This window comes from Mytilus edulis, chromosome 11 (genome assembly GCF_963676685.1).
Source record: "Mytilus edulis chromosome 11, xbMytEdul2.2, whole genome shotgun sequence".
Classification (NCBI taxonomy): Eukaryota; Metazoa; Mollusca; class Bivalvia; order Mytilida; family Mytilidae; genus Mytilus; species Mytilus edulis.
Window position 1 is genome coordinate 43,408,145 of NC_092354.1, and position 72,089 is coordinate 43,480,233.

General features: G+C 32.8%; 2 long non-coding RNA genes across 3 annotated transcripts; one reads left to right on the forward strand and one right to left on the reverse strand.

Moving 5' to 3' along the window:
* The first annotated feature begins 22,681 nt into the window (after window positions 1-22,681).
* Window positions 22,682-32,046, forward strand: LOC139495634 (uncharacterized). The gene is made up of 7 exons (XR_011657415.1): window positions 22,682-22,793; window positions 23,602-23,629; window positions 26,456-26,483; window positions 27,004-27,048; window positions 27,599-27,772; window positions 28,866-28,974; window positions 30,721-32,046. It is a non-coding gene; the product is annotated as an uncharacterized lncRNA (long non-coding RNA).
* On the reverse strand, window positions 28,968-33,836 carry LOC139495635 (uncharacterized). Of its 2 annotated transcripts, none has more exons than XR_011657417.1 (4): window positions 32,464-33,836; window positions 30,777-30,878; window positions 30,361-30,582; window positions 28,968-29,913 (listed from the first exon to the last, which is right to left on the reverse strand). It is a non-coding gene; the product is annotated as an uncharacterized lncRNA (long non-coding RNA). The 2 variants fall into 2 exon arrangements; XR_011657416.1 differs by lacking the exon at window positions 32,464-33,836 and adding an exon at window positions 31,387-31,484.
* Between the last annotated feature and the right edge of the window lie 38,253 nt (window positions 33,837-72,089).

The window sequence follows — 72,089 nt, forward strand, 5'->3', positions numbered from 1 at the left end:
CATCTAGTGAGCTTCCAAAGTGTTAGAATATTTTGACACATCTAGTGGGCTAACCATGTGTTAGAATATTTTGATACATCTAGTGAGATAACAATATGTTAGAATATTTTGATACATCTAGTGAGCTAACAATGGGTTAGAATATTTTGATGCATCTAGTGAGCTAACAATGTGTTAGAATATTTTGATACATCTAGTGAGCTAACAATGGGTTAGAATATTTTGATACATCTAGTGAGCTAACAATGGGTTAGAATATTTTGATACATCTAGTGAGCTAACAATGGGTTAGAATATTTTGATGCATCTAGTGAGCTAACAATGTGTTAGAATATTTTGATACATCTAGTGAGCTAACAATGGGTTAGAATATTTTGATACATCTAGTGAGCTAACAATGGGTTAGAATATTTTGATACATCTAGTGAGCTAACAATGGGTTAGAATATTTTGATACATCTAGTGAGCTAACAATATGTTAGAATATTTTGATACATCTAGTGAGCTAACAATATGTTAGAATATTTTGATACATCTAGTGAGCTAACAATGGGTTAGAATATTTTGATACATCTAGTGAGCTAACAATGGGTTAGAATATTTTGATACATCTAGTGAGCTAACAATATGTTAGAATATTTTGATACATCTAGTGAGCTAACAATGGGTTAGAATATTTTGATACATCTAGTGAGCTAACAATGTGTTAGAATATTTTGATACATCTAGTGAGCTAACAATGGGTTAGAATATTTTGATACATCTAGTGAGATAACAATGGGTTAGAATATTTTGATACATCTAGTGAGATAACAATGTGTTAGAATATTTTGATACATCTAGTGAGCTAACAATATGTTAGAATATTTTGATACATCTAGTGAGCTAACAATGTGTTAGAATATTTTGATACATCTAGTGAGCTACCAATGTGTTTGAATATTTTGATACATCTAGTGAGCTACCAATGTGTTTGAATATTTTGATACATCTAGTGAGCTAACAATGGGTTAGAATATTTTGATACATCTAGTGAGCTAACAATGGGTTAGAATATTTTGATACATCTAGTGAGCTAACAATGGGTTAGAATATTTTGATACATCTAGTGAGCTAACAATGTGTTAGAATATTTTGATACATCTAGTGAGCTAACAATGGGTTAGAATATTTTGATACATCTAGTGAGATAACAATATGTTAGAATATTTTGATACATCTAGTGAGCTAACAATGGGTTAGAATATTTTGATACATCTAGTGAGCTAACAATGTGTTAGAATATTTTGATACATCTAGTGAGCTAACAATGGGTTAGAATATTTTGATACATCTAGTGAGCTAACAATGGGTTAGAATATTTTGATACATCTAGTGAGCTAACAATGGGTTAGAATATTTTGATACATCTAGTGAGCTAACAATATGTTAGAATATTTTGATACATCTAGTGAGCTAACAATATGTTAGAATATTTTGATACATCTAGTGAGCTAACAATGGGTTAGAATATTTTGATACATCTAGTGAGCTAACAATGGGTTAGAATATTTTGATACATCTAGTGAGCTAACAATATGTTAGAATATTTTGATACATCTAGTGAGCTAACAATGGGTTAGAATATTTTGATACATCTAGTGAGCTAACAATGTTTTAGAATATTTTGATACATCTAGTGAGCTAACAATGGGTTAGAATATTTTGATACATCTAGTGAGATAACAATGGGTTAGAATATTTTGATACATCTAGTGAGATAACAATGTGTTAGAATATTTTGATACATCTAGTGAGCTAACAATATGTTAGAATATTTTGATACATCTAGTGAGCTAACAATGTGTTAGAATATTTTGATACATCTAGTGAGCTACCAATGTGTTTGAATATTTTGATACATCTAGTGAGCTACCAATGTGTTTGAATATTTTGATACATCTAGTGAGCTAACAATGGGTTAGAATATTTTGATACATCTAGTGAGCTAACAATGGGTTAGAATATTTTGATACATCTAGTGAGCTAACAATGGGTTAGAATATTTTGATACATCTAGTGAGCTAACAATGGGTTAGAATATTTTGATACATCTAGTGAGCTAACAATGTGTTAGAATATTTTGATACATCTAGTGAGCTAACAATGTGTTAGAATATTTTGATACATCTAGTGAGCTAACAATGGGTTAGAATATTTTGATACATCTAGTGAGCTAACAATATGTTAAAATATTTTGATACATCTAGTGAGCTAACAATGTGTTAGAATATTTTGATACATCTAGTGAGATAACAATATGTTAGAATATTTTGATACATCTAGTGAGCTAACAATGTGTTAGAATATTTTGATACATCTAGTGAGCTAACAATGGGTTAGAATATTTTGATACATCTAGTGAGCTAACAATGGGTTAGAATATTTTGATACATCTAGTGAGCTAACAATGGGTTAGAATATTTTGATACATCTAGTGAGCTAACAATGTGTTAGAATATTTTGATACATCTAGTGAGCTAACAATGTGTTAGAATATTTTGATACATCTAGTGAGCTAACAATGGGTTAGAATATTTTGATACATCTAGTGAGCTAACAATATGTTAGAATATTTTGATACATCTAGTGAGATAACAATGGGTTAGAATATTTTGATACATCTAGTGAGCTAACAATGGGTTAGAATATTTTGATACATCTAGTGAGCTAACAATGGGTTAGAATATTTTGATACATCTAGTGAGCTAACAATGTGTTAGAATATTTTGATACATCTAGTGAGATAACAATATGTTAGAATATTTTGATACATCTAGTGAGCTAACAATGGGTTAGAATATTTTGATACATCTAGTGAGCTAACAATATGTTAGAATATTTTGATACATCTAGTGAGCCAACCATGTGTTAGAATATTTTGATACATCTAGTGAGCTAACAATGTGTTAGAATATTTTGATACATCTAGTGAGCTAACAATGGGTTAGAATATTTTGATACATCTAGTGAGCTAACAATATGTTAGAATATTTTGATACATCTAGTGAGCCAACCATGTGTTAGAATATTTTGATACATCTAGTGAGCTAACAATGGGTTAGAATATTTTGATACATCTAGTGAGCTAACAATATGTTAGAATATTTTGATACATCTAGTGAGCCAACCATGTGTTAGAATATTTTGATACATCTAGTGAGCTAACAATGGGTTAGAATATTTTGATACATCTAGTGAGCTAACAATGGGTTAGAATATTTTGATACATCTAGTGAGCTAACAATGGGTTAGAATATTTTGATACATCTAGTGAGCTACCAATGTGTTTGAATATTTTGATACATCTAGTGAGCTAACAATGTGTTAGAATATTTTGATACATCTAGTGAGCTAACAATGTGTTAGAATATTTTGATACATCTAGTGAGCTAACAATATGTTAGAATATTTTGATACATCTAGTGAGCTAACAATGTGTTAGAATATTTTGATACATCTAGTGAGCTACCAATGTGTTTGAATATTTTGATACATCTAGTGAGCTAACAATGTTTTAGAATATTTTGATACATCTAGTGAGCTAACAATGGATTAGAATATTTTGATACATCTAGTGAGCTAACAATGGGTTAGAATATTTTGATACATCTAGTGAGCTAACAATGGGTTAGAATATTTTGATACATCTAGTGAGCTAACAATGTGTTAGAATATTTTGATACATCTAGTGAGCTAACAATGTGTTAGAATATTTTGATACATCTAGTGAGCTAACAATGGGTTAGAATATTTTGATACATCTAGTGAGCTAACAATATGTTAGAATATTTTGATACATCTAGTGAGATAACAATGGGTTAGAATATTTTGATACATCTAGTGAGCTAACAATGGGTTAGAATATTTTGATACATCTAGTGAGCTAACAATGGGTTAGAATATTTTGATACATCTAGTGAGCTAACAATGTGTTAGAATATTTTGATACATCTAGTGAGATAACAATATGTTAGAATATTTTGATACATCTAGTGAGCTAACAATGGGTTAGAATATTTTGATACATCTAGTGAGCTAACAATATGTTAGAATATTTTGATACATCTAGTGAGCCAACCATGTGTTAGAATATTTTGATACATCTAGTGAGCTAACAATGTGTTAGAATATTTTGATACATCTAGTGAGCTAACAATGGGTTAGAATATTTTGATACATCTAGTGAGCTAACAATATGTTAGAATATTTTGATACATCTAGTGAGCCAACCATGTGTTAGAATATTTTGATACATCTAGTGAGCTAACAATGGGTTAGAATATTTTGATACATCTAGTGAGCTAACAATATGTTAGAATATTTTGATACATCTAGTGAGCCAACCATGTGTTAGAATATTTTGATACATCTAGTGAGCTAACAATGGGTTAGAATATTTTGATACATCTAGTGAGCTAACAATGGGTTAGAATATTTTGATACATCTAGTGAGCTAACAATGGGTTAGAATATTTTGATACATCTAGTGAGCTACCAATGTGTTTGAATATTTTGATACATCTAGTGAGCTAACAATGTGTTAGAATATTTTGATACATCTAGTGAGCTAACAATGTGTTAGAATATTTTGATACATCTAGTGAGCTAACAATGTGTTAGAATATTTTGATACATCTAGTGAGCTACCAATGTGTTTGAATATTTTGATACATCTAGTGAGCTAACAATGTGTTAGAATATTTTGATACATCTAGTGAGCTAACAATATGTTAGAATATTTTGATACATCTAGTGAGCCAACCATGTGTTAGAATATTTTGATACATCTAGTGAGCTAACAATGGGTTAGAATATTTTGATACATCTAGTGAGCTAACAATGGGTTAGAATATTTTGATACATCTAGTGAGCTAACAATGGGTTAGAATATTTTGATACATCTAGTGAGCTACCAATGTGTTTGAATATTTTGATACATCTAGTGAGCTAACAATGTGTTAGAATATTTTGATACATCTAGTGAGCTAACAATATGTTAGAATATTTTGATACATCTAGTGAGCTAACAATATGTTAGAATATTTTGATACATCTAGTGAGCTAACAATGTGTTAGAATATTTTGATACATCTAGTGAGCTAACAATGTGTTAGAATATTTTGATACATCTAGTGAGCTACCAATGTGTTTGAATATTTTGATACATCTAGTGAGCTAACAATGTGTTAGAATATTTTGAAACATCTAGTGAGCTAACAATATGTTAGAATATTTTGATACATCTAGTGAGCTAACAATGTGTTAGAATATTTTGATACATCTAGTGAGCTAACAATATGTTAGAATATTTTGATACATCTAGTGAGCTAACAATGTGTTAGAATATTTTGATACATCTAGTGAGCTAACAATGTGTTAGAATATTTTGATACATCTAGTGAGCTACCAATGTGTTTGAATATTTTGATACATCTAGTGAGCTAACAATGTGTTAGAATATTTTGAAACATCTAGTGAGCTAACAATATGTTAGAATATTTTGATACATCTAGTGAGCTAACAATGTGTTAGAATATTTTGATACATCTAGTGAGCTAACAATATGTTAGAATATTTTGATACATCTAGTGAGCCAACCATGTGTTAGAATATTTTGATACATCTAGTGAGCTAACAATGTGTTAGAATATTTTGATACATCTAGTGAGCTAACAATGGGTTAGAATATTTTGATACATCTAGTGAGCTAACAATGGGTTAGAATATTTTGATACATCTAGTGAGCTAACAATGTGTTAGAATATTTTGATACATCTAGTGAGCTAACAATTAGTTAATCTGACCCTTAATTCGTCCAATTATATTCTGAGATAACATATGAACACGTTGTTTTAAAAAAAACAAATACAACGGATTCAAAAAGGGATCAATTCTCATAGAATGAGAAAATTGTTTTTTCTACATTTCTCCGTTGATATTTTTAAAAATAATAAAAAAAAAAATAAGGTTTCAACTCGCCCAGGCAATATTTACCTTAGATGAATTGGATCATTCTTTCTTACCTGTTTGGTTATATTGCTCTTAATTTTTTAATGTGTTTAGAGATTTCTAGATTTCAAATGTGTATAGAATGACTTATAAATGTAAATAATGAAAAACGACATTTCTTCTCAAGACCAACAAGAACGGTAAAAATCTCATGTTTGCGATAATCTCATCAGGCTAAATTAAGTACGACGTCACAGGACTTTACAGACCCATGTTCCGAGAGATAGTGCTAAAAACAGTGATGGTTATATATTCTATGGCAGAAAATACTGAGTATTTCGAAATATTCAAAATTTTGGTAAACGGTTAATTCATAAATATTGAACACATCAATGCTAATTATTTCAAAACAAAAGTACTGACTTCTTTACCAGTGGATAGTTGTCTCATTGGCAATCATACCACATCTTCTTTTTTTATACTTTCTGCAGGGTTTGTTACTCGTGCTGTGTGGATTCAGTAGAATGTGTCCCCGTGCCTGTAGTGTATGCCCTTATATTTTTACAGTTAGGGGTTTTTTGCTTGTGAGAGCTGTCTACTTATTCAATTATCATAATTAATGATCTATTTCTTATACTTGTCATTTTGGTCTTTTGTGGATATTTGTCTCATTGGCAATCATACCACATCTTCTTTTTTTATATACTTTCTGCAGGGTTTGTTACTCGTGCTGTGTGGATTCAGTAGAATGTGTCCCCGTGCCTGTAGTGTATGCCCTTATATTTTTACAGTTAGGGGTTTTTTGCTTGTGAGAGAGCTGTCTACTTATTCAATTATCATAATTAATGATCTATTTCTTATACTTGTCATTTTGGTCTTTTATGGATAGTTGTCTCATTGGCAATCATACCACATCTTCTTTTTATACGTTATAAAGGATAAACAATTACAGAACAAGATTTGAGAGCTACAATTAGTTACCTGTGATTGATGAAAGCAGCAACAGATTAATGACTACTGTCATCGGATTAACAAAAAGAATCTTGAAATCCATTCTCAAATCCATCCTTTGCAAACCTTCTGACCTGTTATTGAAATCAGAAATATTTTATACCAGTTGATACACTCGCTTTTGGGAGAAGACTTTATAAGTTTGATTAACTTGTGTCTCCTCCCTTTTGCACATTTACGCAAATAAAATATGTTTAAACTAAACACTCGCTTTAATGTTGACTCTCACGATATGGTGACAGAAATAAACATCTTTAAATATCGATTTTTTCATTATATTGAACTTTAAAACACATTACGTACCCATAGATGAATAATTTGCTGATGAATAAGCAAGTCGTCAAACGCTAAATAAACGATAAACATTTGAAATTATCGGGATTGGTAAAGCAACAGGATCTACGTATACAATTGTACAATATTGTTTTAAACAGATTACACTCTTTTTATATATGTAAAATGGGCTTTGAAGTACGCTGGATTACTTGAACGAAAAATCGACCTTGAAAAAATTTGATGTCTACATTGTAAAATAACATCCGTGATATGATTTCTGTTATAATATATATTGTTGTTACACATTATTTTAACGATTTTAAATAAAGTTTAGCAAAATTTATTCGTTTTTAAAGAGTTAAAGTAAAACATTAACACCAATAGCATTTTACATTTAATACAGGACGTTTCAAATCAGTTTCTTCATGTTTTAACGAAAAATATAAAATATTGAACATGAACATGATATTTCTTACCTTTAGTAATCAATAATATCAAATTCATTTTACTCAGAAGCATTATTTCAGTGTTCAAGCCATTCGCAAGTCCTAACGCTCATATGGCGAAGCTATACGAAGCTCATATATAGCCTCTTATAGATACATATATATAAGCAATGGTGATGTGCTATATCACTTACATTCAAATACTGGGATACGTTCCTTGAAGCAGTAGACATTTTGCTGTTAAATGGTGGAGCATGGTTTCTTTTTTCAAGAATCAACGCTTATCCATTGTATCTATATCACGTAACCTTGTGTTTGTAACCAAACATACCAATTAATGAAGGTGGATGTGTTACATACTCAATATGCTTCAACTTTCTGAGAATATTCAATCACCTTTTATAGGTGGCTTCTTTGCTTGTAGACTATAGACTCCTGGACATTTTAACGGTACATGAACCGACATGACAACTGAAAAGACCAATATGAAAGTTTCAATGGGATCAATTGACACTTTAGGCATTACATGGCAGCGCTTGTTAGATTGATCTAGATTGCTGAAAAGGGCCTAATAAAGCAAATTCCCAAGAGGAAACAAAACCAAAAGAAATGAAAAGAGATAAAGAACATGTGATTGCCATTGTTAACCAACTGAATGATCCATGACTGATCCCTTTGATGAGGAATCCCATCATCCATGTCTTACCAATATCTCTTCTAGAATACATGCTACAAGAGATATATAATTTTTTGCTCACAGCTGTCGAGGAACGCTTGAACATGTCAAACTATTTTATCACTAGTGCCCTTCTTTCAAGGAGATTTTATGGTCCAATATCAAAGTCAAAACTAAAAACGTTAAAAAGACATGAACACAAAATTAAACATTAAATATGAAATTGGGGAAATTTTTCAGGTCACATAACTCCATAACTTGTAATTAGACGTGCACTGATTTTGGCAAAAGTAGAGAGGATGTTACCATAGAACATATGCTGTCACACCCTGTGGGTCTCATTAGTTTTTCCCTTTTTCAAGATGACGGCACCATGAGAAATTCATGCAAGTCTGATTTCGTAAAGCAATTAGAATCTGAAGTCTCCTGTGCTTTGTCCATATTTTCCTTTGTACCATACTCACAACCTATAATATAGATGGTGTTGCATTGGTTCAGTGTATTGCTGTTAAGGAATGTAAAACATTCGGTGACCATCACCCACAACTTACGTCAGAGATGGTTTGGCATTGGTTCAATGTATTGATATTAAAAAAGGTAAAACGTTCGGTGACCATCACTAACAGCTTATATCAGAGATGCTGTGGCATTGGTTCAATCTATTGATTATAAGAAAGGTAAAACATTCGGTGACCTTGCAGTTGACTAATATATATGTCTCAATGAATTTCTATAGCGCACACAGTAGCAGATATTTTTGACCGTTACGACATGAACAACTGTATAAAGTCTGTCGACAGGGAACACCGCAGAAAGACTACAGCTTCCAGATTATTGAGGGGAGAAGTAATACTGACTTTAAAACATCCCTATGACTCCACCTGATCGTTTGTGAATTCTTCACTTGTCGAAGTTGTTTATACCAACACTGTTGATGGCTGTCGTTGTTTGTTTAGCACTCAAGAGGAGGCAGATACTCAAAGCATTAAAAACTTTGACACGAAGTTAATAGAAATGAGAAAGAGCGGAAGAACAATCACATGGACCTCTAAAACAAATGTGATTGTTCTGTGTGTTCACTACTATGAATATATGACACATACAAGCGAGTTGTGGTTGCAGATGGGGAACATTAGCAAGGTAAAGGATGGGCGAACATTTTCACCAATTCACTAACTATGTGTCTGTCTTTCCCCAACAATTTGTCACATTAAACTATTGCCTGCTGTATATGAACTTACTGGTTACGACATAACTTCGAATCTGTTTGGAGTAGGCTAACAAATTATCTACGAGACTTAAAAGGACACGCACTACTATTTCCGTGGCTTGCAGAGCCGCCGTAACATTGACAAATATGAAGCCCTTGGTTGGTCGTGAAAGTTAATTTCAAAGCTTTATGACCAGCAAAACATCTTTAAACCCATTTCATCATGATAATTATCTTATGCACGTCCAGATTGCCACCAGTAAAGTTGTAAGTTTAGTTAGGTTACCTACATGACCCAAAACTGGACACTTTATCTGAATGGATCAAAGCTATTCGATCAAGCATTCAGAAGCGCATTCGGAAACTAATATGATTTATGAGCATAAGAGTTTCTATCCCATTCAACAATCTGTATGAAATAGATGCTTTATTCTCTTTGCACAATAATATAACATTGTTCCGTCCGATAAAGCATCCAATAATATTGTCCTCGTATGTAAATATCTCTGCAATGTCTCACAAAAAAGCTAGGAATAGACAGCACAAAATTTCTTCACCATCATTTACATAGGATAAAATTTTGCAGAATCACAAATATGTCCTTCCTTCAGTTAGTATTTATATCAAAACGAGAGAAAAAGAAAACATACCGTCAGTATACTGAAACCAAGACTTCACAAAAGTCCGTATAAAGACCGGTACATAGCTGGATCATCAAGATGTTTGACTAATCATCTCTCTAAAGTGTTGACTATATTTTTTTACGGTAAAAGATGGCCTTCAAAAATATAGTGATAAGCCTTATTCACCGAGATGTGTCAATCAGATGTGAATTTTCAAAACTTCTACAGATCTACTGCTAAATCTCAGATCACAAATTCTGCAATTGTGTAGCAACAATATTTTTCCACGCTTGACACTACTATTACCCATCAAAAGATTTACTTCATCACGTGATTTAACATATCTTGTTCTATAAAAAAAAAGGGAACCGTAGATATTAATTTATTGTTTTGGGTTTTAATAATTCTTATTTTTTGGAAGCCACACTGATTCTTTCAGAAATTACAGTGAAGATGATATTTGCAAAATGCTTTACTTTTTAATCGACCATATATTTATATGTTCGATGAGCTAAACTTGATATTCCAATAGTTACTAGTTGTGCATTCTTTTTGCCAACTTGTTTTGTACTTGTATTAAGCAAAATTAATTTCCCAACCTTCTTACAGACAAACAGAAAAATCACCTTGCAAATTTCTTCAATTTTTCTTTTAGATATATTGGTGATGTCCTATTATTGAATAAATCATTTTAGTCAGTACTTGCATCACATATATTTCATATATCACAAGGCAATTGACATTTGGAAAACTACTGATACAAGAATGACTGCTTCATACCTTGATCTTTTCCTCAATATGAATATTGATACAGATGGACGACTTCAAACTAAAATCGATGACAATCATGGTGATTTAAACTTCTCAATTATCAAATTCACATTTCTCAGCAGTAACCTGCTCTCCGTAGTATGGTGTATACATATCTCATTTGAAACGGTATGATCGTGCATGTTAACATTATTCTTATTTCATAAAGAGGAGTGTTCTTCTTTCGCAGAAACCGCTCAAACAGAGTTATAAGGACGAAAGATTAAAATGACACATCGTAAATTGTATGAACACACGAACGAATTTCTTTATCTTAACGATGTGTCTGTGTCTAAACTAACTAATGACACATTGCCACGTCTTAGACTGTTGGTTAACATCTAAGGTATGTCTTCTAACTACCGAACGTTACCTATACTGAATATAACTGTTATACCGAGAGTGAATTTACATTACTGTAGCGTTTTTTGTTATTTTGGCTATTCGAAACGACGTCAGGTTGCCGCCGTCAGAAATTCAATGCGTGTGGCATCTTTTTCACCAACTTTCAAACATTTTTTACTCGGACAGTTCGAATGCTATGGAGATCAATATAGATATTTTGAAAAGATTAGAAAAATAACATGTTTATATAAGAATTTCAGTGTCGACAATCAAGTGCAAAACTTAACATAGTTTACTTTAATTACGACTGTACGCAACGTTTTTGCAAAAAAATAACGTGTGACATTTTATTCACCAAATTTTAAAATTTTAGATCTTTTTTGTTTCTGTGTTTGACCGAAGTTGCGTTTGAAATTTATTAATTACAGAAAAACAACATTATACCAGCTATATCATTTTCTCACCTGATGACATCATTTATCCGTATTTTTTAACTGTTTCCGTTTGAGCAATTTCGAAAATGGAGATGGGACACAATGAAACCTTGCAGATTTGCCTGGCGTAACAGAATAAAACGCAATTAGCCGTCAAACAAATATATCATAATGGGTTGCCATTTCATGGCAATTCGCGGCAAAAAAAAAATAATGAAAAATTGCCCAAAAAAAGTCGAAAAGAAGTCTAATACTTCAGTTTTCGTCGTCAAATGTTACCCGGGACAGCCCATTATTATTCCAAAATCCATAATCAAATGCAGAATAACTCGACCAAATGCGTTTTATATTGTTTTAATGGAGATACTTGAACAAAGACATTTATATCCAGCACAATAGTATCTGAGGTTTAATAAATAATACGTTTTTTCTGCACCTGTAGCTCAGTTTTAACCACAAAACATACAAAAAACGTGAATGGTACGAACATCGCGCGTAACGTCAGAACATCTTCAATATTAAAAGTCTCTTGATCATAGTGGGTGCCATATCACCTATTATTTTTTTTGTAAAACGTGATTTGTATATAGAAATAAGAAGATGAGGTATGAGTGCCAAATGAGACATCTTTCCAACAAACACATAATTTAGTAAAGTAAGCAGTCACAGGTTCAATGCTGAAAAGGAAGCTATTAATGACCCAAAAATTACTTGTGTAAAACAATTCAAACAAAGAAAAAAAAACCGGCTCAATTAAATATATAAAAGGACAAGAAATCTATCCCATAAAAAAATATATTGTATAGGAGCCTGTATTTCAGTGGTTGTCGTTTGTTTTAATATAATTAAGGCCGTTAGTTTTCACGTTTGAATTGTTTTACATTGTCATATCGGGTCCTTTTAGCTGGCTATGCGGTATGGGCTTTGCTCATTGTTAAAGGTTGTACGATGATCTATAAATGTTAATTTCTGTGTCATTTTGGTCTCTTGTGGACAGCTGTCTCATTGGCAATCATACCACACCTTTTTTTTTATTATAGATCCAACGCTGCAATTTTCACAAAATATATCAAATTTTCCACCTTGTCGCACATACATATGGATAAAATCATTTCAGCTTATTTCCAAATACATGTAGAGCAAAAGTTTCGTTATAAGCTTGCTTGCTTTTTTTGTATATTGTTCAAAATATAAAATATACAAGTTAAACTATGCCTATATATATATTGTTTAAAGATGTCAATCCTATTTTCAAAGCTTGTATAAACAACTATACAAACAAAGCCGGCAAGCCAACCAAAGTTTTACTTTTCATGTATAAGAAATCAGCTGTAATGATTTTATTCAGTTTGGCAAATGTCCGAGCTCGTTACAAAACGAACAAACTAACTGAAACTACAGTTGCTGACTTCACTACTTTCAAAACAACGGGAACAGTTTGGAAGTCCCATATACTGTCTGAAATGTGACAACAAAAAATACTTATAGATTTTGTTAACACTGCCATGTATGTAAATATTTCCTGAACACAAAATTCAAGGATCCCACATTTGCCTTTAATTATCTATACGAACATTGCTGTACTCGTGAATATCAGTACCGGCTGTTATCGACGGCTTACTTTACACTAGTAAGTTTGTCTCATGGGTAATTGTGTTTTTTTTCGCTGTTGTTTTGTTGCTGTCTGGTGGGAAAATACATGAAATCTCTGTGCCATCAGCACACATGTTAATGGCTATATATCGGGTAATTCAAACCCATTTTTCTTCGCATAGAAACAACTCTTCGTTAATCTGAGCATGGAAGTAACACTTTATATCACGAACTATAAATGAGGATACACAAAATGAAAAACTAAGCGAAATTGTGAATCCCGCATTGCACAAAAAAATGTGTTGTATTTCAGTAAATAACACGTGTTCTTGATTGATTGTAAACACGTAGTAGTCCATCATGCATTGTGACTCATTATGTGGATTGGTCAAAAACCTAGGTAAAAATAAATTGGTCACATGTAAATAAACAATTACATGTGCGAGAACATAAGTATGCTAATTTATGCATTTCCATATAAGGTAGTGGTCCCGACCTGTTTAACTATTTGATTACATGTATCATAAAGCTTGTACCTATTAATGAATATCATAGGACGGTTAAATATCACTTATTGGTATATTTTGGAATCCCCATTTTTGAAAATATTTATTTTTTATTTCATAAATGAGTAAATTTAACCCCTAAATTGACCAATGACAATAACAAGAAACACTCTTTTTTTTATCTTTGATGATTTCAATTTGTCATTAATCACAATTATCGAGTGATCTAAATGGAATATTTACATTTATAGCTATTAACCAGATCTCGTCTGCGTCTACTGTTAACGCTGAATAAATCATGAAGTGGATTGATTGCTGTTATGCCCAGCGGCAATTATTCTATGCATGTTCACGATGGACGACATAATCTTAAGTAAAATAAGTAGGTCTTGCAATCGGTGTGTGACTGTGAGATTGGATGCATGGGAAACTTGGAATGCCACTGGAAAATGAAGGTTTATTGGACAAGGACAGTAATTCAACCTTGCAACATCTGGTCACATCCGGAGACCTAAACTATTGGCACAAGAGTTTTTAGTTTGTAGTTTGGACACAAGCATCACTGAAGAGACATGCTTTGTCGAAATGCGCATCTGGTGCAGAAAAATTGGTACCGCTAATGTTATTAAAGTTAGTATAGTTTCCAATGATATCGTTTAATGTTTTATTTGGGTTTTATATATTTTCGCTCGCATTAGTAACGGTGACAATTCTATGAAACTGTATTGTTTATTGATTTTGATTTATTTTTGGGTGATATTCTATACTACCGACCACCTTTGTGGTTTCGTTGGAGAATGGTTGCCCGAAGGCATTGTTTCGAACCGCTGTCGGATCAAAGAAAGACGTTTAAATTGATATTTTCGATTTCAACACATAGCACACGGCATCAAGTATTCAGAGCAAATGAATCAGAAATATGTCCGGGCAGGATGACCTTTTTTTACTGCGAGCTGTTACATTGTGTATCATTACAATAAAACTCATACTCAACGTAAAGGTCTAGTAAAAAAACAACGATTATATTCATATTACATTTAATCACGGAGGTATCTCTGTTGTGAAGTGTGTAACCGCTATATTCAACATCATCGTCAAACAAGGGCGAATACCGCAGAACTGGAAACTAGGCCTCCTTGTTCCTATCTTCAAAGGTGGAACCAAGTGCAAGACTTCACCGGATAACTACAGACCAGTTAGTTTACTGTCCTGTGTCTTGAAATTATTTGAAAGCGTTATTAAAGCTCGGTTAATAAATTTTGTGCTATTTGATAAAAACATTCCGAATCTCCAACAGCAAGGATTTCAAAAGTACCTTAGTTGCTTAACAGCATCATTTAACCTACATGAGACTATTTATCATAACCTTGAATTATTCAGTAAAATATTTGTTGCATTTTTAGATAGTAAAAAAGCTTTTGATACTGTATGGAGAATTGGGTTAATGTATAAATTGTATAATATAGGGGTAACAGGTAAAATGTGGTCAGTTATAAACGACTGTCATATTGGTACCATGAGTTCTGTAGTTGTTAACCAATGTCATTCTGATTTTTTTCCTGTATTACAAGGTGTAAGGCAGGGAGGGGTATTGTCTGGTTTATTATATTTGATATTTATAAACGAAATGTTGGTTGAACTTGAAAAATGTAACCAGAAAACAGGTGTATATCATATAGCCAGTTGCTCTCCTGCTCTCGCTGACGACATTTCATGTATTGGCACAACCCCGTCAGGTTTACAGCGAATGTTAGATACATGTGCTGACTATGCTAATAGATGGCGATTTTGCTTCAATGCGAAGAAATCTTGTGTAATGCAATTCTCCCTAAATCCTCGAGAAGTTCGGTTACAATACGATTGGCATATTGCAAACAGTGTTCTCCCGTTAGCAGAGGATTATTCTCATTTGGGTATTGAACTAAACTATAAATTTAGATCGGCAGAAAGGACCTCTAACGCATGTAGAAGAGGCAAAAACTCATTTTTCGCTCTTAATGGTGTATGTCTCAAGTCAGCAAATCCATGCGTTCTACTTAAACTGTATAAATCTATTGTGTTACCTACTGTACTGTATGGTTGTGAAATGTTGACTAATTTAAAGTCAAACGATATAGCAACGTTGAATTGTTTTCAGCACTTTATAGTCAAGCGTGTTTTAGACTTAAGAACTTCAACTAGATCGGATATGTGTCAAAGTATACTTGGATTGCATCCCATTACTTCAACTATAGAGATAAAGAAGTTATATTTCTTACAAAAACTTTGTAGCCTTAATGGTAAATTCCTGACGAAAAAACTATTTCTTGTGCGCCTGTACTCTTATTTTATTGACACCGAACGTAAACATTATGGGTTCATTCAAGAAATTATGGATATCTTATATAAATATTATCTTCATGAATATGTGATTATCTTTATGCGAGATGGAGTTTTCCCTACAAAACAATCTTGGAAAATCATAGTAAATAATATTGTAGATAAAGTACAAAGTGATGAATGGACTCGTCGAATACAGAGTGACAATAACTTTTCTCGTTTTAGAAATATTCAACTCTCGGTCAAAGTCCCTGATTTCTGGAAATGCGCTAGATCATCAAGAGAAATCATAAACGCATACTTCATAACACAATTACTAACTAACATCCCTAATAACACGGGAAGCACTTGCGAGCTATGCGACAGACCATTTCTAGATGTGTACGTACATGCGTGTTGTAGTTGTTGTGGTACTCAATCAATCAGAGACGCATGGTGGGATTTCATTATTGAAAGGTTTCCATTGCAATTATTTGTCGAACTGTATTCATACGATGATGAACATTTATACTGCATTCTTTTGGGCAAGCACATAACAACAGTAAATATCGACACTGACAGTTTTCTAAGTTTGTGCCACGTACACGTTGCACTCTGTGTTGCTGAGTATAGCAAAGTAACGAGAAGGATGATACAGTAGCGTGCTAAGTACATGAACTGTCGTTAGTGAGAGCAATTTTCTTAAAACGTTCTTTTGGTAATATGCTATAGTTATTGTAAATATTGTAATATTGTAATATTGTATTGTGTTGCCTGTTTTGTAAACTTTTGTAATTTAATTTGTTAACATATATGTTGTTCATTGAATCTCTTGATAGAGGAAATAAAGAAATGAATGAATGAATGAATGAGAACATAAGTATGCTAATTTATGCATTTCCATATAAGGTAGTGGTCCCGACCTGTTTAACTATTTGATTACATGTATCATAAAGCTTGTACCTATTAATGAATATCATAGGACGGTTAAATATCACTTATTGGTATATTTTGGAATCCCCATTTTTGAAAATATTTATTTTTTATTTCATAAATGAGTAAATTTAACCCCTAAATTGACCAATGACAATAACAAGAAACACTCTTTTTTTTATCTTTGATGATTTCAATTTGTCATTAATCACAATTATCGAGTGATCTAAATGGAATATTTACATTTATAGCTATTAACCAGATCTCGTCTGCGTCTACTGTTAACGCTGAATAAATCATGAAGTGGATTGATTGCTGTTATGCCCAGCGGCAATTATTCTATGCATGTTCACGATGGACGACATAATCTTAAGTAAAATAAGTAGGTCTTGCAATCGGTGTGTGACTGTGAGATTGGATGCATGGGAAACTTGGAATGCCACTGGAAAATGAAGGTTTATTGGACAAGGACAGTAATTCAACCTTGCAACATCTGGTCACATCCGGAGACCTAAACTATTGGCACAAGAGTTTTTAGTTTGTAGTTTGGACACAAGCATCACTGAAGAGACATGCTTTGTCGAAATGCGCATCTGGTGCAGAAAAATTGGTACCGCTAATGTTATTAAAGTTAGTATAGTTTCCAATGATATCGTTTAATGTTTTATTTGGGTTTTATATATTTTCGCTCGCATTAGTAACGGTGACAATTCTATGAAACTGTATTGTTTATTGATTTTGATTTATTTTTGGGTGATATTCTATACTACCGACCACCTTTGTGGTTTCGTTGGAGAATGGTTGCCCGAAGGCATTGTTTCGAACCGCTGTCGGATCAAAGAAAGACGTTTAAATTGATATTTTCGATTTCAACACATAGCACACGGCATCAAGTATTCAGAGCAAATGAATCAGAAATATGTCCGGGCAGGATGACCTTTTTTTACTGCGAGCTGTTACATTGTGTATCATTACAATAAAACTCATACTCAACGTGAAGGTCTAGTAAAAAAACAACGATTATATTCATATTACATTTAATCCTGAATACGCAGTTAATTTATTTCTGGATGTTTATGAGCAACCCATTTTTACCATAATGAATATCTCGTTACTCTATAGTAAAGTGTTTTATTTTACTGGTTTCATTCGTTTTTTATTTCCATTGATCGAAATTAAGAAAGCATTGTGATGTTTTTCTATCACACTATATTTGTTGGTGTCTGCTGGGATATCTTTGAGGATCTCCTCATTTTTAGTCATGGAGCGGTTTTGTGCTGGAAATTCTGTAATGGCATTCCTCGAATACATAGATACTGAATGTTTTGATTTGTCTGTGTCCTTGATTTGCTGTCTTTTTAATGCATACCCTTATCCACATTTATTCGAAGGATTAACCTTGGTTTATAGAAATATTGACATCTCTGGACTCCCACTGTCCGACATGTAAGCCCATAGCAATTAGTAAAAACAACAGTCAGTAAAACAATATCTTCAAATAATGAAACAATAATAAAGGTGAAATAAATTGAATATTTATAGAAATTTTGCCTATAAAAACACCACTTTGTCTACCTTTGCCTTTACAAAACACCAATTAAGAAAAATACTTGAAACAGTAAAATTTGTCACTCCTAGACGAGATTGCTATCTGTAGTCGATTTTTTTAGCCTCTAAAGGATTTTTTTCCATTCTTCTTCCCTTCTTTTAGTTTTGCTGGACAGAATATTATGTAATCCTGCAACTAGTGTGGACAACGTTATGTAATAAGATAAAACAAATAGAAAAAGACAAATGCTAACTTATACGTTTGTTTTAGATCTTGGTAAAACATCTGGAATAAAATTAAAAATGATCCAAAGTCCATACACGATTTAATTTTGATTCCAATCATGAACTCTTAACACCATATTGTAAACTAATCTCATTGTCAGTCGTCCTTTATCCTTCAACTTGTTTATTTAAGTTTTGGTACCATTGAATTGTATGTAATACACTGTGTCTAAACCACACCGGCAAAATTTGTTCGGACTCGATGGTATCTAACATCCGGCACAATGACGGAACATTAATAGACAGAAGAAAGCTAGGTTTCTCCTTATTTTATTATTTTTTTTATGATATCGAAGAATATAAATACACATACAACTATTTTCTATTGTGATATGCAATATTTTCTACAACCGTTCTATATTAATGGAGAAATAAGTAAAAATGCACGTCAAAATGACGAATTGAGTGAACCTTGCCTCGAAATTGTTTAATTTCTCGTTAAATTGTTCACATTGTATGGAAAGAAAGGTACGGGAAGATAGATATTGACACGGAGATTGCAAATTTAGTTATTATGAGCATCTCAATAATTGTAACTCTGTGTATGGAACGAAAGAAATGGGTCATGTCAAAATGGAACTCGCCGGTTTCGTCAATGTATACAACCCGGTTTCGTCATAGATGCATAACCCGGTTTGGTCAAATAAAGAAAATCATAATCGCATTACATTATAATTGATTATTTAACTTCAGCGTTCAAAAGGAGTTTTGTGGGTCGTTCGAAAACAAGTTCGTTCACCGGACAGCGGCTTATTATTTATATGAGTCTCAGATTCAAATAAATAATAAGCAAATTCCTACTCTTATAGAACACAAATATTTTAATTTTACTTTGCATTCCGAACTTTTTTAACAGCATATTGAGATTAAAGCTCTCTTAATATGCGTTTTCTATATGAGTTATGGGAAAATATGTTGAACATGTTTAAACTTGAAATTAAAGTTTACGGTCTTAAAAATAGAAACACACAATTGATATGTGATTTTCTCGCACAAAAGAATGGACACCTTTATAAGTAATCTAATCATTCCATGTATGTAATCTTTTCTACCATCGTTAAAAATAAATCTTCTTAAGGATAAACGTTGATAATAAGACAAATGTATATGCATGCATAATCGACATAGAAAATGAATGTAGGATTACAACTACCATGCATTAAAATAAAATTTATTTATCACTAATTGTAACTATACTGCTATGTATAAATTAGTATAATAGTCTCAGGTCATCGATAAAATTCAATAATAATTATTTTGTTAACATTATTAAAAAAAACGAATCTGTACTGTCGCCATTGTGTTATGATGATCGTACACTGACGTTGTGTTATGATGATCGTACACTGACGTTGGTCAATATATTTTGACAATATATACGGACAGACGGATTCAGTTTATTTCAAAGTGGGAGTATTTCGAACAACTTTTACATACCGCCGAGCGTAGCGAGTCGAACAATATTTTGATTATTTTTTGCTTTACAAAATCGTTAAATACAGGAATCAATATAGTTTTGGCAACCGCAGGTGGGGTCGGGGCGTGCAACCTATACGTCATCTAGATTCGCCACTTATCTTATAAAGTGTATACCGAATTAAAATATTGTAAGAAATGAGAAAACAGGGACACCCGGGAAATCGGATTATGTGAGTTGGATTATGTTTATTATAATAAATGCCGAGTATCAAGTTTTTTTTATCGATTTCTATACATTTTTCTCAAATATATATAAAAGTTATATAGGAAAATGACAAGGCAGACAAATATACAAATAAATCGACTTGGCCGATATCCTTATAAAACTTATTGACCTTTAATTACGATTTTTTTTTCATTTCTTTGCGTTTTTACACGCCCGTCCCAATTTGGACAGGACGTATTATTGTATACACCCGTCTGTCCGTCCGTCCTTCCATCCGTCCGTTCCTCCATCTATCAGTCTTTCGGTCCGTCCGTCCGTCCGTCCGTCTAGCTATCCGTCTATCTTTCTGTCCAGCGTAAACATGTCGCACCGTAACTAGAGAACAGCTTATCTAGTTTTCATGAAACTTAACAAAGATATTTCTTGAAATGGTCAAACGATTTGTAAATAGATATAGGAAGATGTGGTGCGAGTGCCAATGAGACAACTCTCCATCCAAATAACAATTTAAAAATTAAACCATTATAGGTTAAAGTACGGCCTTCAACACGGAGCCTTGGCTCACACCGAACAACAAGCTATAAAGGGCCCCAAAATTACTAGTGTAAAACCATTCAAACGGGAAAAACCAACGGTCTAATCTATATAAACAAAACGAGAAACGAGAAACACGTATATATTACATAAACAAACGACAACTACTGTACATCAGATTCCTGACTTAGGACAGGTGCAAACATTTGCAGCGGGATTAAACGTTTTAATGGGCCCAAACCTTCTCCCTTTTTCTGAAACCTTTTAGTGAAAATCAAATTAAATCTTTTTTGAGTTACAGAACTTTAAGTAAAACAGGAGTGTGTTTTTTTTTAACATGTCGCGCCATATCTCAAAATGATTTATCATTATTGCATCAAACTTTACACACTTCTTAGTAATATAAATCTTAACTTCTGCATACTTTAAGGTGATGTTTTAAATTTAGTTTTTAAGCGTTACTTAGGTTTTCTTTGTAAAAAAAAAAGGGGGTCACATACTGCGATGTATCTCAAAACCTATATAAAAAAAATATCATAATGTTAATGTTAAAAAAATAATTAGATATCAGTGTTTGCTATTGAGTATTTATATTCCATTTAAAATTAGTTTGAAGATCAGTGAAATAACGGATACGACTTTCATTAGGAAAATGTGTAGTACTATAATTACCTATGTAAATAAATGTAAACACGCCAAGTTTACTTTATAATACATATATATTTAAATTCTTTCGAAAGACAATGTTCAGATCCGTGTTAACGTTGCTTTTCATAAATTGTTGGTTTTAAAAAAATATAAAAAACAGGGTGATATATATAGACGAAACCGGGTGTTGTGTAGTAAATAACAATGACGAAACCGGTGTATTTTTATTTGACATGACCCATTTCTTTCGTTCCATACACATAAATACAAGTATTGATTTGCTCATAATGACTAGTTTTGCAATCTCTGTGTCAGTATCTATCTTCCCGTGCCTTTCTTTCCGTACAATGTGAACAATTTAAAGAGAAATTAAACAATTTCGAGGCAAGGTTCACTCAATTCGTCATTTTGACATGCATTTTGACTTATTTCTCCGTTAATATAGAACGGTTGTAGAAAATATTGCATCTCACAATAGAAAATAGTTGTATATGTATATATATTCTTCGATATCATTAAAAAAATAAGAAAATAAGGAGAAACCTATCTTTCTTCTGTCTATTGATGTTCCGTCATTGTGCCGGATGTTAGATACCATCGGCACACGGATAATAGTTACGCTGAACGGTGCCCACTGGTCACCCTATAAATAGTACTCTTCTGTGTAGTAATATTGTAGTTCTAAAAATAGAAAACCAAAAATAGACAATTCTTCTTTCTATTTAGCAATACACCATAGATCTAAAGCCTGTCACCGTCTGTATTATCTGTAAGTAAAATTAACGTACTGAGCAATTGAATACAATGACATGAATGAATAACACAAACTTCAGTTTAATGAAGTTATTCAAAGCAAAATATTTGTTTCATCCATTTTGCATGATTTGTCATTTGTGATGACACGTTTTTTAAATGTTCGAGTCACAGACTAGAAGGAAATCTTCTTTTTTCAGAAGTCCGCGGAAAATGTAGATAAGAGTGGTATGTATGCATTTAATGTATTGTATGAAAACATTTAATATGATGGCAACATACCCTATGTTTATATAAAGCTGCAACTATCAATCTTTTTGAACTTAAAATTTGCAATCGTTTCTGGTAAAATGGCTACTTAGGCTTGATTGAACGAATCATTTTTTGTTTCATGATTACCTGACACAAATATTTAATTAGATTACATGTGGTCATCTTAACCAGAAATAAGATTAGTTAACCTCTGTTGGCCTTAATATGCTAGAATGGGGTAACTTCTGGTCACCTTATTCATATATAGGATTTGGTGACCTCTGGTCACCTTCTGTAAATATTGGATTTGGTGACCTCTGGTCACCTTATGTAAATATTAGATTTGGTGATCTCTGGGATCTTATGTTAATATTGGATTTGGTTCCGTCTTGTCATCTTATGCAGATTTCAGATTTAGTTATCTCTGGTAATTAACATTTTCATACAAGTAGTTGATGTTTTTCATATTATTTGTAAAAAGTTTGAGACAATCAAAGAAAAAGAGAAAAGAAGAAGAACAGGTTTGATATACATTATAGGTCAACAAGAATATAGAATATTATTTTATTAAGTTTGATATATCGATAAAACTTTACACAATGAACATTATCTTTCACGATCATCTACAAACAAATCTAAGAAAAATCCGTGATCTTTCAAACATTGCCAAGGACATGGACAGTTGACAATTTAGTCAATTTCTTCTTTTCCTCATCAGACACTTTTGGATACATAAAATTGAATTTACTAATACAATTATCATATGTTTATCTTCTTTTTTCAGAAGTCGTCAGAAAATGTAGATGAGAGTGGTATGTATGCATTTAATTTATTGTAATAAACATTTAATATGATTGAAACACACAGAATGTTTATATAATGCTGCAACTATTCAACTATTATTCTTTTTGAACTTAATATTTGCAATCGTTTCTGGTAAAATGGCCACTCAGGCTTGATTGAACAAATCATTTTGTGTTTATTGATTACCTTACACAAATATTTATTTTGATCACATGTGGTCATCGTAACCAGAAATGGGATTTGATAACCTCTAGTGGCCTTAGCATGCTAGAATGGGGAAACATCTGGTCCCCTTATTCATATAATGGAATTGGTGACCTCTTGTCACCTTTTGATAATATTGGCTTTGGTGACCTCTGGTCACCTTGTGTTAATATTGTATTTGGTAACCTCTGGTCACCTTATTCATCTATTAGATTTGGTTACCTCTGGTCACCTTATTCATAGTTTAGATTTGGTTACCTCTGGTCACCTTATTCATATTTTAGATTTGGTTACCTCTGGTCACCTTATTCATATTTTAGATTTGGTGACCTCTGGTCACCTTATGTTAATATTGGATTTGGTTATCTCTGGTCACCTTATATTAATATTGGATTTGGTTATCTCTGGTCTCCTTATGTTTATATTGGATTTGGCTATCTCTGGTCACCTTATGTTTATATTGGATTTGGTTACCTCTGGTCACCTTATGTTAATTCTAGCTTTGGTTACCTCTGGTCACCTTATGTTAATATTAGATTTGGTGACCTTTGGTCACCTTATGTTTATAATGGATTATGTTACTTCTTGTCACCTTATTCATATATTAGATTTGTTGACCTCTGGTCACTTATGTTAATATTGGATTTGGTAATCTCTGGTCACCTTATGTTTATATTAGATTTGATTATCTCTGGTCCCCTTATGTTTATATTGGATTTGGTTAGAAACGTCGCACGCTACTGGTGTTACTTTGGTGAAATCACGGACAAGACACATTCATCTTGTTAATTTTTAAACATAAACTATGATATTATAAAGTGTTGTATATCATTTTAAAGCTTTTAAACTCTTCTTTCAGATTATTGCAATTTTGTATATGTAACAGACCATTTTCATTAATTAAAACTCAATAAAACCTTTATTTTGAAATATGATTTCCTTGTCCCGCGTTACACTTTTAGTTTTGTGAAATTCTGAATACCGTAAAAAACATATAATCTTTTTACCAAACGATATAAAAGATTGTCTAGCACAAGCAATTTATAAGTGGTTTATGACGTAATGTCGATTTTTCTCTTTTGAAAAGACGGAAATATAAGAAAAAGGGATCAAGATGATACAAATTATGTGTCCCATGCAAGAAAGGTTGTCGTAATTTTTTTAAATTATCCCAGAAAGGTAATTCCAGAGCAATCCCCATGTCGAAAGTAAATAATTCTTATACTAGTATTTTGTACAAAGATCACACTTTTGCATCATGCAATAATCAGGAATTTTTAAAGCAAATTCATTTTATTCGAGTTGATTAACAATGTCCGACATTTTGTCCCCTTCAAACCAAATTAAAGATAGGGTTACGTTTTCTGTGTTTTCATGATGTTTATTTAATACAGTGCCATTCGCTACATAATTTTTTTTATAATGGATAAAAGTACCCAATTTTATCTCTATTTTGATATTAAATTCCCATAAATTAAATCTAAGATACAAGATATCAGAGAAAACTAAAATGTCCGACACAATGTCCCCACATACAATTTTGACGTTATTTTATAAAATATGCTTCTAACGTTCCGTCTAATTGTCATGATTGCGGTTTTCACAGACGATTTGGAATACGGCTACTTTATTTTGTTGCTTAATAAGAAAACTTTAAAATTAATGTTTTATTTTGAAGCTCTACCGATTCACAAAGAAGGGGTGGGAAGAGAGCTTGATTTCCTCGCGGAACTGAAGTGTTTTCCGGACTTTAATAGTCGGATCCGCTATAATGCAAATTGATAGAAAACAAACCAGCTATAATAATTGTTCTCGCTAATTCCTTTGCATATATTTGTGCAGAAATGCCATGCTAGATATGCCGTAGTCCTTTTGCCTTGACATTCTGGAGTGCAAAAAATAATGCATTTGCAGTGCATAGTTTATCCATAAAAAAAAATCGATTGCCCTTATAATTGAAATGTATATAATCAAATGGTTTCATTTCAAGTTACTTTTTTATTTTTAATAAAACTAAAGCTTAACATCTTTTATCTAAGAAAAAAAATCCTTTCTTAGGGAAAAATTCAATCCTTTAAAATTTATTGTAAAAAGCCATCTGAACAACATGCATTCCAACGTTTTTATTTTGTCTTACGTCTTTGAGTGTGTAACGTTAGGTGACACCAGTATCGTGCGACGTTTCACACCTCTGGTCACCTATGTTAATTCTAGCTTTGGTTACCTCTGGTCACCTTATGTTAATATTAGATTTGGTGACCTCTGGTCACTTTAGGTTAATATTGGATTTGGTTATCTCTGGTCATCTTATGTTATAGAATATTATTACATGAAGTTTAATATGCCTATAAAACTTAACACAATAGACATTATCTTTCATGATCATCTACAAACAAATATAAGAAAAATCCTTGACCTTGCAAACATTGCCAAGATCATTGGCAGTTGATAATTAAGTAAAATAATACTGATACTCATTGATCATCTACAAACAAATATAAGAAAAATCCTTGACCTTGCAAACATTGCCAAGATCATTGGCAGTTGATAATTAAGTAAAATAATACTGATCCTCATAAGATAATTGAATTTACTAATACATTTATCATATATTTATATTCTTTTTTCAGAAGTCCTCAGAAAATGTAGATGAGAATGGTATGTATGCATTTAATTTATTGTGTCAAACCTTTAATATAATGAAAACATACACTATGCTTATATAATGCTGCAAATATAATTCTTTTTGAACTTAAATCTTGCAATTGTTTCTGGTAAAATGGCCACTTAGGCTTGATTGAACAAATCATTTTTTTTGTTTCTTGATTACCTTACACAAATATTTAATATTGATTACATCTAAACAAGAAATGGGATTTGTTAACCTGTGGTGGCCTTAACATGCTAGAATGGGGTAACTTCTGGTCACCTCATTCATATATTGGATTTTGTGACATCTGGTCACCTTGTGTTATTAAATTTGGTTACTTCTGGCCACCTTATGTTAATATTGGATTTGGTGACCTCTGGTCACCTTATGTTATTAGATTGGGTGACCTCTGGTCACCTTATGTTAATATTTGATTTGGTTACCTCTGGTCACCTAATGCTGATTTCAGATTTGGTTACCTCTGGTCATCAAAACATAAGTCATGTTATGTTTTTTTATCATTTGTAGGAATTGTAAGACAATCAAAGAAAATGAAAAAAAGAACAAGAACAGGTTTGATATGCATTACTGGTTCAGCAAGACTATATTTTATTGTATATTAGTCAATACACTTGATTCTCAAAGAAAACAGTTTTTGCTGGTTAAATTACATATATTGGTGATCTCGTGTTTTTTTTTAAAGCATTCATAGAGTAGTTACATGGTAGGTAAGGAATGGTGAATGGGTCGAAAGGAACATTCAAACTAAAATTTGGAGAACAAACTGACAAAGCTGGACCAAAAAATTAAAAAAGATTGAAATTCAAATTGCAATCATTATAATTCAATATAGAAAAAATAAAACTGAGCAACATAAACCCCACCAAAAACCAGGGTGGTCTCATGTTATCTAGAATGGTTAGCAAATCCAGCTCATTATGCGGTGCCCATGATATTGTTCATGTTTGAGTTTAGGATCCCTCGGTATATTACTGTATCATTAGAAATCATATGTCTACTGTGAATCATATATATGTCACTTTGTCAATCTGTTAGACATTTTTTTAAGTTGTAAGAAATTTCATAACGGTGCCTAATATGTCTTATTCCATATATTTTTTAGCTTAACTGCAAGAAAAGATCACAACTGTATCTCACTTCAGTTCCAGGTGATGTTGACTATCAAGTTAAATGCTTTAACCGAGGCTCCTGTCGATAACGAATCAACCAAAAAGACTGTTTTCCGAAAAATGAAAGGGACATCTGCCCCAAAAAAGGATGACAATGAAAAAACTAAGTAAGTGTTTGAGGGGAATTCAATTGTTCAGATTTTACGAACATTGGATCTATAATGGCTACAAAAGCAATCGTCTTCTTGACATCCTTATTACATACTAAGAGTATGGAATAAAATACACAATAGAAAATGCAAACAACTAGATTAACATGAAATATATAAAACATACATTTTCCAAATACCACGATCATTATGTATTCATCTTCTTAACAATCAATTATACAATGAGTATTCTCATCTATTTTTCAATAATTATTCTAGACTAAATTTGAAACAAAATTCAGTTCATAAATTCATAATCAAGTCTATAATGCAATCTATCTTTTTGCACTCGAGGTCTACAAATGTATTATATAGAAAATGAACAATTGTGTTAATTGCGAATGGAAATGATTCAAACACAAACATACTACCAGCTGTTCAAAAATAGATTTTGTTTGAATATAACTATATGGACACGGGTAATATGCCAAAGAGAAAACAACCCGACCAAAACGTAAAAACAACTCAAGGTTGTGCAAGTTTCATATTTCTCTGTGTACTAAATAATAAACTTATCAAAGCAAACTGACATGCAATCAATCATTTTAAAATTAATCGCATCGTTAGAATACGAACTATAAAATCATATACAATCTACTTCTTACAGGTCATAAACGTAAAACAATCCACACTACATTTTTATCGGAAAGCTAGGTAGAACAATTGATGTACAAATTACTATTTAATTTGGCCTTACAATTCGACTTGGTCCTATGTTTTATTGTAGATATGTATAACATTGCTATTCTCATTTATTTTAAACGGTTTAACATGCTCTGTTTTATTGTAGCTAGAAAACATTTGAAATTATTGAATAAAATATTTGTTATTAATGACATAAATTAAACATTATAGTACCAACATACTAAAACATTTTAAAAAGAATATTTAAGTCAATTAAATACATTTTTGTAAAGTATTTTCTTTGTTCAGATTAAATTAGTCTTATTAAAACTAGAAGTCAGAATTAAAATAGTGTCATTATATAAAATAATGTAGGTAAAGAAATGTCCTGTAATAATAAAACTGCTGTCTTAACTTATATTTGCAGAGAATTTATTGGCCATGTTATAGACGAACTAAATAAAACAAATGTTAACAAGGCAATGCATGGGAAAGTTTTGATGCCTTTTGGAAGACAATAGAGACAATGCTGCCAGGTAATGATTTATTAGACGCATCACACGTATTATCTTAACTTCAAACATATTTGATCATTTGCTTAAAACATATTACCTACTTGAGACAGCAAACAGACCTAGTCAAATGTATATATATATAGCCAATTTATCTGTTTGACAAAATCTTCATTAGGAATAGGTATTAGTTATATTAAATTATATACATTTGGTAACATCAGTATCTTTGCAAAACATATCAAGAGCAAACTGTATATGTCCTACTTTTAACGGCTTTATGCACCAATGTAACATATAAATATTTTGAATGAATATCAAGAAAAAGCAGTTTTTCTAAATCAGTATAATATTTCATTATTTTGGTCATTGAAATAGTTTACGAATGGATTCTTTCTTTCTGTGGGTCGATTTGAAACTGCCATCATCATTAACTTTACGCCCCTGTTTTTTACAACACACTTTCGGCTTACTAAAGAGTCATGATCAGTTTTTGAACTTTTGGATTTTCTGCTTGGAAACAGCGGATGTTGCTTTCGCTTTCTTGTTGTTTTGGAAAAGTTGGTTGTCTTATAAATATGTAATGCCGTTGTGATTGCTTGTAAAATAGTCTCTTTTTTTCACGTCAATTGTCAGGAAGTTATCATTGTTTACATATATATTCCCTCAATTTTTCTTTTAATAGCCTGTTCCGTTGTTTCTTTGTCTTCCTTTAATTGTTGTCTTGTTTCATCAATTGGGGTAGACTATATGTCAGGTGATGAAAATACCATTTTTTGCTACCATCACACAAATACAATGTATACCATGGCTATTGGCAAAACATGTACATTTAAATGAGGTCAAATAAACAACTGATACATTTCCCAATCTGGACAAAACCTCTAGATCTGCGCCCTACAGTGAGGTCGATGTTCCTTTTAGACGCAATAAATTCAGCTAAATGAACATGCTTACACATCCCTAAAAAATAGGAGAGAATGGAACATAAATAACTGCATTATACCTTTATGTTTTACTTTCAATTGTACAACCTTCAAACAAAACCACTAATGAACATTCAGTAAAGATTAACTTAAATTAAATCGCATTGTTTTAGAAAAATTGATGAGTCAAATGACTATTTGCACTTGTATTATAACCTGATGACGCCTTGTTGGAAGACAAAAACAATCAAAATCGAGGAGACTCTTAACCCAAAAGACATTCACAACAGTAAAAAAATAAAATAATAAACAACGCGAATTCCACTAAAAACCTGAAGTAGAATTAGATGCTCCAGAAGGCTAAGCATTTGTGTGACCATATACGGCACCCGCGACATTAATAATCTTGATTTCAACAATTCTTACTTGATGGTGTACTTTTAAACATTGTTGAACTGACTTAAGATAATAAAAAAAAACATACCTCTTGTTGTTGCAGCTGGACAATTGCACACTACATTGACAATGTCTACATTATAAATCGTCCCAAATGCTGTCTGTGATGGAACATTCTGTGGATGAAGTCCATTGCACCATTTGTTCAAGTTCTGCCTTGAGCATATTCTCTGCTGTCAATTTACTTTTGTCTTCCCTTTGTCCTCCCATATTTTTCAAGCGACTAATCTTTGCGAGTTCATCTAGATTGCTAAAATTACGATGTTTTTTTTATTTGAAAACATAATTCAAAGATCTATTAATAAATTATTTCTTAAAAAATTGAATTCACAGTATTTAATATTCAATGTAATTGCATATATAATTGAAATTATCTTTCTAATTTCAGACGATTCAAGTGAACGATAAGAAGAACAGGATTGTGACAAATTTAAACTTACTTACTCATAAAACATAGTTACATTTACATGGAGTAAGATTATTAAGTCCTCTACTCTGCTATTGGCATACCCACCAAGGAAATGGTATTTCATGCCCAGGAAAAACCTGAAAATGACAAAATGTTATTGAGTTTGAATTTAAGATTTATGTTTGAAGGAACAAATAGAAAGTACATAAAATTTTAATGTGTATACATTTGAATGTTATAAGTAGCATTATATTTTTTGTTTTAATGTTTTCATACACATCAGGTTTTGCTAGACTACATTTTTCATTTTTCTGCTTTTATGTAATTATCGACTTGCATTGACGATTATGATTTTTGTATTAAATTTGCATAACCCTATCATGAAAGAACGGCAATAATCTCTCCGTATAGTTAAACAATTGTAAAGTTTATATCATTTTAAGTCTTTGGTTACCCACGAAGAAGTAGGATATAGACAAAGTGTAACACTTTTTATACTTCAGGTCATAAAAACAGAGACAGTTCAGTTTATCCCCAAAATAAAATATAATTAGTTACTATTATCAAATAGATAATGATTAGATGATGCTTAAAATTTCGGATTTGTAATATATAAGGTGTATAGTAATAAAATGTATTAATAACCTTTCAACTAAGTTATTTGTATCTTGATCTTAATGAAAAAATATGTCTTCCATAGTTGGCCCATCGACATCCCAACTTGTCAGTACACCAGTTGTCTAAAAAGTAGTCTGTTATTTGTTTGGAAGGCGTCTTCTCTTGCAACATTTGAACTTTTTGAAAAGTATATTTGTTGATGAAAAATTATATTGACACAGTTCTTTTGAGTATAGGAACAGAATCTTAAGGATTAAACACGCATGTACTCATAAGCATTGTACATTTATAGGTAAGATCTTCAAATCGCATCAAGCAACTCTTTGTACTTTTAAATTATTTTACTGATATAATTCAATAGAGATTCATTGCTATATGTTTTAGTGGGTTCTTTTTATCTTTTATCAACCAAAATTTATGTTTTTTGTAAGTGTCACTAGTTCATGAGATAAATATTATTATGTAAAATTATTTATCTAATATTCTTTGCCAAAATTCAACTGAAATTTGTGTTGACGTTAATTGTATTAAATTTGATATGCAGGAAAAGATGTTTCTTTAGATGAATCTTTCTTAGCATTGTCTATTGGTCAATTGTTAAATAACTATCACTGCACGAATATGTGAATAATGTCATAGTTTAACCTGTAATTTTTAGAGACAAATATATTAAAAGATATAATTGAATGGCCTTTATTTATCTTTTATATCCATATCAGATTTGGTCTTGACTCCGAATGATGTAACTAACTGTAAACAAATAACATGACGAAAATGAAGTGTTAATAAGCAATGATATTGAATTTGAATTATTGTCAACTTTGATACCCACAAACCTTGGACATAAATCAAATCCATGATTTTCAGCCGTAGTCTTCAGAGATCTCACAACTATTTTGACAACCAGTATCATTTGACGAGATATATTACAAAAAATGAGTGCCCCGGCCTTGCTGTTTATCTCTTGCAAAAAGAGCATAGATTGAATAACCATAGGCAGTTAAACAAAACATATGTTGTAAGTTTATTGTCACACAGTTAAATTTTTGTTAAACGTATCAATATTTTAAATTGAAATTTCCATGATTATATATAAGTATATACCTTTATATGTAACATCTAAAACCACCACATTTTCTCCTAGTTTCATTATTCTTTTTCTTTGTGCTTCATTCTGGTAAATAATTACTAATGGTTATACCCCCCTACAATGTAAATGTTACATATTTATAAATGCCCATAAGTATGAGTATGAATAACATGTTTTATGTTAAAATCATGTTCATAAAATGGAAGAGAAGACGACAAACTAGCTACATTGTACTCATATTAAATAACCTATATTAAAACTGAAAAGACAAAAATGTAAACTCTATTGACAAAATATATGACGTGTGAACAAGTATAGCACTTAAAACAATCAAAGGAATAAAAAAACGAAAATACAAAACATCTATTATAAGAAGTCAGATATACGTTCAGTCTATAGAAAACTCGTCTGTACAGCTCTCATTGAATCATTTTACGGACAAAAACATATACGAAATTGAATAGACGAGTACTATAAAAAATATGTCATTTGAACATAAGGCAATCAAGTCATGTCTGAAGAACAAAACAGGGTATTAATCAGTAATTCTGAATTACTCTTTATCAGCATTATGCTTATATCAGTCATTAAGATTTACAAAAGTACATTATTATATAAGAACAATTTCTCTTTCAATTCTTGGTAGAAAATTATCTCTTCCTTCAGTATTTGTGTGCATAGCTCTGGTTCAGCTACAGCTTCATTCTGGTGAATTCTAAAACAAAGGAAGAAAAATGAAATTTAACCAACTTTTATAGAAATAGCATAGATCAATACAAGTACTGACATATACAGAACCAATGTCAACAGTACATCTGTATACTTTGACCAGAAAACACCAAAGTTCATTTACTGTGTAAAATGTTGCGGGAAGTGTTAACCAAATTTAACATCTGTATAGTGTGATACGAGATAACCGATTCCAATAAAAAATCATTGTGACCAGAGGTTACCAAAGCCAATATTTTTGAACGGAGACCGGAGGTTACTAAAATTAATATCTGTGTATGCTGACCAAAGGTAACCCCATTCCACTAAAGGGTGACTAGTAGTAACTTAAGTTAATATATGTATACGATGCCCGGAGGTAATTTCATTCAATAATACGAAAGGGTTACCCAATTCGATATCTGTGTAGGGTGACCAGAGGTAACCACATTCAATATCTTTTAAGTTGACAAAAGATATTCATTATTAATGAATTGTAACCATAAGTAACATAAGCCAATTTATTGTAGGGTGACCAAAGGTAACCATTTTCAATATGTTGTGTAGAATGACCAGAGGTTACCATAGCCAATATATATGTGGGTGACCAGAGGTTACCATGTTTGAAATATATGTAGGGTGACCAAAGGTAACCAACGTCAATATATGTTTAGGGTGACCAGAGGTAACCATATTCAATATCTTTAAAGGTGACCAAAAATAACCTTATTCAATATCTGTGTAAGGTGACCATAGGTAACCTTATTCAATATCTGTGTAGGGTGACCAGAGGTAACCATATTCACAATTTTGGTAGGGTGACCAGAGGTCACCATAGTCAATATATGTGTAGGGTGACCAGAGGTAACCATATTCAATATCTTTGTATGGTTACAAGAGCTAACCACATTCAACATCTTGGTAGTGTGACCAGAGATTACCAAATTAAACATATAAGTAGGGTTAATAAAAGTACCTAAATTCAATATTTATGCATGGTTTTCAAAAAAAAAATATTTTTTTTATCTATGTATAGTGATCCGAGGTAACCACATTCCAAAAAGCCAATTGCTATATATATTTGTTGACAATGGCAAAATAATTAGATATATGTGTACAGCGACCAGAAGTTACTATATTAATTATAAAAGTAGCGCAAAAAGTGTGAATCGAGATATCCGATGCTAACCAAATTCATTTTTTGTGAATTGTTATCATAGGTAACATAAGTCAATTTATTGAATGTTGACCAAAGGTTACCATTTTCAATATCTTTGTAGGATGACCAGAAGTAACCATAGCTTATATCTGTGTGGGTGACCAGAGGTAACCATTTTCAAAATATGTGTTAGATGACCCGAGGTAACCTCATTCAATATCTGCATAGGGTGACCAGAGGTAACCATATTCAAAATTTTGGTTGGGTGACCAGAGGTCACCATATTCAATATATTTGTAGGGTGACCAGAGGTAACCATGTTCAATATCTTTGTAGGGTGACCATAGTCAATATATGTATAGGATGACCAGAGGTAAGCACATTCGATATCTGTAATGGTTAACCAGAGGTTACCTTTTACAATATTTGTGTAGATTGATCAGAGGCTACAACGTTCAATATATGAGTAGGGTGAACGAAGTTTACAAAATTTAATATTTAAGTAGGCTAAATATAGGTAACCAAATTCAATATGTATGCACGGTGACTAGAGATAACCAAATTATATATTTGTGTATGATAAGAGGTATCCAAATTCAAAATATGTGAAGGGTGACCAGAGGTAACCACATTCAGTTGATGTGTTGGGTCACTTGAGGTATTTAAAGTTCATATATGTATAGAGTGACCAGAGGTCACCACAATTAATTATGTAAAAGGTGACAAGATGTAACAAAATTCAATATCTGAGAAGGCTTGCCGGGGTGACCAGAAGTAACCAAATTCAATATCTTTTAATGTTTAAGAGAATTTAATGCATGTGTTGGGTGACCACAGGTAACCAATTTCAATATATGTGTAGGGTGACCTCTGGTCACCACAGTTAATATCTGCAACGTGACAGGATGTAACAAAATTCTATATCTGTTTAAGGTGGCAAGGTTGACCAGAGGTTACAAAATTCAGTATCTAATTAATTGTAGGTAAATTCAATATATGTAAAGGGTGACCAGAGGTTACCAAATTCAATATATGTGTAGGGTGACCAGAGGTCACCACAATTAATTATGTAAAGGGTGGCAAGATGTAACGAAATTCAATATCTGTGTAGGGGGCCATTCAATATATGTCATGAGAGTGCAAAATAGGACATTAGGGTTTTTTTTCTAAAAAAAAATAAGCCATGTCACTCGCTTTAAGATATAAATAGAGTAAAGGGTGAATCTTCAATGCATTTTCAATTGTTTCTTTTTAGTGAATTTTTATGATTATTGATTATTTGGTATTTTCTTTACTTTTGTATCTCCCTCAACAGTATCCTTTGAAATATGGTTATTCTGGAACTTTGCATTAAGCTAATATCCGTATTATATAGCAGCAATATATAAACTGTGTATGCCCTTAGTAACGTACTTTCACTTTAAACCGGAAATCATGTACTATTTTTTGTCGCGTATAGACTCAATTTTAACCGTTTCTGTTCATGTGACCAGTGGGCACCGTTCAGCGTAACTATTATCCTTGTGCATACCATCGAGTCCGATCAAATTCTGCCGGTGTGGTTTAGACACAGTGTAATATTAAGCTGAAAGATAAGTAACCAACAACCTTTTATTTGTGGTAAAACCGAATCGATTGTTTTGTTGTTTATTTACAAAAATGTTCATCGCATTTTGCATATGTAAGATCACTTGTAAGATCGCCTATTACAGACATCTTTAATCATATCCATGTAGATGCAAATTCAAAGAATTCCTATCCACTGAAACTGTCGCCCTAAAAATAAAAGTAAACGAAACAAATCCTTTAATAAATGAAATTGTTCCAGTTATCTTTAATTTTAATTGAATAACAATGACAAAAATGCACGAAAAGGTTTGCAATGATATGAAGTTGTCTTGTTCTTACTTCTATATAAAAAAAATCTGTTAACTTGTGGTATTGGGTAATGATATGCCATTGACTTTGATTTCGTTTTAAAGTTATTGTATACTTTCTTGTTATTAAATTACCATTGAATTCAGTGTTTTATTAACGTCACACACAAACATATAATACAATCACATAAGTAATTTGTTTTAACTATAAACCAATCAATAAAGTTTTATGAGAGACGATAACAACGAGCCTTACATGCACATTCTTAAAGATCAAATATAATTCATGATAGTATTAACTTAAAACTTCCTTGCGTCTTTTCAAAATACAATTACAGGTTTCATTGATCATTGCTTCTGATTGGAAATAAATGTTATCTGTATTCCAAAATGTACATTCAATGTAATTTTACTGCGGAAAAAGAAGTGTTATCTTCGTACAATGTACCACTACTGTACAGATATTTAACGTTAATAGCATCGTGAACATCGAGTTTAATCACTGCTGTACCCGTTCCTGAATAACAATCGTTTCTAACAGGAGTTGAACGTCCTATGTAATAAGATATTAACTGCTGTTTGTTTTTGACAATTTCAAATCCTGAATCCACTGATTGACACACCATAACTGAAACTAAGATTAGATACATTCCTTTTTTTTCACAAATAAAGGTTCCACTATTCTTCATAGAGGACAAGTTAGATATGCCAACGGCAAATTTGATGACGGGAAATCGTAACTGGTAACCTTGTGATCTAGTTGAACTTCCTTGACCAGATGCTGTTAAACCCACTGCAAAAGATATCATTAGTATAGAACACTTTGTGTAATCAAATGCTCATAATAGTGACACAGCATATGGTAGCAGACTAATTTTTGAACTCAAGTTACCTATAGATTGTGTTGCAGAGCTTTTATACAACTTTTACTTTGACCAATCGGAACATAAAACAGTACATTTGACATTTCTCAGTTATAATATTTACTATATGAACGAGAAATAAATATCGATTCTACCACTGCGTTAAGTGTGAAACGATTTTTATCCACTCGAGCCAGTTAGATATTGAAATTTAAAACGCGAGGCTTGCCCGAGCGTTTTAAATATTTAAACTTAAAGTCATAAGAAACGAGTGACCGGTGAAAAATAAAGTTCTTCCAATTCTTGAACCAATGCATACAAACATCATAAACTTAGTTTTCTGTTCAAAATTTTTTCATTTTTTTCGCATAAATTTCGTATAATCGTCAATTTATTTTTCAATCGGTCAGTGTTGTTGTGAAAATATGGCAGGTACCTTAAGTTCGTCTTTTGAAGCCGAAGTTTCACGATTGTCTCCTGTTTGTCAACAATCAACAAAAAATCAACAAAAAGCATGGAAATTGAGCACGTGTTTAACATGTTAATTCAGATAATAGTTTATTTTAAGGACATCCATGCGTATTAAATTGCGATCACAGGATTTTTACGAGATTGGTCACACTGATGTCACTTTGCATACGGAAAATATGTCGGGGAAATTGCTTCCTGGAAAGGAAGCAATTAAAATAAAGTAAACTTCTTCGAAATATGAATAATTTCTTCAGAAAAAAAAATATGTACATAAGTTTTATAATAAAAACTATCCATTGAGTTATAAAAAAAAACATATGCAATATTTTTTTAATTTGAGGTTTCTTATGACTTTAACTGTCGAGAGTGGATAAATAACGTATTACACGAAATTTAGTGGTTGAAATAGTTTATGTAATGATTTTCATGCAGTATGCCGCCCAACTTATTCTTTCATCTAAAAAAAATGTGTTCTGTCTATGTGACGTCATCAGGCATGGTCGCCTTTTTTCATGACGTCACAATAGAAAATTCAGAAGAAAGCAAGGAATTTCACGTCATAATCGAATTTCAATCAATGAATAGCTGAGATCAAGCGAACCACATGTTGATTAAATAAAAATAATAAACGGGTTAGGAAAACGTCAAATCGGCTAAGAATTACAGAAACATATATATACATTACACTTTAAAGACTTGGCATGGTTTGAAATTGAAATAACTCATCACTTGTCTACTTGATATGTTGGACTCTTGACTTCAACCTACGACTTGTGTGTTTATATTTTGTGTATTTATAATAGTGAGCCAATCGACATCTTTAACTAGTAGCTTGTTATTAAATTATGTCCTACCGTTTCTTTTTCAAATTTTCAGACACATAGTTTGCGTTCAAATTTGATTTGTTTACATTTGTTGACGTACTCTTTTGATTCAGTGTGTATGCAAATTCTATCTTTTAACGTTTAATTTAGATATGCATCTTATTGAAACGGATTCCTTTCTGTAAAAATCGTCCTTTGTATAGTATCGTATTTATTTTGAGGACAAAATGATTTCAAAATTATTATTTTCATTAAATTTGCAGTTTGATTCATCAGAAGTTATTTGACGATTGAAATGACATTTCAAACCTAATTTTACTACTTTCATATCTAAAAACATAGTTTTTGGTGGAAAGACCTTCAATTGATCTCTGAACAATTGCTTTTTAATTATTTTTTTTTTCTTACGCCGAATTTTGTTCTCGCGTAACATTATTATTTCGCAATATGTCGTTAAGATATTTCTAATATAGTATCATATTGTTTTAATATGCACTTTTTATTTTCACCCTTACTTAGCCGAACAATTTTCTTTGTAAGAGTTATCTCCCTAAACACTGTTTTCCTTGTGACTACGTCTCCTCTGTAACCGTAAAAGAAAGCAACAAATTCATTTTATAAAATTGATTGTTATAACCTGCGCATGATTTGTCCTTTTTTGACCAAAGCAATATGAACGCACAATATGAGAGTTATGTCCGCTTATGCATTTGATATAAGTGATATGCATTTCTATCTTATAAACCATAGGTGATAGAGACCTAAAATCCTTGCTCCAGAAAACTGAAAATTAGGTCAAGGTCAAAGGTCAAGGTCATATTTAAAAAAATTGGTTTATTTTAACTTATTTCCAAAAACCGTATAAGATGACAAAATATTTTTACTAAATTGTTAGTTGAGACATGTTAGTTCCCCTAACGGGAAGGATTTTGCCTGATGTTCATATGATGAAATCATAATCTTTCAGTCAGTTTAATTGAAGTCTGGAGCTGGCATGTCAGTTAACTGCTAGTAGTCTGTTGTTATTTATGTATTATTGTTATTTTGTTTATTTTCTTTGGTTACCTCTTCTGACATCAGACTCGGACTTCTCTTGAACTGAATTTTACTGTGCGTATTGTTATGCGTTTACTTTTCTACATTTGTTAGAGGTATAGGGGGAGGGTTGAGATCTCACAAACATGTTTAACCCCGCCGCATTTTTGCGCCTGTCCCAAGTCAGGAGCCTCTGGCCTTTGTTAGTCTTGTATTATTTTAATTTTAGTTTCTTGTGTACAATTTGGAAATTAGTATGGCGTTCATTATCACTGAACTAGTATATATTTGTTTAGGGGCCAGCTGAAGGACGCCTCCGGGTGCGGGAATTTCTCGCTACATTGAAGACCTGTTGGTGACCTTCTGCTGTTGTTTTTTTATTTGGTCGGGTTGTTGTCTCCTTGACACATTCCCCATTTCCATTCTCAATTTTATTAATACGTAAATTTAGATTGCAAGGGTACGTTGAACGTAGAAAGGAGTTTTTTTCTTCCCTCTTGTTTTTTAAAATAAGCGTATGATGATATAACTCATTAACCAAATATAATAAAGATCTATTGTCTTTTGATTTAAGGTCCGTGGTTGATGACCTTGAAATTGATCTCAAGGTTAAAGCTTAATTTGACGTTCTAGATTTTGACCTTTGATTTTCCCTCAGGTGTATACATGATAAAGCCATGAGACTTTTTGCAATAAGTACCGAACCATTTAACATTGAAAAACCAGTCCGGAAGTAACCTTGTGTAAACCGGAAGTTGGAATCAGTGTCAAGTAAATATTCAAATATTATCGGAGGTAACATTTTTCAAACCGGAAGTAGCAAATTATGTCCCTTATTTAAAAAATATTGTATAGAAACCATAGGTTTTTGAAATCAGCGTACAATTAGCTATCATGGAAAGACCTTACTAATTATTTTTTGTTAATTTCACCTAACTTTGTTCTTGCGATTAATGTTTGTTTCGCAATATGTCGCTTAGATATTTCTCATATTTTATCGTCTAGTTTATGCTCATTTAAATTTCACTCTGCTAAGCCGCACTATTTTCTTTGTAAGAGTTATCTCCCTATTTATTGTTCATCTTACGTTTGCATATCCTTCGTAAAAGAAAAATGTATCCACAAAATTTCTTTTACAAATTGTTCGTTTCAACCTCAGGAATTTTTGGCTAATTTGAATCGAAGCCATTCTATGAAATATTATATGAGTTATCTACCTTTACGAAATAAATTTGTCGGTATGTGTTATTAACTAATAATCAATGAACGGTAACTAGAATGATTTTCATTGATGCCCCTAGGTTCTTACTTATAGAATGAGGTCAAGGTAAAAAGTAATGGTTAAGTTTTTAATTTTTAACTTTTCCTTGTTTTTGCATTTTCTCTTACACTTACTATGTATAAAATAACTAGTGCAATATGATTGCTTTATGCTAATGAATATATGTGTCATTTAGTAATATCTAATGGCATCTTATAGGAGTTAGTGACCCTGAAATGTCTAGTTGTTAAAAAAATTGATTATTACTTCAACTTCGTTCATTATAAAGCCATATGACCTTTATCAAAAACATTGGGTAACATCTGACCTTGAAAAATGACAACCAGAAGTGACGTTGTGAAAATCGGAAGTTGCCATTTTTGTTTATTTTTTTAAAAGTACTCGGAATTTATGTATTTTGTAATTTAAATACATTAACTTATAACTAAAGACTAGAAGTGACTTTTCATATGCCAGAAGTGGCAAAAGTATATCGAACCTATATATTTTTGGAATCAGTGTGAAAGAAGCTATCACATGAGAACGAAAATGACATTTATTGCAATGGAAGTAGCTTATCATCTTCCTTATTTCACTGAAAAGTAAATGGAAAGCTCTTATTTATCGTATCAATACGAAGAAACTTATGATGCGACGCCAATTTTTAATTTTGAGCATACAGGAACTAGCTTCTTCTAAATAACTTTGATAAATGGTGTTGAAAGAAATTCAACTGTTCTCTGAACAATAGACCACTTTCGAGTTCATCCGTCACCGGAAAAAACTCGTCAATTATACGCGCCTTTATCATCGTCATTCGTGCGTTTAGGGGCGTCGTCACTTCCTTCCAATGTTGAGCGAGTGGTTGGAAAACTATAATTCTATATTGTACGAATTATTCGGAAAATTGAATTCTCAAAATTGACCATCAACACTGCTGTCATTAGGGAATTGTCAGTAAGTACCTACAGAGCAACCATTATTTCTAGTTTATCCTGCACAAAGACGATCACTAAGACGCTTGATGAGCGTAAATAGTGCAGGGATACAGGCGAGTCCCTCTATCTGGTAAATGACGTCATAAAGGCGTCTATAATTGACGAGTTTTTGCCGGTGACGGATGAACTCGAAAGTGGTCTATTGATTTTTAATTATTAATCTTGCTTTTTTTCTTCCGCCAAACTTGTGTGCTTGATATAAAAATTGTCGATAAGATATATCTTATATGATATCGAACAGTTATCATTACGCTTTTAAAATTGACACTGTTTAACCAGTTTAGTGTAAGAGTTATCTTCCTTCACAACTGTGAAAGATTACGACCAAAAAAAAATATTTCACCAATTAATTCGTTATATCCTCAGGATTTGAAGAATAATTTTGACCGAAGCCATCCGTAGACTCCATATGAGAGTTATTTCCCCCTTATGCATTTCATATAAGGAAATATGCATTTGTAAGTGGTAAACCATTAGTGATAGAGACCTAGGGTATTTTGATTAGAGGTCCTTTTCGAAAAAAGGAGAGAAAAAAGGTAAAGGTCAGATTCAAAGGTCATATTTTAAATTTTGATTTTGGCTTATTTTCTTCTCTTTTCAAAATCCTATAAGATATAGACAACATATGTTTACTTAATTGTTAGTTGCGATACGTCGTGACACACACATATGGGTTGATAGGGTATGATTACATTAAATTGGAGTGTTCTCCTCTCATACCATGCTTATATTTAAAATAACGCATATGGTGATATAACTCATAAATCATATATAATCAAGACCTAGGGTCTTTTCATTTGAGGTCCTTGGTTTAAAACCTTGAAATGAGCTGAAGGTCATATGTAAATTTACATTCTTGATTTCGACCTTTGCATTTACTGCATATGTGTAGATGATAAGCCATAGGACATGGAATGTCCAACTTGGATTGACCTTGTGTAAACCGGAAGTAGCTATTTTCGTACTTAGTTAATGTAAAAAGTATATTGAACCATAAATTATTGGAATCGGTGTCAAGTAAACTATCAAATGCTACCGGAAGTGACATATTTTAAACCGGAAATTACAATTTATCTCTCTTATTTAGAAACAAATGTATTGAAACCAATATATTTTTGGAATCAGTGTACAATAAGCTATCATTTGACGCTGGAAAGTCATTTCAAACTGAATTTTAATAATTTCATATTAAATTAGATATTTATGCGTGGAAAGACCTGCAATTGTTTTCTGATCAATTGTTTTTTTTTTAAATTATTATTAGGTCTTTCCACTTTTCTGTGGAAAGACCTATTGTTTTTCTTCTGATGATTTTTTTTTTCTTCTGCTTAATTTTGTTCTTGCGATAAACATTTGTTTTGCAATATGTCGCTTAGATATTTGGTATATGATATCGAACAGTTTATGCGCTTTTGAAATTTTCCCTGCGTAAACGAATACTTTTCTTTGTAGGAGTTATCTCCCCAAACACTGTTTTCCTTGTTAGCGCAACTCCTTCGCAACCGTAAAATATTATGACAAATTTATTTTACAAAATTGCTCGTTATATCCTTCGCATGATTTGTCCTATTTTGACCGAAGTGATATGAGCGCTCCATATGAGAGTTATTTCCCCTTATGCATTTGATATAAGTGATATGCATTTCTATCTTGTAAACCATAAGTGCTAGAGACCAAGGATCTTTTGATTTAAGGTCCTTGGTCCAAAAAAATGAAAATTAGGTCAAGGTCAAAGGTCAAGGTCATGTTCTAATTTTTGAATTTTGCTTCTTTCCACTCATTTTCAGAAACCGTATAAGATATCGACAAATTAGTTTTTCTGAATTGTTATTTGCGACATGTTGTAACAAGAAAATTTTGATTACAAGGGTACGTTGAACGTAAAAGGGAGTTTTCTGCCCTTTGGTATTTAAAAATACGCGTATGGTGATATAACTCATTTACCAAACATAATTAAGATCTATGGTCTTTTGATTTGAGGTTCTTGGTTAATGACCTTGAAATTGATCTCAAGGTCATAGCTTAATTTGACGTTCTAGATTTTGACCTTTGCTTTTACCTCATGAGTATACATGATAAAGCCATAAGACTTTTGGCAAACGGTATCAAACCATTTAACCTTGAAAAAACAACCGGAAGTGACCTTGTGTAAACCGGTGTAGCTATTTATTGTACTTTATTAATATAAAAGTATATAGAACAAGATATTTTTAGAATCAGTGTCAAGTAAATATTCAAAATTATCGGAAATAGCATTTTTCAAACCGGAAGTAAGAAATTATCTCCCTTTTTTAACAATATTGTATAGAAACCATATATTTTTGGAATCAGCATACAATTAGCTATCAATTGAGGATTGAAATGACATTTTAAACTTAATTTTACACCTTTCATATTAATATACTGTTTTTTTGGTGGAAAGACCTTCAATTGTTCTCTGAACAATTGGTTTTTAATTGTTATTATTATTATTATTAGGTCTTTCCATTTTTCTGTGGAAAGACCTATTGTATTTGTTCTGATTCTTATTTATTTTTTCTTCCGCAACTTTTCTTTCTTGTGTGTAAATTTTGTTTCGCAAAGTGTCGCTTAGATGTTAGGTATATGATATTGAACAGTTTATGCGCGGTTGAAATTCGCCCTGCGTAAGCGGAAACTTTAATTTGTAGGAGTTATCTCCCCAAACACTGGTTTCCTTTTGACTACATCTCCTCCGTAACAATCAAAGAAAACCACAAAATTATTTTACAAAATTGCTTCTTTGCATGATTTGCCTTATTTTGACCAAGGCGATTCGAGCACTCCATATGAGAGTTATTCCCCCTTATGTATTTGATATCAGAGATATGCATTTCTATCTTGTAACAAGTGATATTGACCTAGGATATTTTAATTTGAGGTCCTTGTTTAAAAAAATGAAAATAAGGTCAAGGTCAAAGGTCAAGGTCATATTTCCTTTTTTTTTATTCTGGCTTATTCTCAAAAACTGTATAAGATATCGACCTTTTTTTTACTTAAATGTAAGTTGCTAGCCACTTGACCATGAAAACACTAACCGGAAGTGACCTTGTGAAAACCGGAAGTAGCCATTTATGTACTTATTAAATGTTAAGTAATGTTTTGTCTATGAAGAAATAACATCAAACATGTGTCACACTAAATAATCCGCGTAGCAGGTTATTTGAAAGTGTGAACCACATTTTTTATGTTATTTTGAATAGACAGAAAAAACATTATAGTCATTCCTTATAATTTAATTCTTAATTCCATTTTAAAACGGAGTAAATCATAAAAAAACGTTGGTGACGTCACGGTCACAAGACATAATTATGTCTATGATTTGATAAACAAAACAACGTTCGCCCATAAGTAAAAGCGTTACATCCAAAATTGAATTATTATTTTTATACCAAATTCCTTCTCGTCAGATAGTTCACTTGTCACGTTCTTCATCTGTATGTTCAGTCCCTGTTGTTTGTTTATCAGGTCGTTAGTCATATTGTTTTGTGCTTTCCGAAAAATGTTGAAATCTGTCATTAGAGACAGAAACCTGTTGTCTGAATTGACAAGTTTATGATTAATCGTGGTCGTTTCATTCACTAACGTAATTAGTTTATGTTTGTTTTGTACCATATCACTATAAATCGCAGTAAAGTCTTGCCCCCTGGCTTGGCTGGTAGTAGTTAATGAGTTAACGTTCTGTTGTAATGTCTGTACTTCCTGTTGCAAAGTGGACAGAGTAAGTAACTGGTTAATGGTTTGAATATGCTTTAAACTTTTTACTTCCTTTTCAAGTTCTGTCGTCCGATTTCGCGAAATATTCAAATCATCTTGCAATTGTACTTGTTTCCTAAAAACTACTTCATACTTTTTCTCAAGGTTCAAATACTTTTCATAGATATCGACAGTTGAATTCGTCTTCTTGTCTATTGATGCTGTTGTAGATTCCAACCTTTCTATTCTCGACTGGAGCCCTGTCATTGCGGCTATCTGTTGCTGTTGTAACACTACTTCCTGTTGAAGCTGTATTCTGGCATTTTGTTCGTCCATGAATAATTTTAGCAAGCTCTCATAATGATCATCGGTCATTATATTTCCAACACGTGTAGGAGTAGTAGTATCTAGAAGGAAGGCATAAGAAGTTAGCCATAAACACAAGAAGACATACAATTTGGACGACATGAACGCCATGATTGAAAGTCATATGATATGGTGTATAGTATCTATAAAATGCATTATCTTGTAAAATTCATACACAATTAATATCATAGGTTACTGATAACAAAGTCGATATTTGTTATCTGTCATGACTCGTAATCACTTTATCAAAAGTTCTGTTAATTATTGTATGTTAAACCCAAAATGACATAGAGAATATCTGCCGCTAATTAAGGTTAAATCTGTTTAATAAATCTACACAGTATAACATTAAAAACACATATTTCAGTTTGTAAGGACGCAGAATTCCTGTTTTAAAATGTCTGATTGTTTGTTTTATTATTTTTTTGTTTGACAAAATTTTAAAAGAAATACGACTTTCATTTTTATTGGATCTTTTGTGGATTACACCATCTATTTCCACAATCTTATCAATTGTATGTTTTAAAGTTTGTGTTTAAAATGTCAATGGATACAGGACACATATAAGCTATGGTGTTTTCAAAAAGAGGAAGATATGCCATACCGTGTACATTTCTAACATTAATTGATTTGATTCCATTTCTCTTGATACGCATGCTTCTACAGAAATATAAATGAATTCATCATATACGACTGATCTTTAAAATTTGTGTAAGCTTTATGTATTTATAAGACACAAGATTCACTTTCACCAAATTTAAATGTTTACTGAACAGCTTGAGGTTTATCCTGGTAGGGTCAGTAATTGATATGAACTTCATTTGTACTATAATAATCATTAAAAGGTAAACATGTCCTAGTGAAGAAGATAATTTGACCCTTTCATTTTTTTTATTTTTTGTTGGTGCTAATACATTGTAATCGTAATTTGTACAGTGTACATGTCTGATTGACAGGGATATCATGCTCTTAACTTTTAACATTTTTATTACTTATCTAATCCTTTGATTGTTTTTTTATAAAAAAAAAGATAAATGCCGTCAAATTTTATTCAGTTGTAGAATCTATATATTAGACACCAATTGTGTCATTTCCTCATATTTTCCCATTTGTGACATTTTAACTGAAAACTGAATTCGAATGACGAATAATGCATGCATAGAAATAAAGTGTATTTTTATTTAGATATAATAAGAATATGTGGTATGAGTGCCAATGAGTCTTATCAAATTAGAATATATCCAATTAAAGGAGTCAATGCGGATATTGTTATATAAACAACGCTCGATACAAAAAAAGAAATGACAAATGTAAGTCGTTTTTAAATTCATACTACATTGTATCTGCAGCACAGAACGAATTGGTATCTGACATCGTAGGATTATTGCGAATTCAAAACTGCGAAAATTCAGATCATGTTAAATTAACAGTATTGTCGAAGTATGAAGCATGAATTTCAAGTGATGTACACGATTATGTTTCGATAGAGTAACTCATAATAACGAAGTAGTATATAATGTTTGTATTAGAGCTAAATTCGGATTAATTTGGGGACAGAAAATAAATCTTTTACCTTTTGTATTTTATAAGTTTCTTTGAAATAAGGTGACAGTTGTATATCGATGATCAAATCAAGGTCACACAAACACACACATTAATGAATTCGTATGAACTCCAACTGGAGCTAGACTGGGTGATTCGAGAGGGTAATCATCTCCAGGTATGCATGCATCATCCCCCGCACGATTCACACTCATTCAAAATGTCACAGTCACGAACAGGGCATATTTCTTATATTCTCTCTGGAAGCGAGTTATTGGTAACTTTTTAATCCGTTGCATAAATTGTCTGATGTCATCATAATATTTTTATATGTCTTGTTTACAAAGAGGTATAAGCAGCTTATCTTGCATTGATCACTAGCCTGGCAACATTAAGGTTATTTGTTTACATTCAACGCATTGCTAAATACGTGCGACTCCGATCATTATTTACTAGGATTGCTTGTTTTCCAGTCATAGGTCGTCGATTCTCAGGACTCCTTTACCAAAAGAAATCATCGTCACGATAAAACTAAGTATGCGTAAAGTGACGTTATCTCTCAACAATCAATCATCAATCATTCATCATGGCTTCAGTATTTTAGAAACCGAGTAAAAAATTCATGATTCTTTTTTGTTGGCAATATTGTTAGTGTTCCGAACACGATGTGAAAAAAGTGTTCATTCAACAGCATCATCATATCGACGGATGATAAGTTCTTAGAACCAAACATGCGATTGTTTAGATACATGAGACCGTTATTGTTTTTGCTCCAAATATGAAAACATTATTTTAATGTTTGAATCACGGAATGCATGTGTGAAAATAACGCAAATACCAATATTTCAATGATCAATTTTGAAAAATAGTTGCGGGCGAAAACGAAAAATGCGCGTTAGGCATCTTCTAATATAAAGGTTACTTTAATGCTAATTTGGCTTTAAAAGATTATAACGTGTGAAGTCGTGTAGTCACATTTGTATAATGATGTGTATTCACAATTTGTTTGTGGATCGGAATATGATTCAGTTATTGTTTGTCTTTTCGTGTAAAAAAAACCAACAAAAAACGAGCAACTAAAATGATCTATAAAAAGGTTTGATACACCACATCGCTCATTGTAAACTATAATTCACTCTGCAAAGTGTTATATCGTATTATTTTGAATGTATGTATCGTTGCATAGCTTTCTCGTTGATGCAAAGCCTCATCTGGAGCAGGATCTGGAAATTCTTCGGGAGCAACTGAAATCACCCGCTGATTTACACGGTGTTCGTGTTGCTTAGTCTTTGGTTTTCTTTGTTTTGAAGACTGTTGTTTGTATTTTAGTCGTTTAATTGATTTTTGCCAAGACAATGTCAGTTTGTCTTCGACTTGTGAGTTTAAATATAAAAAAAATCTACTACGAAAATATTCATGTCACAGGGTAAATGGCCACTTGAGTTCTAATAAATAGGGCGTTGTTATACAGTGACGATAATAAGTAGCAAACCATTTATTCCCACTGAAAATACATAATTATAATAAACATTTATTTAAAATGTTAACTGGAAGTTTCCTTGTAATATGAACTGTGAATTTGATAGAAGTACATGCATTATAAGGCCTACAATAGTAAATGTGCTTACCTGAAAATAGAGAAAAAGTTATATATCCAATATCTAGCTCGTGCGTGCTAAAGTTTGAACTCGCATTAGTACGAGTACACCGTATATATAGTACAGAAAATGTGGCGGGGTTGTATGCATTATAAATACGTGCAGAGAAGAATATAGACTAAAGTCGTTTTCTAACTGTTGTCAATGAATGAATGAATGAATTAATGAATGAATGTATGAATGAATGAATGAATGCGTGAATGATAGTAAATATAGTACACAAAATATAGTATAGTACTAGTATATAGCTGTACTCTTCTGATAAATAGCTACGGTGACACATTCTCGGCCCATGGAGAACATTTTGTCCCTGAAATTTTATCTCCTATCATGACTAGTTCAGAAGGAAAACAATTTGGTAAGTAAAGTCATCTGCCATAAGACATTGCAATGACAAATTCTTTACACACACACACAAACAAAATGAACAAACAAAAAACGAAATCATATGATCCCAAATTTAGGAAAAAGGACAAGTGAAAAAAAAATTATCATGTGAAATTCCATCATACCAGTCGTAGATAGACAGCAAGTGCGATTCTACCAAGGTAGAATGGTGGAAATTCATAGCATGAAAAGTAGTTCTTATCCTTGTATCAAAATTCTAAAATATATACGAAAGTAAAATGAAATAACACAATATAAATATAAAAGATATGCATCAACACAAAACAACAGTAACCAAACAAGTATCATTTCCCAGTGGTACCAGCCATTTTTTTCTAATCCTCCGAAATAATTCTTTCAATATAATTAAACCATGTACGACTCCGATCCTCTGATGGATGTACACCATCCACTAGCTTAGAAAATATATACTTTATCTTATCACCCTTCTTCTTTTGTACATAAGTGTGTAGGAACGGAGTGATCATATTGTTTCTACAATTAAGATCAGTAATGAACTTATTTATTTCCCGCAAGATTTTATGTAATTTTTCTTGCATTTTCGGATAATCATCTTCATACAGTAGATACTTGGTTTTTTTCATCATATGCCTGTGGCTATTCCAATCCCGGAAACTAGATGTTGTAATAGTTGTAAATACAACTTTTTCCCCCAAACTCTTTAATTTTACGTTCAGAATCCGAAATAATCTCTTTCATTTTAGAAACATGATCAACTTCCAGATCTAGCCATGACTCTTCTTATAAAGAAAATCGAGCCTTTGTCCTTGTCAATGTACAGATATCAGGAATTCCAACAACAAAATATATAATACTACCACTCATATCACCCTTTAGTCTAGAAACTGCTATACATCACACATTTTGTAATCTACCACCAGACTTGACATAAATATCCTTACAAGCCATCCCATAAAAAAACTCTTTCCTCTACTAGACGAGAACAGATATGAATGAGGATAAGACACCATATCTATAAACAACAAGAAAATCTATATAAAACTATATTACACCATATGAGTAAAAAAATGAAAAAAGACAATTATCAATAAATATACACGCAAATAAATAAAACAACTAAAAACTGTCAGAACAAAAAAAATATCAACAGTACAAAACAAAATCCTGATACCGTTGAGGAACTCTGCTCTGTCTTGTCGTACGACGTAAAATAGGTTGTGCATCTGTTTGCTCATGTATATCAGTTTTATCTCCCGTATTATCACTAGCTGATGCACCACTAAATGTAGAACTAGGATTTACCTCAGAATTTATACGTGTCTGACCAGACGTATTACTAGCAACTTCACCACTATAACCTGACTGTGCTATAGAAAACGGACGAGAACTACTAAAATTGGAACTGACACTCAAAACGGGTAAAGAACTACTAGAAGAGGTCGGTAAAAACTCGTGGGCCTAAGGAATTTTATACCAACTGAACGCTTCGGTCCTTGTCTCTTATCCCCGGAGACCGAGTAACAACAACACATATATCGTCATATTCGTCTTCATCAATATAGTTATTACTTACCTCATTGAGCGTTTTGTCCTTTTTATCACTTTTAACTGTATCGTCTTTTTGTAATACCTGAGAAGGTCTAGCCAAAGTTTTACGCTTTTTATTCCTTGACGGAACCTGTTCTCGTACTATCTCCTCTGTAGGTAGTGAGAAAATAGGAAGTAGCATATTTCTATGTACGGTCACCTTCCTTGAACGAGCGTCTTCAGGTTTTAGTACGTATACAGGTATACTAGGGTCAGGTTGAGATTCTACAGTATTAGGATCTCTATCCCACGTATTCGGAAGTTTATGCTTACCTTTAAATCCAACTTTCTTTAATAAAACTCTATCTCCCTTCTGTAGATTAGAATGGCGTACCTTCAAATCATACCTAGTCTTATCACGTTTGCTTGCCTTTTCAGCTACATTTGCTGCTGTTTTATAAGCGAATTTAAATCTCTTTTCTAAGTTACTTACGTATGTTTTGTGATCTTTTACAGGTGAGCCAGATGAAATCCCTAAGAACGCGTCATAGCCAGTCTCGGATGCCAACCAAACATTAAAAAGTGTGGACTATATCCTGTACTTTCATGTATGGATGCATTATAAGAATGGACAAGAGGTGCTACATAGGTTTTCCAATCTGATTTCTGATCTTCCTCTAAAGTATCCAACATGTTCAATAGTGTCTGGTTAAACCGCTCACACTGTCCATTTCCCTGGAGGTGATACGGAGTCGTCCTGGACTTCTTGATATTAGCCAACTTACATAATTCGCTAATGATCCTCGACTCGAAATTCCGACCCTGGTCGCTATGTTATCTTGTCGAAAATGAATAATGAAGTTTGAAATTCTCCCATAGACCATAGACACTTAGCTGTAGTTTTAGCCGTCTGGTAACGTGTAGGTATCGCTCTAGGGTAGCGAGTAAAATGGTCTGTAATGACTAATATGTTTTCATACCCACCTTTTGACTGTTCTAAAGTGAGATAGTCAATCCATACTAGCTCAAGAGGATATGATGTATGTATGTTTACCAATTCGGCAGATTTTTTACATTCTATCTCTACCCTGGTGTCCAACATCATCGTGTAAACCCTGAAAAACGATATCTCTGAGTACTGATGGTAAAACCAGCTGTATTACCTTTTCATTATACAGACTACTGTGTCTGTATAACATCTCGTCCTTTATTACCAATTTATCCCAGGCCCGCAAATACTTACGAACATCCTCCTGTTGATATCTTTCTTTTTGTGGGTTTATGTCCGCGCTATACCAAGTCAATAACTCTCCGAATAGATGGGTCTGCATTTTGCTCCTCGTGCCAATGAATAGTACTAATATCTACCTCGTATAAATCCTCAGTAACGACATTCTGAGTCAATAAAATAGTCTCAATAAATGGGCTGGGTGAAGCAATACAAGAAGTACATACCGCTTTTATAGCATCATTAAACATCTGTTTAGTCACCGGCTGTATCCTAGATACCCGACGGCGTCTAGCTTCGCTCGATCAAATACATATGTCAACGGATTATTATCCGTTTTGACTTCAAATTTGCTACCATACAGATATTCATGAAATGTGTATGTCACCGCCCATTTAAGAGCTAAAAACTCTCTTTTATGGGTTGGGTACAGCCTCTCCGCTCCTCGCAAGCTATGGCTTGCATAGGCAATGACTCTGTCAATGCCTTCCTGTTTCTGGTATAATACCGCCCCTAAGCCGTCATTACTAGCGTCAACATGCACAGTAAACGATAAGGTATAGTCAGCATAAGCCAATATAGGAGAGGTTAATTTCTCTATTACCTTTGTCATAGCTTCCTGTTGAGCTTCATTCAAAAACCACTTAGTTGGTGCCTTCTTGCGTCTTACCTTATATTTCTGTTTCTGTGTGCAATGACCAATTAATAGGTCATTTAAAGGTTTTACGATTTTAGCGTAATCCTTTATTAAACGTCTATAGTATGATGTGAAACCAAGAAACCTCCTCAGATCTTTCACATTCTTAATGGTGGGCCAGTTTTTCACGACAGAGATCTTTTCTGGATCTGTTTTGATACCCTCATTGGACAAAATAAAACCCAAATACTTAATCTCTTTCTTGAAGAACTCGCACTTCTTACCTTTCAACTTCAGGTTGTGTTCCTTCAATTTGGAGAAAACGGATTCTTACCTCTTCAAATGCTCTTCTTCTGGCTTCGAATAAACAATAATATCGTCTAAATAGATCAGACATTCCCTCAAATGTTACTCATCCATACATCGTTCCATAAACCTTTGGTAGGTGGAACATGCATTGGTGAGTCCAAATGGTAATCTGTTGCATTCGTAGAATCCTAAAGGTCCTAAATTGAATGCGGTTTTATGTTTGTCTGACTCCTTAACCCAGCGCTGCCAATAGGCTGAACGAAGGTCTAATTTTGAATAATACCTGGCTCCTGATAGACTGTTAAACGTATCAACTATTTTCGGCAAGCTTTGGGCGTCCAAAATAGTTTTTTTTATTGATTTTTCTAAAATCAATACAAAAACGTAAGGATCCGTAGGGCTTCCGTACTAGAGAAAGGACTAGCTGACTCCCTTATAGCCCCTGCTTCTACCATCTCTCTAATATGTTCCCTTACCTCGTCAAACATTATTGGTGATATCCTCCTTTAGGGTTCTCTTGATAGTTTTTTATCTGTGAGATGTATCTCGTGTTCTACTAGAGTGGTAAACCCTAAATCTGTTGGCCCAGTCGAAAATATAGACTTCCAATTGCAGATAAGGCTTTCCAACTTAGCTTTCATTTCTGGTGTCATCTCTGTCAAGTCCACTCCTATCTTTTCTAGTATTTTACCTTTATCTTGTTCATCACATTTCTTTAATGAATCTGGTTTTTTTTTCATCTTAATTATCTAAATAAGCATGACGTACGATCTTTACCTTATATAATCCACAAATAACACTCCTAGGTTTCAGGTACATTACCTTTGCTGTCATATTAAATATCCGCCCTGGTATCCTGCTTTTACCAGAATGCTTGAGGCTAACTACCCTAAGACATATCCCTAAACTACCTTGATTATCATCAACACATTCGGTAACTGCTGTCTGTATACTAGACTTTGTCTTACATAAACCTGTAACAGTCATGATAGACATTGGACTTACCTTAATAGGTCGTCTATTTGTTGACTTTACAAGACTTATAATACTAGCGTCCATAGCTAAAAAAGCTGTATCCAATTCATGTCATATATTAACAGGAGAGTCACAAGTTAATGTAGACTTTAGAGGTCTTAATACGTGTGTACCAATTATAACAGGAACATATCTGTTATTATCTGTTTCAGGTACAACCAATAACGGGACCATCATGGATTCAGTATGAAAAGTTACCTTTATATTCACTTAAACCTATCCAAGGTATGGTAACTTGGAACCTTCAGCGACTCGTACTGATAATATAAACTCATCTAACGTTTTTACTGTTGGGACTGGATGTATAGATCTCAATGTAGGTTCACTAATAGTCGAAACCATAGATCCACTATCTATCAAAGACTTACATTTTTTCCATTTACATATACATGTGTTTCATTTGACTTTCCAACAAATCTAATAATGTAGCTCTAGGCTTACTTGCCGTATCATTTTTAGATTTAGCTAATGTGGGACCGTGTTTTACATCAACAAGTTTAGAATCCCCAATTTGTCCCTCATTTGAGATTCCTACTCGTTTAAATTATCTTCAGTATACTGCAATGGATGTCCAATTACTATTTTTGATAAGTACCCCGGTTACTACCCCGCTCATTCAGATATCTATTACCTCGACCATATCGCCGCGAATTATTTCCACATCTATTACCACGAGAATACCCAGTGTTAGACTGAGTATTACCTGTGGTCTTTGGTGCTTCCTCTGGTGTCTTACTTTCTAGAGTATCCATCCTTTTACCCATACGTTCTATCTTTTTCAAGATATCATCAAGTTTGACTGAATCTGACGAAATAGGCTGATGCTGAACAATGAACAACATTTTCTGAATTTAACAATTCAAGCTCAATAGCCCTGATTTCTTTCCTTAGTTGATCAAAATCCTTAACAGTGTCAAATTTGTACCTACTTGAATTTTTAAGCAGTGGATCTCTAATTCCGGACCAAAATTTAGAACGAAGCATTTCATTCTTTGTGTCAAAACTAATGTCACCTTTCTCAACAGCAGGCTGAATAATAGACTCCAAAGTCATACCAAAATCAGCTACTGTCTGATTTGGTTGCTGGATCTCCTTATAAAACTTATCAAGTAAGGCTTCGATAGTATAAACTTTACCATACACACCCTCTAACTTATCAAGTATCTGCTGAGGAGAGGCATGTTCTGATGAAGACAACAACAGGCTTCGAACCTTACCCTTTAGTGACCCTCTTACAGACTGTAATATAACTGAATCAGAATAATTCCCTTCTCGTAAAACACACTTAACTTCAAAATTCCAAACATCAAACGTCGCTTCACTTTTAGCTTCACCAGAAAATAATGGGAATCTCGGCCTCTCATATGCACTATAACTACTCGACATATTTCCAAAACCCACCAATATGTAAGAAACTAGAACCTCTTATGGGTGTAGGGGGAGTGGGCCTTGGTGGTACACCTTCAATTTTCACCTTTGGGGTACTGTTTCTATGTTCATGACCCTCTATAACTTACAAATCTGTATGTGTATGTTAGAACTTAATCATTTTATCTATGTCTGCTTTGGACACATTTTCGACTAATTCGTCCTCCTCGGAGGGTTAATTTCTATCCATTATGTTTAATAAATGCTCAAACTGGGTTGACTGTGTCTGAGTAAAATATTCAGTTCTATACAAGAACAAGGTAACAGTACTTGGACACATATATATACAAATACAAGGACAAGACAATCGGGAATAATGAAAACGATGAAATGAGCATGAATAATGACTACTCAGCTTTCACGTGTAAGGGTCAAAGTGCAAAAGGGTATGATACAGACTCGTGCAGGGTTCTAGATTTGCTATTGAAGTGCTGTGTTACTATTGGGATATACTGAAAAATATGTTAAAAGAGTTGCTGATATATAAACATATTCATTAATTTCAATACATAAACAATATCAAATATTTTAAAACAAATTTACCATGTTTACTGTTATTTTTTTTACGCTGTCTGAATAAAAGAAACACGCTGTACGGCTTATCTTTATCTTGAACACGTGATATATCAATTTCTAGTTGATCCTCATTAGTCGTAATCAATCCTACGGTTGAGTAGATTCGTTGTAAAACAAAATAACAGTTGAAGTTCACTTCATAACCAATACATACTATACGGATATACTAATAAGCACATCATATGTAGTACATTCACAAACTTAGACGTTAGATTTATACATTTTCACATGAAACTAACATTGATTTTAAACTAATTGAAACAACTCACAAACCTTTCTATAAAGGTATGCGTTAAACACTTTAGAAATTAGACTTATGCGTACCTTGTCACACGGAACACATTAAAAATAAACTCTCCATAATAAGAATACAACATCAGGCCGGCATATACATTTTTCTCGTCAAACGGTATTCGTTGTTTTCGTTGTGAAACTGTGAAACTGTTAATTGACGAATTGTGGAGAAGAACTGAGTTAAGTTGACAGGCTATAACCAGACATCTGTATTGTGCCGAATAAAAAACTGGCAATGGACTTCATAAACAACAATAGTACAGCATGAAGTAAGGATTGCTTTTAAAGATCCAGGGGGAACCTGCAAATTGTCACAGGGTAAATGGCCACTTGAGTTCTAATAAATAGGGCGTTGATATACAGTGACGATAATAAGTAGCAAACCATTTATTCACACTGAAAATACATAATTATAATAAACATTTATTTAAAATGTTAACTGGAAGTTCCCTTGTAATATGAACTGTGAATTTGATAGAAGTACATGCATTATAAGGCCTACAATAGTAAATGTGCTTACCTGAAAATAGGGAAAAGGTTATATATCCCATAGGTAGCTCGTGCGTGCTAAAGTGTGAAACTTGCATTAGTACGAGTACACCGTATATATAGTACAGAACATGTGGCGGGGTTGCATGCATTATGAATTCGTGCAGAGTAGAATATAGACTAAAGTTTTCTTCTAACTGTCCGTCAATGAATGAATGAATGAATTAATTAATGAATGAATGTACGAATGAATACGTAAATGATAGTAAATATAGTATACACAACATATAGTATAGTACTAGTATATAGCTGTACTCTTCTGATAAATAGCTACGGTGACATTCACATAGGCTGATTGGTAATTTCAAGGATTTTGTATAGTAAGAAGGATTGGAATCTCGTGGACTTTTGTATAGACTGTATTATAATGTCTTATGCAGCGCGAGATTTTGTGTGATTACCCATGGTGCATTTCGAAGATGCTCAGCGTGCCTTGATTAATAGCGGATATTTGCATCAACTAAATTTCTAGATATACGTTATGTAAGTATAACAGTCCATATTTATCAAATGTTATGCATGAAATAAAAAGTTTAAATTAGTTCTGGTGCAATTTATTAACTTTTACGATTGCAGTACGAATGCACGGTTCATAGAATGAATTTGCATTTTTACCCAAATGACCTCAACCTATCCCGCCTAATGGGCGGTCCAAACATAATTTTCTATTTCATACTCCTCCCTCAAAAAACGGAGATGAGTGATAAAATTTATATTTTCTGATAGATATAGGATTTCTTCAGATCTTGAGTAAATTTCGTAGTGTTACATGCATTTGTTTTTCGTTATTTTTCCGTTTTCTTGAGTTGATTACCACAAACAGGGACGCATCGTAACACAAATGGGGGTGGCTTAGGAAAAATCATTAAAGTTCTACAATCGGCCGAAAATAATGTTCACACATGTTTAAAAACGTAAAACATTGGTGATAACATTACTTGAAGAAAGCTCAAACCGCTCAATAAGGGAATCGTGATACTATTCTGGCTTTAAAATATAATGTGGTCCTCAGATGAATCAGAACTTACCAGGCATAAATTGGGAGGGTTCCAGTTACATTTTACTTACTTCCTGTTACCGAAATTGTTAAACCATGTGGTTTGAAATAGTTTTACATCAATTTTATCAAGGCATGTGCCATAGAAAAAAACCTAGATTTGCCTTAGCCGACGTGGGAAGGGACAATGCATGGTTGGTACTCTTTTCAAACGTTCAGCCCAATGTTTAACAGCTGCAGCTGACCCTTCTAACTTAATAATAATATATAAGTTAATTTGTGAAAGTACAAGTGAATGTAATTTTTACCGACATCACTACCTCAACACATCTCATGATCATCATTATCTAGTGATAGGTACTGCTGTTTTTGCCTTCCTTCAATATATAGAATATGTATCATTGCCTCCCTTTATGTACTAGCTCCCATCTCCTCTATCTGTTTATAATCATATACCACATGCATGATATGAGCTCTCTTGAGACTCTTCTCTCAGCCCAACTGCTAGTCATTATACTTTAGTCAGGTCCAGTTTTGAGTAATAATATATATATTCATATTGATCAAGAATAATTCAACATTTTTTTCTAAGTGAAATTTAACTTTCCCATACATCTCGTAAATATAAAAATAAGAAGATGTGGTATGATTGTCAATGAGACAACTCTCCACAAGAGACTAAATGACGTAGAAGTTAACAATGTATATGTACGTCCTAATCCTCGTGTTATAACATCACATGTAATGTAAGAGAAGATTGTTCAATGACTTCATTTACGACCACTAACCTAGGGTCAACAGACGTAACTCATTCATAAAAAAGAAATTGAGATTGGTCTATACATATATGTTTTGGTAAAATTGAGAATGGAAATGGGGAATGTGTCAAAGAGACAACAACCCGACCAAATAAAAAACAACAGCAGAGGGTCACCAACAGGTCTTCAATGTAGAGAGAAATTCCCACACCCGGAGGCGTCCCTCAGCTGGCCCCTAAACAAATATATACTAGTCCAGTGATAATGAACGCCATACTAATTTCCAAATTGTACACAAGAAACTAAAATTAAAATAATACAAGACTAACAAAGGCCAAAGGCTCCTGACTTGGGACAGGCGCAAAAATGCGGCGGGGTTAAACATGTTTGTGAGATCTCAACCCTCCCCCTATACCTCTAACCAATGTAGAAAAGTAAACGCATGACAATACGCACATTAAAATTCAGTTCAAGAGAAGTCCGAGTCTGATGTCAGAAGATGTAACCAAAGAAAATAAACAAAATGACAATAATACATAAATAACAACAGACTACTAGCAGTTAACTGACATGCCAGCTCCAGACTTCAATTAAACTGACTGAAAGATTATGATTTCATCATATGAACATCAGGCACAATCCTTCCCGTTAGGGGTTTAGTATCATACCATCATAACATATATGAGAAGAACATAACCCGTGTCATGCCAACAACTGTTTTTAGAATAAATGTGTTTAGTTCCGATGCAAAGACCTTATCAGTGACTCAATATTAACGCCAAAATATGCAATCTTTAATGACTTGACAACAGTATCGTAATTATATCCCTTCTTAATAAGTCTATTCAAAGGTTTTGTAAGTTTCTGAGGTGAATACTGACACCTTTGTGCTTTATAAAGAATATTTCCATAAAAAATTGGATGTGAAATACCTGAACGTATTAGAAGTCTGCATGTTGAGCTATATTTACGAATGATGTCTTTATACCGATGATAAAATTTAGTAAACGTTTTGACTAGTTTGCGATATCGAAAACCCTGGTGTAATAATTTTTCAGTAATACATAAATTTCTCTCGTTAAAATCTAAAACATTGTTACATACACGAGCGAATCGTACAAGTTGAGATATATAAACACCGTAAGATGATGACAAGGGAACGTCACCATCTAAAAACGGATAATTAACGATAGGAAATGAAAAATCATCCCTTTTATCATAAATTTTAGTATTCAGCTTTCCATTAGTGATATAGATATCAAGATCGAGAAAAGGGCAGTGGTCATTGTTAGTATTAGCTTTATTTAAAGTAAGTTCAACAGGATAAATTTCATTAATATACATACTGAAGTCGTCATTATTGAGAGCCAAAATATCATCCAAATATCTAAAAGTATTATTAAATTTGTTTATCAGATGTTGTTTCGATGGGTCTTTGCTTATTTTTGTCATAAATTGTAACTCATAACAATACAAAAACAGGTCCGCAATAAGTGGTGCACAGTTTTGGTAGACTGTTATTTGGTTGGTCAAGTAAGTTTGTTCATTTAACTTTATGTTATTAAAATGAACAAACTACAGACAAAATAACTTGTCATGTGATTACAGTGTGTATACCAATTTTAGATTGTGAAAATAATTTTCCAAATAACTATTTTACCTATATAAATACCGATACTGGTACGGGTCTACCAGTTAAAATCGCACAGCATTTTAAAATATATACGTAAAAGGTGTGTAACAAACAAAAAACAAAAATTCAGAAACCTTTTCTATTATTATATTTTATATGGTCAATCCTGTTTGGTTTGATTTGAATACTCAAGATAGGAAAATGTTAATTTTTCTGGGGTTTTTTTAAGCATTGTTTGAAGACACACATGTTGTGACACGATATCCTTTATTTTGGACATTGTCTAATGATTGAAAATTCTATGCTTGCTTTAGAAATAAAATTGCTTTTAAAAGAGATTGCGCGAAATTTAAATTTTAAAACCTATCCATCTCTTCTGTTCTGCACATGAATATTTATCATATGAAAATTGTTGACAAAGATTCAGGCTAAATAGTAGGAAAAGGAGCTTTCAAATTTAAAGTCTAGATTCACTAGCAAAATATGTCTGATGTTCAAATGTGAATTCAATTGAAAAATCTGACCGTTGTACACTGATTATAATTAGACAGAATTCCACCAATAAAAACCTGCATTGATAAGATTTTATATGCATGTTAATACATTTAGGTCCTGGATTGCCTATTATGATATGTGCATATACATGTACATGTACATGTATGTACACAGTGTGTTGTGTTAGTTGCCTATTATGATATGTATGTATAGAGTAGTTTTGTATTTTTTGGATAAGCACCATTAATACAAAAATATGAAGTTTTAGGTTTATAACTGCTCGTGTAAGCATTTTTGCACAATAATGATGATGATGATGATGATGATGATGATGATGATGATGATGATGATGATGATGATGATGATGATGATGATGATGATGATGATGATGATGATGATGATGATGATGATGATGATGATGATGATGATGATGATGATGATGATGATGATGATGATGATGATGATGATGATGATGATGATGATGATGATGATGATGATGATGATGATGATGATGATGATGATGATGATGATGATGATGATGATGATGATGATGATGATGATGATGATGATGATGATGATGATGATGATGATGATGATGATGATGATGATGATGATGATGATGATGATGATGATGATGATGATGATGATGTGTAACGTCCAGCGGCAAATTAATATGCATATTTAGGACGAGAACATGTTAAAATGATTATTAACCCTGCTTTGTACTAGGCCAACACACTGAGCTGGATTTTTAACGTGCTAACTCACAAGGTAATAGTAGTCTGTAGGAAGAAATTTCACCTTACCTGGACACATTATTCTGACTTTGATCCGAACAGCCTTTGCTCTTACTCCTTAGCTGATAATTTTTTGGTACATGCATATAATGAATAATATATGATATGGCTTCTTTCAAATGACACACCGTATCAACCTTTAACCAATATCATTGTACAAGTAGAGCTCTTGGGGTTATATTGGTGTCTATGGTTGATACAGTTGTGATATTGAAAAAGCCATATGATAACATCTTTTTATTGCCAACTCAATATTACACCTTTTTTTTTGCAGTATTCACCAAAATGCCAAAACTTAAGAAAAGAAGAAATGTCCCGACACAAAGAAAGCCCAATAAACAACCTAAGCAGTCGTGTACCAACAGCAGTTTTAATCTTGACCATTCGTACACCAAACATGATCATGTAGACTTACCGACAGCATGCCTTCAAGAAGAAATAGAAATAGGATTGGTAAATTCTGCAGTGATCGTAGACATTGAACCTATACAGACACAGCTAGATCATGTAGATGTTGAAGATATACAACTAGAAGAGAGCCTTTATTATGACCCTGTTAGTTCAACAATGTATTTTGAGGATTTGAAAACTAGTCTACAGAAATACCTAAGTACGTCATATACACTTGGTCAAAATAGTGACTACATTCAAATTATGCAGTTGTACCCATCTACAGGCACTGCATCGGTAAAACTGAATGTGACCATTGACCAGAACTTTGCAGCAAAAGTATTTTTTTATCGGATAGAACTTTGCTCTGATCACCAATTATGGAAAGATTTACCAACAACATTTTATTCAATTATTAACATTCAGTCTCTATTATCTAAACTTGAAAGCTACTATGTGTGTGTATGGAACTATGGTAATGAATTAATAGATGTGATACCAATTGGTAGCGCAGTGCAACATGTCAAACCTGCTTCAACAAACTGTCATGGTTATAGAGAAGGTGATTTTGGTGCAGTCAAGGGGACTATATCATATTCGTCGACAGTCCGCAATGTTTTATGTATTTTCCTTGTGCAAGGTCACATATGCTTCCAGTGCAGTCAACTGAGACGTATTTTAGTAGGCAGTAAGTACAGACAACAGTGCGGGCCGTAGGAGCCCATGCCTTGGCACCACGACACTCTAATATTAACAACAAGGGGGGGGAATATAGTCATTGCATGACAACAGCATGCTACCGAAACGTGGAATTTACTTTTGATTATATGTTATATTAATGTGGAACAAAAACTAATGTCACTCGTATTAAATTTCGGAAAATGTTTGGGGGTAAACATGATGTGAAATGGTGTAATTTTGTTTCTCATGAAAACCATTATTATTCTAATGAATTTCTAGATTAAGGTTGGAGAATATTCCAAGTTTAAAGTATTGTCTTTCTGGTCCTTATTTTTTTTTTTTTTTTGTTCATTGAATAACTGTTATTTCTTAATACAAAAAACCTTGAGCTGTACATGTTGAAGCCAATGGTCAAATCAAGAAACAGAGACGATATTTTTAAAACCACGAAAATTGAATTATTAGACTAATAGATATTACACAGTACATTTGTTAGTTTATGCAAATTTTCCAAGTTTGAATCATTGTCTTTCTGGTCCTGAAATATTGGGCACTGGATGTAAAGCAACAAACAATCAATCAATCTTTCTGATAATGTGTAGATGATCTTGCTTGAATTAATGATGTTTTCTGTAACACAGGAATTGTGATGCCAAGTAAATTAGATTGTTCAAATTTTGGTACAAGTAATTAGTAGCATTGTTTCTGATTTTATTGTGTTGCATAATATAATGAATTTACCATATTGTAATGTAAAATATATTTGTGTTATTTAGCAAATTCCGTTAAATGTCAGTTGTTGATGAGTTTTTTCAGAAGTTGTTCAGTTTCTTAGAGGAGAATATATTTATGATTCGTTTGTCCCCTTTGTTTGAACATGTATACACATCTGTAATTCTTTTGTTGAATTGGATGTCTATATTTTAATGTAAAACTAAATTATTGAACATCATCTATCAAATTCCTTTACATGCCAGATTGGGTAATATTCTGTGAACCTGCTCTCACTCCTTGGTGGTAGGTGTATATTAATTATGTCTCCCTCCCGCCATTGCCTTTGTTCAATCTTTCATGTAAATATGTCTATGAGTAGCAAAATAAGGAGATGTGGTAAAGTCGTCAATGAGACAACTTTCCACCCAATAACAAATGAAGATTTTAACAACTACATGTATGTCATCGTACAGTCTTCAACAATGAGCAAACCCATATGGCATAGCAAGTTATGAAATCGCTCACATGACAAAATGTAAAGCAATTCAAAGGAGAAAAGCAACAACCGTAACATACTCTACCAATGTACAGAAATAATTTTTAAAGACAAACTCATTGTAAAAACATACATATAAGAGTAAGGATATGTATGATTGCCAATGAGAAAACTGTCCACCAAAGTTCGAATGAAGTGGATGTAAGCAATTATACAGTCTTTATTTCATATCATGATAGACAAAAGTCATAGTGTTTTACATTCTATAAAGTCAATACAAGCCAAAAATGTTCAAAATGTATATACAATTAGATAATAAACATTTTCGTTATCATGTTTACCAAGACATTATTCATAAATAGATATAAACATAGCATACATTGTGCATGAAAGTTACACAAAGAAAATTCAGACTAATTTGAAACTTTTCCCTTAATACTTGACGTAAACCAGATGAAGCTTTACTGCTGTTACTTATCTTATTTCTTTCAATACATGTGAAAGCGTACCAACGTACAGTCAGAAAAAGATGAACGAAGTCTTATATGATAGATGACAAGGTATCACTAGTCTCTCTTTTCAAGATAATGTCTTTATAATACGTAACCATGAATAATTCCATGATTGACTATTTGAGAGGCTGTTATGACAGAGAGCTGACCCTATAAGGTTGACCTATTAATGTATGCACAATTGTTTCAAGTTTTCTGACAAGAAAGAAAAATGTATCACTTAGTTTCAGAAGACCCCTTCTGTCCTGTGTTAAACCATTTCCCATATGCATTTACATTTGTACAATATAGAACAGTTCAAAACATTTGCTTGCAGTGGATAATTTATAACACACTGAGTAACGTTTCTTCAATGCCTTTATAATGAAACCGGCTACATGTATATAATACACAATGCAGTTATTCTTCTTGAAATGTGTGGTCAGTTCTCAAACTATGTTATTGGCGAAATAGCAGATCACTTGTGGTAAGTTGTTATCAAAGGTACCAGGATTATAATTAAGTACGTCAGACGCGCGTTTCGTCTACATAAGACTCATCAGTGACGCTCATATCAAAATATTTATCAAGCCAAACAAGTACGAAGTTGAAGAGATTTGAGGATCCAAAATTCCAAAAAGTTGTGCCAAATACGGTGAGCTTGCCACAAAAATGGTTTTGCACCCATTACCCGAAATTGATAGTTTCGAAGGAAGCAAAGTTGCATATAGCAATAATGTCATCATTTACAAGAATGAGATATTTTTTTCAATGTTTAGGCAATTGACTGAAATTAAAAATTTACAGAAGTTAACATTTAAACACATTGTTCTGTAACGAAAATAGGTCATAGTTCATTTATTTTGATGTGAAACACCAGTTGTCTTTCCCTATTAATTGTGTTTCTATATGTTAATAAGTTTCTCCATAGTTGGAGCACCATCTGTTACTTAAACACCCTTAAATTTGGTATAGTCTTGATTTTCACCCCTTTAAGTATAATGGACCGTTCCATATGGTAGTATATAAACCAGCTCAAGACAGAGAAACTTTGTCAGTTATATGTGGACCGTTGAAGTGATAACATCAGGGATTATTTTCCAACTGGTAAGTAGAGTGAATTAAGTGATTCCAAAGGATATATAAATAGTGTTCGGATTTATATGTGGATATTGCAATAGTGATTGTGATACAATGTATAAAGTGAATCTGATATATATAAGTGGTTATTGTATTAATGAGAATATAAGGTGTATACTTGCTGGTGTTGCAAGTTGTACTATGTGGAAGTGTGAATACTTCATAGATTTGTATTAGTGAGAATACAAGGTGTTTACTTGCTGGTGTTGCAAGTTGTTATATTGTGGAAGTGTATTAGTGAAAGTGCACTGTGTTAAACCTTATCAGTTGGATAATATTCATTGTGTGGGAACTCAAAGGGATAGTTAGTGCGTGAGTTCAGCTGTGTTATATATATATTCCTTGTTAATTGAACCATTGTGCAAGTGTAATTGTGTCATTGTGTTATTGTGGTTAGTTGCAAACTAACAAGGTGATACGACATATTGGTGGATGTTGTAAATAGAAGTTGTATATATGTGATTTTGTGTTCTTACGTTTTGTGTAATACTTACTTGATGCATGTTGCAAAGTAATCTGTTAGTGACATGTGTAATAAAGGGCCGTATGCATGTTGCATAATAATCTGTTAGTGACATTGTGAATAAATCGGTCTGATACATGTTGCATAGTGATTGCATAGTGACATTGTGTATATATATTCTGTTATGAAATATTGTGTCTGTGCATTGTGAATGAGGTACTTCATCCGGCATTTTGATTAATGTGCATTGTGTGGCGTATATATTTGACATTATGAATTCAATTAAGGGTGTGTTAATTGTTTTAGATAGGACAACTTCTTGTGGTGAAAAAAATGAGTTGAACACTTGAAATCCTGATTTATTCAGATACGGATCCATTGATCACCCGGTTACACGTTACAGTTTATACACACTGTATTACGCTTTTTCATCAAAAAATAAACTCTTTAATTACGATTTGTCATCAAAAGTCACTTGAGTGGGAATCAATAATAATCACATTGAAGAAAGATGAAAGTCTCTTACCATCACAACAATGTCTATAAGGCGACCGGGCTGAAGTACGTTCACTATTCACTATTCACTTTTCACTATTCAAAATTCATGAATAGTGAACTGTGTTTTTTTGCACTATTCACTATTCAAGTTTATGAAATTGAATAAATTTAGTATCAACTTGTATATGTAAAAATGAGGGAAAAACAAACAGATATGGTATGCTTGCCAATGAGACAACTCTCTACAAGAGACCAAATGACCGACACAGACATTTAAAACAGCTACTCATCGTACGGCCTTCAACAATGCACAAAGTCCTTATCGCACAGTCAGATTTGAAAGGCCCCGAAATGACAATGTTATACAATTCAAACGAGAAAACTAACGGAATTATTATTTTATCAAAAGAATGAACAAGAAACAAGTATGTAACACACCAAGAAGCGACATTCACTTGGGACAGGCACATATACATGGAATGTGGCGGAGTAAAACATGATAGCGGGTCCAAACCCTCCCCTAACCTAGGATAGTGGTATAACAGTTCACCATAAGAACCAACTGTAATAAAAGTACTGAATTACTGAAGATCGATCACAAGCACCTGTCTCACATCTCTACGCATGAATGTACAAAGAAATATTTATTTTTTTACGATAAGTTCGTGCGTGAATGATGAATAAACAACCACACCGTAATAACTATTATATTGTAGCAGAGACTTCTTAATATCTTTTATATATATTTCTCTGATTGTCGTGATACAAATCAGTATACTCTGCACAGACGATTAGGAATGTTATGTTGCACTCGATAATGTCCCCGAATTTATAGATCGGTTACCAGTTAAAAACAAAAGTTACGTAAGTAGAATTCCTGCTGTAGCATTGCATCGGAATGCCCTCATGGTTATCGCGATGTAAAAATCAGTTGTAAAAGGCTTCACTCAACAGATAGATATGAGGAGAAATACATACAACAAAAACACTGAGTGAACGTGGCCGGGTATTTGTACATCCCAACAACCAAAATTCACTCAGTGCAGATCTGAGTGAGTTTTTAATTACTGACAGCTAGTTCAAAACAAATAACAACTAATAAAAAATGGATCTCAGACTAAATTATCAATCATTGCATATCCAACATAGTTAAGAACAGACAGGGGGGGAAAACATGACATTGTGCAATGCCAAGATACAGGAATCATCAGAATGTAGATCAATGGAATTTATTTTACTATTAAAAACAATATTGATCCCAATATAAACAATGTTCAAAGAATAAATGACAGGGTTGATTTCGTAACCTTTAAGAATAAGTTATTTCAAAGATCGTTAAGGAAGCAACCATTTGATTTTCGGGGGGGGGGGGGGGGGGGGGCTATGGTTTTTTTTGGAAAAAAAAGTTTGTTTCCAGTTTTTGGAGAAAAAAATAATTTGTTTTTGACCCTGAGAAAAAAAAATTGTTTGTTTCACCCTTAGCTGCTACTATATGTAATGTTAAAATTGAAAGAAAAAAAATTATTTTCATCTTGTCGCCAAAAAAATAGATTGTTTTTAGCCGAAGGCGAAAAAAAACGTTGGCGTAGAAAAAAAACCATAGCCCCCTCCCCCCCCCCCCCCCCCCCCCCCCCAGAAAATCAAATGGTTGCTGCCTAAGTTGATTTGTTAAGTGTAATGTCTGTAATTAATTGCTATAGGAATTCGATTAGAATACGAGTCTGTGTAATATATAGTATTAAGGTATAAACAGATAGGATATTTTTTATGCCTATCCCTTTTATCTAGAATTATTTATTGTTTACGTAAAATTGAACTTGATCATGCATCTCAAATCCACTTATGCATATATATATATCTAGGAGCTTATGGTACAATTGTCGCACATATTGTCACAATTATTACATATATTTCAATGGGTGTGTGGCGTCCACTTTTATTAATCAAGCATTAAAATGCGCATTCGTTTCCGGTATGGGATGTCCACATCAAATGAAATCAACCGTTTAAACGGTACTCCATGTGTCAGGGAGGACAAAAGAGTAATCATGTCTCAAAGTGCCAATAATTTCAAAATCTCATTTTCCAATATTAAAATTTCTCACATACTTATACATTTATATATAAAGACTTTAAGTAAAATATGAAAAGTCTGTTAGGACTAATGGAGTTAATATACCCAAGGACTGAACGTGTTTCCTCGATAAAATCTAATAATAGCACTAACTAATACGATATCTGTATTATGGAGCGCCCGAATGTTAAAAACGGCCGATTTGAAGAAAAAATGCTTCCCCCATGACGTTACGATCGAGTTTTGAACCCTTGAATCCCCTAATTACAGGTATATCCTATATATCATAAGAAAGGTAATAGAAGGGGGAACAAAACCTATATAGTGAATATAGTGCACAGATCCGATTTAATCATACAAAATCTTCTTTTTATATATCCAGGACATACAAGAAGATATTAAAGTTATTTAATAAGAATAAACTTGAATAGTGAATAGTGCACAAAAACACAATTCACTATTCATGAATTTTGAATAGTGAATAGTGAATAGTGAACGTACTTCAGCTCGGTTATAATGCGGGGTTCACACATTGCCGATTGTTGCTCCCGTCTGATATCAGACAGCGATACGATACGAAAAGTCAAAAAGTCGGATTACTATCCTCAATTATCTAGAATGTCCTATCATTGTCTGAACGCAGTCGTTTAAGTTCGTAACAGATTCCTACGTCTCGGGAAGGGCCCGAATAGTTCGGCGAAGCACCCCGACAGTTAGGTGCGTCCCGTAACATTCGGGGATACTCAGCCGATTTAGTCTAGTCGGATTACAATCGTGCCTATGTTGTGACAGTTTCTGCTGTATCGGACCAAAATCCTAACAATGTTCTGTGTATTCTGGATGGTGTCCTATGGAACGGGAATGATCTGGAGAAATTGTTCATTGCTGTTTGTCTGCCGATTGAGTCCAGATTGCATCCAGATCTTGTCGTTTGCGAACCGTTTTTGCCGAAACCGTTCCGGAACAGTCCCGTAATTAATACGAAATTCGTCAATAATACCCACGTCAGAGTCAATTACAGAATACAATACGACTGAGACCAGACAAAGCCGTTTGCAATGCGATAGAGCAGACCGTGATAGGATTACGTTCCGACAGTACCTGCTCATCCGATTATGTCGACATTTTCGAACGGATAACTTCCGTCAGCGTCGGTTCACTGTCTGGTCATTGTCTGATCTCTGTCGGATTACATTCGGTAGAATCGGGACGCAGTCGTGACAGACTCGGTCGAATTTTACCTGACGAAAGATACAAATCGGATTCGAAGAGGATTGAGAACGGGATTATCGGGATAAATTCGCTTGAAAACGGTTGAATATCGACGCTTCCTGAACAATATCTGATTGCTGTCGTGATTAAATTATTTGTTTAACAAATTTTAATTAAAGTTTGAATTTTCATCCACGATTCACAGGATCTTGATCAGACTTTTGACAAATTTTAATCGGGAATGGTCCTGTCAAGGACGGCAGTAAAAATCGTGAATGTGTGAACCCAGCTTAAGTAACAAAAATAAGAAATTAACTCGATACATGTGTACAAAAAAAATACCGAAAAATTGTTCCGATATCGTAAGTGACAAGTAGTAGTTGTGCGTAGCGAAGTCTCGCCGCGTAAGAGAAAACGATAAACCACGAGATTCCAATCCTTCTTACGATACAAATCCTTGGTAATTTGACAACTTACTATTAAATTCGTTCTATATCTTGAATTGATAACATTGATAACATAAGTATTACAATATTCAAAGGAGTAGGGGCTTTAATGGCCTAAAATGGCCCCAGATTTACAAGATAATAAAAATTCTAACAGAGCAGATTTTTCTCCATAAATTATTAGAATATGAGTAAATGATTTAAAAAAAATGTTTTTATTCAACTAAAAAAGGTTCAATGACGTCACAATGGTAGGTGCAAATGACGTCATAATTGGGAAAATAAGCAAAAATATCGAAAATTTGATGGTTTTTCTAAATTTTTACCACCGCACCATGCTTGCACCAATTAGAAATTTTAACATTTTGACAAATACATACATATCAAACTTTGGATAAAAAATCTTTTTGGTGCAAGGTTGGTGCGATAGTTTCTTTTGTATTTTTCATAGCCAAGCGGAGCAATAAAAAGCTGAAATTTGCCGTCCAAATTGGACCTTTTCATCTGACAAAGTTTAGTTTATACATTCTTATACCTATAGAAACTTATTTTTTTTGTTTATGAATGTAAATTTAAGTGTATTCCTAATTATATTTCTGTAAGTTTATCTAGTTAAATTTCTGTAAAAAAATCCGACAGCAATAGACTTCATGTGTAAGGGAGTCAATAACAACTTTGAGGACAATTTTTTTAAGTATGAAATTTTAGATCAACCTTCAATATAACAAAATCTGTACATTTCTGATGTTTTTGCTAATTATAAATTCAAAATTTGTTGTTTGAATGGGGCAATCTTCTCTCTCTCTGGTATTAGGGTCAGATCCATGATTTATATTTATAACGAAAAAGTGGGGGAGGGGGGATGTAATTTACTTAAATTTCCATAATTGGCGAGAAACACGAGATTTATTTCGAAAATGAAACTACCTATATTCCAATTGGATGTGTCTTTGTGGGTAATAGAGAACAAGTTCTATAAAATTTGATGGTAAAAAAACGGAAACGGCATAAGGTAGACTATCCATATATCCATATAAACATGTATCTATTATTATATAAGTACGCCTGAGCCTGTGACAACTCTACAACAGATTTATTCATTGGATCACCAGCAGTGATCAAGGTTGGTCAAGGTAGTTGAATCTGACATCAGACTAAGACTTTTTTTAAGTAAATGTTACTGTTTGTATTGTGTGTTTGATTTTTTTTTCTACTTTGCCTAGAGGTAAAGGGAGAGGGGGTTTGAGATCGCAAAAATAACATGTTTAAATCTGCCGATTTTTTGGGCCTGTCCTAACCTAGGATTTCCTGGCCATTGTTAGTCTTGCGATTTGGGCATCCATGTACTAAAGACACATTCTTGTTTTCAATAATTTTGACGAATATATAATGAATATTGTCATGATGATCAAAGACCAAGTCATACGACGCTAAGATTAGTGAAGGCGAAACTGAGTAAATCAGTCACATTGACAAAACTACAATAAAACAAATAATATATATATATAATGAATATAAAGAATATAGAAAAAATCTAGGAATACAGATTTATTTGATATAGTAGCATGTTCCAGTTTTGTAATTCTATAGAATGATACAGTTATAAGTCTGGACGACTGAAATAGATAATAAAAATAAGATGAATTTGGAAAAGTCAACCCTGACAATCCTTTAATTAAGTCTAGAGGGGGTGTACTTCAATACTTAATTGATAGGGGGTGTCGCTGTTTTGTCACCTTACCCAGTTTTACATTTTAAAAATATATACCTTTTCATAAATTGCGTAGGAAAAAAAGTTATATCATATATATCTGATAGTTTTCTTAACTTTTCACTTATTCAAGCTTAAAAAGGTGTAAATAGAAGTGTTTCCCTTCAACCCCAACTCCTTCCGGAAACATAACTACTGTCATGGAAATACACTGAC